Raw genomic sequence first — 72089 nt, forward strand, 5'->3', positions numbered from 1 at the left:
ACTGTTGAAACAGCTAGGCAATAGATCAGCTTCAAAACAAACAAACCTGCTAGGTTATAAATTATCTTCAAAACAAATAACCCACTCCACTCTTATAGCATTGTAACTGGCGCCATGAGAGGTTATTCTCAGCAAGGTTCAGTGATATTTAACCTTTATTCTTAGGGCATTTCCGGTAAGTCATGCGCAGTGGTGACTCAGACTCGTCGACTTCGCACATAGTGACAAAGGCCGAGCCCGAGGATGTCTATCATTGGGTTGGTTAAGATTAATCTTAGTGCAATTAAATATTTTCGATGACAGACCGTCGAGAAAAAAAAAGAGCCTCAATGATGTGAAGTTGTACACTCAGGAGGAGAGGAATCTTGAAACAATTGCACCAAACAAGGTTCTGGAGTACCCGAATCTAACCTAACCCCATGGAATCTAATTCAACATAACTCCACATAATTTTAGTACATTTTGCTATCATATATGAATACGGTATCGTTGGAAGAGCCATTTCAAGACGGATTACGGCATGAAAATGTAAACATTGGTGCTTTACTGTGCTTCCGTTATAGTTTGCATGACAGACCAGAAAAGCTGCAAGAATATAGTCAAACACTGATGACAGAGTTGCAAGAGGGACCACTGCCACTGTCAGTTGGCTACGTATCATGCAACATGCCAAAGCATGAAATAAGCCATGTAGCTAGCTCTATGAGAGCAACACTCCCTCTCCTGTTGCACAAATAGGTAGTTAAATAAAATTTAGGTCTATGAAACTAAGTACAGCATCAAGCAAGTGGTAATATTAACTTACAGTATATACGTCATAGGATAAGACAATAGCTATCAATTGCCTTCGTACGAAATACAACTGCCGGACGACTTACCCTAAATATGCCTTGTTATCCAATATTTGCCTCGTTTTCCTGTAGATTCATAAGGGTACACCTTATCTTATACGCAGACACCGTCTCTTGCAAGAAGAACATACGATTCATGTACCATATCAAACTGAATAGCGAGATAGACACCGAAAAAAAGGTAAACAAAGGGGGAAATGATCGAGTCTGCCGGCTTCCGAGGTTCGGCGACATGCAGGAGGGAGGGAACATTGGTGCAGGCTTGCCAACCCACAGACGTACTGCCGAACGACTGTTTCGACGAGATAATCTTATAGTATTAGAGTAAGGTATATTATAGATATGTATATCAATGGAGCATAAATGCGTAACTTACATTTTTCTATTATCCTCTAAGACTAACCCTCTTCCCACCTCTTTTCTTTTTTTGTGTAAGAAATAGAATTAGCGTGAATCAAACTTGAAACTACTAAGTGCTTGTTAGCTTTAGCTCTCTATGTTCAGCCATGAAGAACGCTTATGTAATATATATGCAGTACATGTGGCATTATCTATTGGCCTCTGGCTGCAAAATTGTTAAAACTATATATATTTTCTTCAGTGGTTTTATGGTGAAACTTTATCTTGAAACTTTTCGAAGCGTGAATGTTAATTAGTAAATAGAAACTCAAAATCAAATTCTTATTCACTTCTAGAAAATATGAGTTTTCATTATTGTTGTTATGTCGGCTTTATACTCATCATGACCTAAACAAGGCAACTTGGTTAGTTACCATACACTGCAATGACCTGTTGTTTCATAGTTTTATACAGTTTGTCAACATTTCAAGGAAGAAGGTTGGATGATTGAGTAGCGGTGAAGAGGAGAGGGGAGTGGAGAGGGTGAAATGGTGAGGTGGAGAGGATAAATAGATTAGAATGACAGGGTACGATGTAGGGTCGAGAGTGGGGTTGAGTTCGGTTGAGCAGAGGATTTGATTGCACAGTTTCCGTTTGGAGGATAGTATGGGGTTGAGGGATGAAGAAGCTCTATGGAGGGAAGTACAGTGATAGATGGATAAGGTGCAGCGAAAGGATTGAGAATAGTGAAATGAGAGAAAATGATACGATGGATTGAAGTAGAGAAGAGGAAACATTTTTTCTCGTTATATATTGGAGGCTCCAGTCATGGGCCGAAGTCCACATCAAGGACGGGCCTTAATTGAAATATAGAAAGGACTATGAAAGGGCAAAACAAGATACAAGGGAGAGCACTCGCGAATTTTCGGGAAGTAGTGAAAGAGACGTAATAAAATGTGGAATAAGAAGCTAAAGAAATTAGTGGAATGGAAACACGTACAAAAGATGGCTTAGAGAAATATATTAGAGAGGATGAACAAAGAGTAAGGAGCGAACGAATGGAAATTAAATAGAAAGAGCAGAATGGCGGGACGAGCAGAAGAAAAAAAATGATGTATTACGGGAGGGACAGAGGAATGAAAGAGACAAAATGGGCAAAGGTTGGAGGCCTTCTGTGCAGGGAGGTCGGTAGAGGGAGGACCTTGTAGCCCCTGTGGCCCGATTTTAGATGATTGGTACTTGACACCTCCAGCTGCAGTGGCCCACTGACACCCACACTGGAGGACGGGTGGGAAGACAAGGTAAAGGCAGGGGAGGGGTGGAGAAGACAAGGTGAAGGGATGGAAAGGTAGGAAAAGACAAAGAGGAGAGAACGAAGAAGAAGACATGGTGGAGGGAGGGTCGGTAGAAGCTGTACAATGGAAGACAGGCGGAGAAAGATATGCGTCAGCGTCGGAGCGTTAGGGAAGTCAGGGCGGAGGGAAAAGGTCAAGAAAGTCACAGCGTAAGGAAGCGATGGAGGGAAGGACAGAACAGATGATTCTTTGACCTGACCTTTCAAGGTTTAGTTCATAACATTCAAGGGTCGTACCGTAGTGCCCAATAGTTAATGATAATGATTCACTAACTGCAAATCCTTTACAGAACTTGATAAGGACAAAGAAGTAACTTCTCCCAAAAAATTAGGTTTTTCAGAGTTCTTCCTCCCCTTCCTCCCACCTCACCGTCTCTCCGCACCACCCCTCTAAGTAGGCGACTTGCTCTCCCCCGTTTAATACTGGCCATAAAAACCCCTGCTAGAGTTCACCCTCACACCCCATCTACAAGCAAATCGAGACATAAAGCTTGGCTAGTGGGGTACGGCGATTTCTGAGTCCTAACCTTTCACGCGCATTTTTATTTACATCCGTCTTACTAGCACCTGCCCACTAAAATCAATCATCAAATGAGTTAAATATTGCTCTAACAGACGATCATGACTCTCACGTTTTCCAGATTTGTCTTCTATTTACCTCCCTAACAATGGAGATAAGACAAGAGTTCACCATGAAAGGGCGACTATCATATCGATCTTTTGAGCAGCCAGATGAACGAGGACTAACAGTGACTGATAGGTTTTATTCTTTTCTTTTTCATCTTACACAAATAAGATCAATAAGCGTCAAATGACACAACGAAAATACATTAGTCTGGGTCCCTACAAACGGCACAATATATATCCCTATATTCTGAGAATTAGAAACCTCACGTAATTGTTATCGGAATTTATGAAAACAAAAGTAACACGGACCATTTTGCTAGTTTCGCTGTCACACACCGGTCTCGTCGAACTCTTAAATCAGCCACGCCCGCTGCATTGTTACCCACATCTTTACACCTCGGCACCCGGGTAACGCCATCGCTGCACCTGTGTAACAACGTCACCATACTCGTGTTACATCATCACTACACAAGGCTGTTACAGTAATGGTGTAACGAAGACGAGGGTGGTACCTGAGAGTGTGGAGGACGAAAAGTCGTACATGGTGGTATGACAAGGACGAGTCGTACTTGGTTGTCTGATGAAGACAAGGGTCAGACACATACGATATGTATACATATATATATATATATATATATATATATATATATATATATATATATATATATATATATATATATATATATATATATATACACACACACACACACACCTCTTGGCAGGGAGTGGGGAGTGAACATGACAATTATACAGAGCGTCGAGGACGCGTTGGCTGGGGATTATATTTATTATGCTAAGACTTACGACTTTGCTGATTCATATGGAAGGCTCCCTTTTCTCCCCAGCAGTCCCTAGACCGTATTGCGGGTGGCCAGACGTGCCATAATGGCACGTTCCGTCCGCTAAGGGTGGGGCATCTTGACCACCCAGTGTGATATTCTTCTCAAACCATCCTAGTGTTGGCAGGTTAGTAGGGCACAGCACACCACTACCTGTGGTGCCGTTGCTGTCACTGAATTCCTCTTATTTATGTAAAACTACACAAATAAGGATTCTAAGCAGACGATAAGATTCTGTGCGGCACAGTAAAAAAAAGAAAAGCTCCTTGTGGCACAGTTTAAGAATATAAGACTTCATGTAGCACAGTTTCTGTGAGAAAGAGGAGATGGTATAATCTTTCGCGCCACAGCCCGTGGGATAGATAGGAGCTCACGATAACTTCATGGCTACTTGCAGCAAAAGATCAAAACAGATTCATGAGACACAAACACTTAACTCCGTCGATAACAGAGGAAGGCCGTGAGTGCATCGCATTCATCAGTTTAGAGATAAATACATTTCTAGGAAGCGTTAAGGTAAATACAAGATATATATAACTTTCAGAGTTGATTATCTAACTCTCGGTATTGTTAAAGTATTTATTAGCAAACATTTATGAACACTAGAATTGTAAGAAGAGTAAAACAGTAATTATATTCAAAATTTGTGGTATAAGTTGTAGAGCAAGAAGCCTAGCTAGCCGTGGTGTAGGGTTGGGAGCAAGCAGCCAGACGGTCTCTGGAAACTTGTTGCGGGTGGCGACGCTCCGCCGGCCTTGTTGGGTCACGACTCAGCGACGGTCGTGACGTGTGGTCGTAGGTAGAGATCATGTAGCACGTCGTGGATCTGGTGGTGCGAGGCGGGTCGTGTCTGGATCATATTTGCTTCTTGGTGGATCTGATGGTGTTGTGTGCAGGATCATGTTTCTTACATAGTGGATCTAGTGGAGTTAGGAGAATGTGTGTGGATCATGCTTACTCCTCAGCGTGGTGGATCTGATGGTATTGTGAGGTGGATGTGTAGAGCGTGTCTGCTTCTGTCGGGGATCTGGTGGTGTGCGGTGAGGAGAATCGTGTGTGGACCTTGTTCGTTGCTTTGTGGAGCTAGTGGTCTTACAAGTATGTCATGTGTGGGTCATGTCTGCTAAGCTGCGTTTTTTTCCCAGTGTGAGTCAATCAAATAAACAAAATGGACGGGGCAGAGGCACTGGTGCAGGACGAGCAGAGGTTGGACAGTCCGTCTACCCTAAGTTTATGAGCTGACTTGTGTCACGGGTCTAGTACCCATGCCAGTCGGAAACTGAGCTACACTTGCCAATCATATCTCAGGAGGTCATGTTTGCCAAGACCATGTCGGGAGGGCATATCTAAGGAAATTCTGCATGAGGAGGTCATGTCTAGGGAGACTATCTTCAAGGACATCACATGCGAGGTCATATCTGCAGAGGCAGGGTGCTGAGCGAAAGCATTACCATGATAGCGATCATCGCAACATCACATCATAATCTCATACATCCCGCAGCCTCACTAGCCCCTGATAAAACAACATCGGTAATTCCCTGACAGAGCGACGCATCCCCTGTCGCACATGCCGGCCGAGGACAGCTTGCGGGGTCACAGTGTCAACTTCATTCTAATCAAAACAGCGCGCAACAGTGTTGCGGTTGGTGACCCATCTCGTACTGTGTTGCCTTCGCTTAGTCGCCAGCACACTTACCTCAAACACTCCATACTGAAATTTTAGTTGTTTCTTATCATCATAGAGAATGACAACGTGATAAATGCATCTCCAAGAGCAAACTTCAAGGCTCTAGTACATTTTGAAAGCGAGAGTAATACCCTGTGATCATCAGTTAAGTTATAACTTCTAATGCTCTTACGCTCTTTGCTGCTAATTGATTAGCCGTTTCCTCGATATGAGTTACGGCCGAGTCACCCTACACGTCTCTGGGCGGCCACGAGCCTCTTATTTGTCCAGCATTACCCAGCAAACCACAACGCTTTCGTAAATGGCTGCGTGATCCATCCAGCACAATAATTATGCGACCACAGTCCGTACGTTTTACAAATCTTCCTCCCACCCACCCTCACTGTCGCGACAGATACAGTAATATTGTATGAACTATTAACCATCTCCTTCCACAAAAGACCACACAAATTTTCGGCGTTTTTACACTTACCATATTGGCGAATTAATGGCCTATTTATTATCAAAATGAAATGTCAAATCTTTATTGATATACGGGTTTTTTGTCTTTAATGCAGTCTCCCCTCCCCCGTTGAATAGTTGTCATGTCATGATTTATTTTACTTATTTTTGGCTGAATTATTTAAGAGTACTTTGAGTAATCGACGTGAAATTTGTCTTAGTGATTCTGCAACGTAATCATAGCTGATGCCCTAATGGGTATATAAATTATAGAAAGTACTTACAGCGTTAAACTTCCCAAGCCGTTAGACTGGTGCCAGTCTGTCCGGAGCTGTCATCTGGCCACACGAGCCGCTCGGCCAATGGGAACCTTGCTTCCCAGTCCTCCTACCAATGAAAACTCAGGAGCTCTTATCGGTGGCCAATCAGCGACGCCCTATAATTAGGCTAATGGCTGGGAGACGTTTTAGTGTGAATCTGGCAGTGGTTGAGGAAGGTTGTACTAGCTCTTGCCCTAACATGACTGTCTTTGCCAAGGAAATTTGAGCACTGCTTAGTTCCCACGATGGATTACTCTCTGCGGGAAGTGTGGCGCAGAACTATGCCTTACTGTGTAATATCTGTCCTGGTTTTGCAGATGTTAGGAGATATCATGGTTGCTAAGGGAGAATTTTTGCACAAAAACTTTACCGACAGTGTGGATGATACTAGTCCAACTCCGGGCCTACGGAAAGATGCCAGTGATGACACTACTCAAGGTAGGCTTGGCACATTTTGCCCTGGTGTATAATACGTATTGTACTTTTAAGTATGTAACCTCGAAAGGTGGAAGTAACCCCTCAAAAATATTCCAAGTGACTATGTTCCGCTGAAGGTGCTGTAGGCATAACTAACTTGAAGAACACACTAAATAATCATTAACTTGAGATTTTCAAGAGAAAGAATGACACCCAATCATTACAGGTACAAAGTTTTATTTTGTAAGTTTTTAGCCTGCAGAATAGCAAGCAACTCAGTATGAAGACACAAAAGTTAGCGTGGCAGCGCGGGTTAACATTAATACAATTGAGTTTGGGCGTAATAGTGGTTGTCACAACAAGTGTTTGAGCTGTCAGTGAAGACAACATGTGAGGCGCCGCAGCGTGCTCGCTCGCCCACTTGCCCCCTACCGTTCTCGCTAGGTGAAGGGAGTGAGGATCTAGGCGAGTTAGAAGGGCAAATGGTTGTCTTAAAATGGGGCAGCTGTGTCGTGACTCGAGTTCGTCATTGAGTCTAAGGGGTTATTGCGACAACCTTACCCACAGAATACGTTTTGACCTCATCCAAGCGTTTATTACCTGACCTTTACAGTAAAAGCTTTGCTTCGTAGAGCATTTTTCCTGTTACTGTATCACTTGATATATAGCCTGTACAACCACTGCAAAAACAAATTGAATCAAACTGTGGGTTAGAAAGTATGTATGATTTGAACTCAAACGTTATACTGGAGTATGATACCGTGAGATTAACTATAATCCGTATTCCCATTGACCAAAATATTACAATAATCCAATGACTGCAGTAGGATTATAGTTTGTTCTATGGGAGGAAAGTTCATGATTGCTCATGATTCATTGCAAGATGGTGAAATAGTCTCTTTAAGATGCATGACAAGACCTTAGAATATCGATATAGCAAATACTGCAGTACGCTCTAGCACGTCGCATCAGCGTCATAAATCTGTTGGGCCAATCTCCAAGGTCCCAGTGCTTCTGCTCTGCTTCAAGCTTAAAACTTTACCACTCTAATTTTCTAACCCTTCTACCATTTATTTTTGGCTGCTCTGGTTGTTAATGCATCCTCCTTACATGTGTTTTGCTTGCAACATGTAGTCTGCAACTTCCTCGTAAATATAGAGCGCACGCAATTTATAATTCAGTAACTTTATCCATGATAATATGCAAACCAGACTCTGCTCTGTGGCACATCTGGGCACACTGTTAGTTGCGCTTTTGTGTGTGTGTGTGTGGGTGGGTGTAGATGTCCCCTTCTATCTTCCAGAGAAAAGAGGATATTACTAACCTCTGGAAGTCATTGGCACTAATAATACCTTAATCCTGGAAACTCTTGGCGACAAGGATTTTGTTGTGATGTCCTTGTGAAAAGTATATGTGTATCGGCCAAATTAAAAAGGATTCAGTGTGTGCATCCTGTCCAAAAAAATTTGTGTCGGGACCCCGGCCACAAGGTCTGGCATAAAGAAATTCGGATCATGGATTTATATAGGGGCTCCGAGCAGAAGGATCTGTGAAGGGACCCGGATTGTAGGATCCGTGTAGGGACCCTGGCTTGTGTGTGTGTGTGTGTGTGTGTGTGTGTGTGTGAGGGGGGGGGGGGAAGGTGTCCTGGACGAAAAACTTTGCTAGAGCCCTGGACAGAATGGTCCGTGTAAGGGCCCTGGACTGAAGGATCCGTGCTGGGGTTTCGTCTTGACAGAAGGATCCCTATGGGGACCGTAGGCAGAAAAATCTTACTGGGATCCGTAACATAAAGATCATTGAATGGTACCCGGGCAGAAAGGTCCGTATAGGGGTTCCAGACGGGAAAATTTGTGCAGGAAATGGACTTAAAAATCTTTATAGGCATCCAGGAAGAAGGATCCGTGTCGGGGCATCAAACAAAGAACCATGGCACGGCCGGAAAGATCCGTGCAGCGGCCCGAACAGAATTAAGCCTAGTTCATGGTTACCACGGTTACCTTTACATTCTGTGTACCTGGGCTAAGAAGGGAAACTAACCTACCATATGTGGTGGCAGGAAGGTCTTTTTCTCGTAAAGTGGTAGATGGCACCCTGTCACCGACTACGGAAATGCTACTGCTTGGGTATTGGAAAGGGGTGTATATATATGCTAGCTTTTCCCGCCTTAAGATGGAAGCCTCTTTTGACCCCTTCTTATTTTAAGATGTTATAATACAAGAGGGAGGGTACTTAAGCCCTCCGCTCTCCTTGGGTCACCTAACGACACGTAAGGGGAACATGAGTTGTGTCCTTTTTCTCTTACATATATCTCGATCTTCTCTGGTACTTGTTCGCAGTTTCCGGCGTTAGCTAAGTATCGCAAGGAAGATGCGAAGGAAAGGTATCATTCGCTCACATCCATTATCTAGCCGGCGTTAGCTAAGTATCGCAAGGAAGATGCGAAGGAAAGGTATCATACGCTCACATCCATTCTCTAGCTGTCATGTGTAATGCACCGAAATCACAGCCCATAGATCTTTCCCCAATTTGTACCGGCTACTTGAAATGCCCAGGTTCCGTCCATTGACAGCATGTCGCCCCGTCTATACCACATCTCTCCAGTTCATACTAATCCGTGCACGCATTTCACCCTCGTGTATGTTTAGGTCTCGTGTAATGAAACATTCAGTTCACTCCATCCTTCCATCTCCAGTCTGGTCTCCCCTTTTCCCCTTCACTTTTGACAAATATATCCTCTGTCAACTCTACTCCCTCATTCTTTTCGTGCGTCCAAACCATTTCAGCACACCCTCCAACTCCCTCTGCCATACTTTTATCTTTGCTTACCACACCTCGCTCTTACGCTATTGGTATTTACATGATCAATCCTCCTCACACCACATACTGTACTTATCCTTTTCCTATCCAACACATTCACCCTATTCGTACATTAACTATAGCCCATGCCCATGATTTGCATCCATTCAACATTGCCGGGACCACGATATCCCCAAACTTTACCTTACACTTTTAAATATAGATAGGTAGATAGGGTGGATGTACATCAATGGTGGGATGTTGTGAGAGGTGTTATGTCAGGAACCGGGTGGGGTGTGAGGGGCTTGCATCGTCACCACCGGCCGGGGACGCCCGCCCACTGGCCACCTGCCTCGGTGCTTCGCCTCACGCTCCACTACTGGCAACACTGTTTGCTTTTCCTGTTGCTGTTGGTGGTCAAAAACGCACAGTTCTGGGCGTAGCATTGCCACTTGTAGTGCTGAAACATTTATGATGATAAAGATATGACGTACTAATATAGATTTTTAAACATGGGAAGCTTATAACAGGATTTCAATAAGTAACGGGTAAGTTTAATATGTAAACATAATAACGTGAGGAGCTTATCCTATAGGGTAGGTTCTTGAGTGAATACTCTGTTGTTAGTTTTGTTTGAACACATCTGTGTTTATGACGGTAACTAATGACAGGAAATGGTGAAGGTCAGTGCAGCGAGTTGGAAGTTATTGAATATGTTCTCAGACTTTCATATGGTTCCGAATATGATTAACATCCAAATGTATTAGCAACCTAATTGTGCTCCAGATGAAATGTAAGGTGGCTCTTATTTTTTTATATTAGGTGAAGAGGATGCAGGATGACCAGAAAGAATAGCAGTATTAAACCTCACTGTATTATGCCTTCCCAAATTCATAGTGCCTGTTTTACCAGCCCACAGCCGCTATAAGTAGAGTGACGGGATGTTTATATCATAGTCATAGAAGTGATAACGTTGTGCCTGATGAGTTAATTTTTTTCTTCCTGGATGTTGTCAGATGAACTTTGTGTGCGTGTGTGTTTATATGGGTGAGTGACGTCAACGGTATAGCGAGCCGTGTGCGGTTGGTGGAGATGGTCACCCTCGCCGCCCGCTGCTTCGCCACCTGCACTCTTTGCAACACCACCACTGGGATGGATCATTCTCGCTCCATCATTTTGAGGACGATGCTCGCAGTAATGATGCTGCGTGCCAGGACGAGCTCTGAGAACTGAAGACGGAGCCGGAGTCGTGTTCAGGGATATGATCGTCAGAGGAGCCGCCGTGCTGAGGTGGCTCAGCTGGCCAGTGCACGAGCCACGACTTACCTCATAATTGACCACAAATTGTCACCGCACCCAGCTGTGCTCCATCTGTAACACTTAGTGGGATCATGATGGTGTCGCAAGCCATCTGGTTATTAGTATGTGAGGCTAAAGTTATACGCCTCCATGTTGAATATTGGAGAGAAAAAAAATAAGAAGCGGTAGGAGAGAATCAGTGTCAGTTGTCAGACACGGACTTCATACACACCCGTTGATGCCACGCCAATGGTCACGCAGCCATGTTGCCAGCCAAAAGAAGTTTCGTGGAGCAGTGAAGCCTGTTTTGTAAGCTCGGACACCTCCAGTGAATTATAAAACCCACCTTAAGAAGAGTTGGTCACATATAGTCAGATGGCTGGTCTTGAGTCTCAAGCTCATTATAGTATATATTTTATTATTGTACAATTTCAGGTCCCCTTTTCCAGGGCTGCGCAAGTCAGAAGCAGTGAAATGATAGACTTATTTGGAGTTAGAAAATTGCCCAAAAGATGATGTTCTTTTTCGTCCATTGGCGATTATGCAACCTCGCTGGTACCTTTCCACTAACGGGGTAACGTCATGCAAGTGAAGTTCCATAACACCAACTTGTACCATATATATATATATATATATATATATATATATATATATATATATATATATATATAGTATCCCTGGGGATAGGGGAGAAAAGGATACTTCCCACGTATTCCCTGCTTGTCGTAGAAGGCGACTAAAAGGGAAGGGAGCGGGGGGCTGGAAATCTTCCCCTCTCATTTTTTTTTTTTTTTCAATTTTCCAAAGGAAGGAACAGAGAAGGGGGCCGGGTGAGGATGTTTCCTCAGAGGCCCAGTCCTCTGTTCTTAACGCTACCTCGCTGAGGCGGGAAATGGCGAATAGTATGAAAGAAAAGAAGATATATATATATATATATATATATATATATATATATATATATATATATATATATATATATATATGAGTACTGACCTGACCTATAATGTAAGCTGCGCCCATGAATATGATATGAGGTGATGCATGTGAATAAGCGTTATCCAGCCAACCAACACTGAGAAAATTATCACACTGAACAGACAAGAATAACTATAAAATACCGGGCTGTAATAAGCACAAACTAGTTCCAGTAAAGGTTTGCTTAAGAACGTTTAATAAGGTCAGGTCAGGAAGTGCAGAGGGCAAGGCGCTTCCAGATACTTAAGAAGAACCTAGTAAACGCGCCTCCCACGCTGTCGTCCTCAAACACTCGCGTACTTTCATTCACACCATCGTCTTCATTCAGTAGCTTAGTGGCCGTTGCTGCCTTCTCCCGTCGTGAGTCAGCTCTCACTCTAAATACCCCCTTCCCGTTCCTTTCGTGGGTAAGCTCACTGTGGCCGCTTGATGTCCCTTTGTTCCCCCCCCTCTCTCTCTAGTCGTGGATCAGCTCTCAGTGTGGTCGCTTGTTACCCCCTGGCTCCCCAATGCCCTCTCCTGTCGTGGATCAGCTCTCATCCTGGTCGCATATCTTGTCACCCTCCCACCCCAACCTCTCATCACCTTCACCCACAACCATAGAACTGGTGGTGATCTGGTGTAGTTTCTCCTCATTTACCATCACCCATATTCCCTCAGTCTTTTTTCAGAATATCACAGAAAGCTGTGGGACTTGGAAATTTAAAAGATTTTGGGATGATCACCTGTGTAACATATTCTCTAATTTTAGGTCTTTCATGGGAAACTGTATATAAAACAGTCCATTCAGTCAAATAGCATGACTTAGATTTCGGACTGAAGCAGACTCAGTGGTAAGATATTATTGTTAAGTGGCTGGGCTCTTCTCCCCAAGAAATACCAAAATGTTATATTCAGACCTGTGACCTTGATTGATGGGCAGTAACCAATACTGCAAGTAGTTGGGGAATAAGTGGGCCTTCCGAGTATATATATATATATATATATATATATATATATATATATATATATATATATATATATATATTATATATTCCTGGCTTTGCCTGCTTAAAGTTACACCGCAAGTTAAAAGTCACTTTGGTTGAAGTTGTATCTTCGTTAGTTGATGAAACAGAGTACAGTCTCTTCAAAGAAGTTCTTGCTTCAAAGAAGTCTATTCTCTCCTCTCTCTCTCTCTCTCTCTCTCTCTCTCTCTCTCTCTCTCTCTCTCTCTCTCTCTCTCTCTCTCTCTCTCAATGAGTGCAGCGTATCCTTGAAGCTGCAGGAGCCACTGGATTAGGGATCATGAGGATATAGCCTCCGGACCCCGTGCTTGAGACAAGTCCTGTGGTTGTATGATGATTATATATATATATGTATATTATATATATATATATATATATATATATATATATATATATATATATATATATATATATACCTGCTCATCTCTTTCATCCTCAGCAAGGTAACGCCAGGAGCAGTTGACTGAGCCTTTTGATGTAAAGTCCTCGTATGGCTTCTGTTCCTCCTTGTAGAAATTTGAAGATGGAGAGAAGTATATCCGGCCCTTTGCTTCCACCCCTCTTAGTTGCTTTTTACGATACGCAGGAATATATCGATGTTATGATGTCTTCCCTATTCATATATGTTTGAGTGAAAGGGTCTGATCATGGAGGAGGGTGTGAGGTGTGCACGGGATAGGGCGAATTGGAACGATTAGGTTTGCAAGAGGCGACGTGCTCTCATTGGGCTCAATCAGACGTATGAAGCGGTCAGGAAAAATCACGAAGGTTTGTAGGGCTTGGTTTCAGTTAGTGAGCTCGGATTTCGGCGCATTATTGATGACAGGTAGAGAGTGGACGTGAGCAGATGAGACCATTCTTCGACTGCTTTTGGCGCTACCATGCTACACGGGAAACGGAGCGCGCACACACACACACACACATACACACACACACACACACATATATATATATATATATATATATATATATATATATATATATATATATATATATATATATATATATATATAACATGCAATATTCTCTTGCCTTTAAGGAGAAATTCAAATTTACCAATCTTTTCCCAACAACGCCCCACACACAACCTAGTTCCCACTACACCAGACACCCTAATTACCAGACCAATGCATCTCCATAACCTGTCACTCTCTCCACAACAACCTGCAAAGCTTGACTTTCACAACCTCTTCCATCACTCCACCCTTGAACGGTACGTAGGTTAACTGGGCCAGAGTTTCTCTCTTAAAGAAAAGAAAGAAAAGTATCCTTGCACTTTCAACACCACGGGTAAACACACATTGACGGGGTGTTATGTTGGCTGTGAATATTTCCTCTGAATTGTTGTAGGCAGCCACTAAGGTTTGCTCCTTGAGCACGACGGTGCGACCACTGAGCACAATAGCAGAACACCAGATCAGACGATACGACCATTGAATACCACTGTACGACCACTGAGCACAACGGCAGAACACCTGATCAAGATCGTACGTCCATTGAGTACGACGTTATAGAAAGAATGTAGCAGCCTAGCCGTGAATATAACCCTTGAGATTCGAATATAAAGCCGCGCCATTATACGCAAGAGTCATGATTTAGGGGTCGTACCTTTGTGCTCGTGTTGTACCTCCGTGCTTCATTAAAAAGGTGGTTGGTTCGTTTTTCGGCATGGCCTACACTTCACTAGGGCTGGGAGGCAAAGTAACGAGCAACGGCAGTTTATGACGTTTCAAGCAATGGTTATAGGTGGATTGCCTTTTTTTTTTAATCAAAGTTCGAATACTGACCCAAAGAGCCATTTTCAGTGTAACTGGAGCACCAGACCTTAAGAGAAAGATGGAAGCATTGAATGTTAACTGTATTTGCTTTGCCTGTGGTTAGGGAAGACTTTCTTAAAATTCCCGTGTACAGACAGATGCATGTTAATATATACGCACTCAAGACGCGCACAATTATACTCGGTGATATGTTGCGAGGAGCCTTTGCCTTATCGCCGGCGTCGTAAACACGGTAGTAAAATTTAAACAAAGGGAACGTAACAGTTAATGATCTCATTAATAACCACATCTCGCATTTATTTCACAGTACCTTCATACCAGATAATTTAGCGGTTATGTGGTAAACATTACTCCGGTAATAATATACTTGCAAGTTATATAACAAACGAAGGTATGATTTCCAGTCAGACAGGCAAATACCGATTGAAAATCTCCTTACAAATCACTTGTAATCTCGGAAAATCTCATGGTTAAACCTCCTCGCTCGCTTATTTCTTTTTATAAAATCGTAAATATTCTCCTCTTGGAAGCGTGCCTTGGTTCATCCCATCCCTAAGAGAGTAGACACCAAGATAGTAATTCAGTTAAAAAAAAATCTTCATTGGCATTCCTCGTCTCACATAACCGACTCCAACTTCCCTGGAGGATAATCGTGAGACTCCCAACCTCGCACGCATATGTTCACTGTGCTTTCTCTGGCTCACTAGTCACACTTGACTGTGGCTCACTGGTCACACATGACTCCCTGAAAGTTGGTTGGCTACTTTGACCACTTCATGTATCAACCTACATCCTATGGCTGGGCTAGAATACGAGTCTATCGGGGGACGTTAACTTCATTGTGTTTAGAATACTCTTCCTCGGCCAGTGGTTGCAAACAACCCTGGTTCAGTGGCAGTCTTCTAATATAGTACGCCATACCTGGGTCTTATATATATATATATATATATATATATATATATATATATATATATATATATATATATATATATATATATATAAGGCCTCAGTCTTTTTTTCTTAATTTTGTTGTAATACTGAATATCAGCATCAGTATTCGGAGCCGGCTTAAGAGTGGCTACTCATTTCTCATAAACGTAAAATTACCTTTTTGTCTATTGTAGAAAATAAGTGGGCTATATTTTTGTCAACAACCACCACGCACCAGGTCCGTTACGGATGCTCAGCCACACTAAAGGAGGCAGGTGGTGAGGCCGCCTTGGGTGGCGCCGCCCACACTACCGGATGCTGCACACTGTAGGTGTAAAGTATAGATAACTGTTCTGAACGAAAGCTGGAGCTTGATTATATATATATATATATATATATATATATATATATATATATATATATATATATATAGATAGATATATATATATGGTGCTAATTTTTTTTCATAATTGCCGAAAGGAAATCTACTTGTACTGTTTCGTTTAAGTTTGTTTTCGTGTATTATAGTTCGGCTCTGCATTGTCAGACCCCTTGTTATTTTTCCCCTCACCAACCCATCCAGTCTCTACTTATGTCAGTTGTAACAGTTATCTATACTAAGCTGTTCATGTTTTCTTGTTCTTCACGAAGCAGGAGTTATCGCATGTTTTTTTTTTCTCTACATTAGACCGTTCCTAGAGCACAGTGGTTCTGTTATCCCATTAGCCTCTCTTTATTTATCTCCATCTGTCCGAGGATGACAGCAGCGTAGCTGAAGATAACGTTGAATGTCAGTGGTTGTATACTAAAATCAGCCGATCGCTCTTCCCTGTAATATACAGTATTATGGACGACATCCTCAGAAGGCGTAGGGGTACTGCAGGGCGCCCCTCACTGGAGGACTCTTATGAAGTCTTCATGCCGCACAGCTTATGCAGGTGCGCGTACGTCGCGTTTGTTTCAGTTCCCTGAACGATAATGGTGGGTTAGTCGCCGTCCAGGTGCAGCGGTGTCTGGAAACTGTTACCGGCCAGACACATGAATTATATCCCGCCGTAGACCATGCAGACATAATTTGTCTTTTCTCTCTTTTCTTCCCTGATAGCCTTGTAAATTACTTTGTTAAAGCTAAGATGCGTTTAGATGAATAATAACTTCGGTTGCTCTGCATCATCTGTCTTAAATCTGTCTTTGTTGTAGGGGAAGCAAGTGGAGCAACAGAGGCTTGAACAGCTGGTGTGTGGTAGCTACTGTTACGGTCGCCACACGTCATATCCTTCCTGGCGTCTTGTTAGATACCCCGCAGCGAGTGGGGGGGGTGAGGGGGTTGTCCCTCTCTACCTCCGCTCCGCTGATATGAAAAACTAGCTAGGAGATGGCTCCTGCTCCATTTAGTCGCTATTTCTTGTTTCGCTGTCCACCAAGGGGCTAAAAGTATCACTTGGAAGCCGTATCATGGAAGGTCCATGTTTCGTTTTTGATGAAGCTTTTTGGCAGATATGAAAACTAGAAACAAAGGTATATGTTTGGGAGTGCAGGCCCCAGTGGGATTGTCTGTCATACTCTTCACGATTCCACTGCGCAACGCCTTACTACATCTTGCGTCAGTAATGGATGACGGTGTCTGCTTTCACAGCTCACTCTGGTTCGTGTAACATAAGGAAATATTTTGGTATTAATGTCACTGAAGCTGTTTGTCGCGTTGTGCTCCAAATTGCCTTGGTTTTACCTCGGTTAAGGTTACTTCTCTGGCTTCCAACCCGGTCTGTGTTCAGGCTGTCTTTACTGGTGCTCAGTCATCCCGATCGTGTGATATTGCAGCTCTCAAACATGCATACCCCCAGAACTCCTCTAAAAGGCCGCACAGTGCTTCAGGCTCCACTGCCCATGTTCCTAATCTTATCCCCTGTGCTACTGTTTCTCCTGTATTTCCTTTGTCTGCTTTGGTCGCAGCTGCAGTGGACCAGTCTTATTCCCGCAGGATACTTGTCGGAACGCTTCATTTAACCATTCTCCTGAATTGAAATATTATATTTTTTTTCATTTTTGTATACAAAAACGTCATCCTGCTGCTGTTTCCCTGTGGATGTAATTTTTCTTTCTTATTTTATGTCAAAGAAATATGTACAATGACCCTCTGTAAGCTTGAAATGTCTCAGTATGTTTGTTGTTTGAAGCAGCGGAATACCACGTAGGTCTTTTCGGCTACATTTCTCTAGTTTGTTTTACCTGGAGACCGGCGCACACGCTGAGAGCCTCGCCCAAAAAATCACTCGCAGGACATGTGAATTCGCCTGTAAAGGCCGAGCTTCCAGCGGGAGGTCGATGTTGAAATCAATACCTGTAGCTGGTGTGGTTGAGGGCGGCAGCCGCACCAGGTAACACCTTGTCTGAGGGGAGGAGGAGCCACTGCGGGTCACCACAAATGTCTACTGCCCATCGCCTGCCAGCGACGGATTATTTCTTTGTTCACAACAGTTGGTTCGTCCTTTCCACAATATCTGGCTTTCTCTCTCTAGATGAGCACTGGGGCATACTATAGCGTCAGAATTCGTTGCGTTCTTTACTGAAGTACAATCTTGTTTAACTATTGCGTCATTTGGCTTTAAGTCTGAGAAACTGATTCTCACTCTCAGTTCGCTAGTGCGTTACTTGCCTTGAACACAGTGTTCAGTTTGGGTCACCCTACTTCTTGGGAACCACGGAAGAAATTATTATTACATTGCATGTCCAGAGGTTTCCGGCCTCCGAAGTAAGTCGGTCTGCTTACTGTAGTAGTGCTGAACTTTACCCAGCCCACCCACCAACCATTGATGTTGTCTGTGGGTGACGGCGCATGGAGGTAGCTAGCCCGCAGTGGGAGGGCAACCGAGGAAGGGGACGGTGATGAAAAGGGATGGGTAGAATAAAGAGTGTACAGTGGCGGCGAGCGACCAAGATATCTAACTCCAGGACTGAGAAACACATCCTGTGAGGCTCAGGTAGACGACTTGACCTAATTTCATTAAGAAAAAAGGATAGAGGTGATTTGTTTCATATATTCAGAATTATCAAAAGATTTATTAAACTCATTATAAGAAGTTTAGATTTATCTGTAGATTACAGTTGTATGTTTTCACTTGTATTAAAGGGTACAAGCTGGTGGGCAAACGCTTGTTTGTTTTACTTTCAGGCGAAGTACTTCGGCAGGATTTTTGACAAACGTAGACACGTTGAAGAATGAGACTTGACAAATATTTGACTTTAAATCACGACTGACATTGACGCTTCTTACATATAAAGTGTACACATAATTCTCCTGTAGCCATGTGATTGCTTTATTCGTTCTTGCGTTAGTGATAACAAGTGGTCTCGGAAAAACCTAGTTGTCTGTTGCTGTTTGTAGTGCCATTGTATTTTTCTCTTAATAGATTGATATCGATAGATTATTCTTCGCTTTTTCAGCACTGGATCCTGCGAGAGCGATTCAACTAACACCAGCAAGCCTTCTTCTTACACAAGGTATAGCAAATTGTCTTCCTTAATCTTATTCTCAGTGGTTTTAGATTCATAGCTTTCGTAGCGTCATATATACGGAACCTACAGGAAAATTTTCTTTATCATAGTACCTTACATAAGACCTTACCGTTACAGTGACGTCTCTGTAAAGGCTGGAACCAACATGTATTATATGAAATCAGGTTCAGTGTTTATTATGAATTTTTATCGATTTTTTAGGGGTTTTGCAAATTCTTAATTTTCAACGTTAACTTTTTAAGCTTATGTATGAATCTTGCATGTTAAATTATCCATGAATGTGTTGCTTCTTCATTTGACGTTCTTAAATTTTCTCATTTTCAGTTCATTGTGGGCATTTTTTCATGCTTACGTTGAAGTGTTCCCATCATCCTTTTAGATCAGAACAAATCGTCCAAGACTATTCAAAAGATGTCAAATATGAACATAGTTTTATATCGCATAGGTTAAGGAAGTGGTTCATTTACTTCAGGCATTTGTATATTTGTCAATTTTTTTTATAATTTTGGTGGACTTCAAGATTTGTTCTTTACATTTTTCGGATAGTTGAATAAGGATTTGTTCTAGTCTGATGTTAAACGCATGCAAATTGACATGTAAATCAGTAGCATATGATCAATTATTATTATTATTATTAGTGTTATTGTTATTATTATATAACCCTACAACCCCATATCATGGCCTCTTGTAGCTTTAGGGCTGCGTTACACTCAGTAGCAGAGACAGGGTGGACTCCTTAAGCGAGTTCGTGTACGAGAAAATTCGTTACGTCAGCTGACAAGGAAGCAGCCTCACCAAAGATGTCTTTTCACTGGAAGTGTAACCGCAAGCCGGCGGAGTCCGGTAACACACACACACACACACACTCGTTGTATGTTTTGGACAATCACATGTTTACCAAATGGCGTCCTAGCTTCGTCTCTTCGATGTAGATCAGCTGACTTATGTTTCTCTCTTGTGTCTCCCCTGATGATGTGATTATTACACGAAAGTGCACTTGGGAACTTATCATGTTTCATTTTCCCCATGGACTCATAGGAACATATATATATATATATATATATATATATATATATATATATATATATATATATATATATATATATATATATTTGTGTATGTGTGTATTTTCGAGCAGAATTTACTGCATTAATCTTTTGATCGAAAATTCTTTAGTAGCTGACTGAGGACGTGTAAACCTCGAATTGTTGTGGACTAGAACAGTGTTTTGGCACACCTCGGCGATGTAGCTGTCCCGGGAAACGTAACTGTGAAACATTTTAAATTTACACCCGCTCACATCGCTGAGGAGAGAGGAGGAGGAGTGTACCTGAATGATGTATTCGACGAGGAAACTAAGTGAGCGCTAGAACAGGCTGAGCAAGCACACCAGAGGACGACAAATTTGTCTCAAGTTGAGGAGTTAGCAGAAAGGATTGAAGGGATGGCATCAGCAGCAGTGTCATATAGAAATACGCATTTGGATTTTTTTCATATATATATATATATATATATATATATATATATATATATATATAGGAGAAAGATCAGTAAAACAATGCATATTCTACAGTACAAAGACCAGAAAATATTAGCATTCAATAATGTTAGTAATGGGATGACTGAAGAAGCTGTATATGATATTATTCAGTGAACCAGTGAACATCGCTTCTTAGTGAACTATTTGCTATCGGAAGTGGACGAACTGCAGTCACCATTGATACACAGTGACCATCCAGTAGTAGCTAAACAGCAGTGGACGAAAGATGGGTTGAAATGGGACCCCTTGATTGCAAAGCTCCCCCGTCCTCATGCACCATTAGGTAATCTCGTACAAGGACACATAGACAAACACACACATAACCCACAACCCACTCACACTCACTCTTGGCTTTATACTTGCCGGTAAGTACGTTTTATATTTTTATGACTTGGTGTACATGTTCGAACTTTGTCTCATATCCAGAGCCACGGGTAAATATGGAGTCTAAGATTTGGTGGCTCAAGTCTTTGATTTCTCTAAGTCGTATTTTAGTTTATGAAGCGTATGTACAAGTCAGAAGAAAACTTATTAAACTTCATTACGATTTTCTGCGTCATTGACGTACATTTTTCATTGTGTAGTCGTTTACTGTGGAATTCACCGGCACTAAAAACTGACTCCGCCGTTCGACCTTCCTAGCCACGCCTTGGGCGTGGCGTCTGTGCTTGTCTCCAGCGGTGTAAGTTTTGTATACGAATTCTTCTAAAGTAATGCTTCAGTTCAGGAATTGCGTCAAGAAATTCTAGTTAGTTTCTTAGATAAAGTTTACAATCTTTAGGTTAGGGTACGGTTGATTTTTTTTTTCATTAAGGTCGCGATATGGAAACTTAACATCGTTTGGTTAGTTTGGGTTAAGGTTAGGCTAGTTAGAGTAAGCGAGCGAGAACACTTGTGGTTACGACATATAAACTTTCTCTTGTCATTTATCACAGGAATAACATTCACAAGTATTAGACTTGTAATGCTCTAGTGATGGAGACATGAGTGACACAGTGTAGAAGCATATCATGACGACCTGAAAAATACAAGGATGACTGTAGGACCCACAAGGCGACCCTGTTTGTTTATCATCGTATTTTGTTTACGTGTGCTTTTTCGTGTTCCCGCAATAAACATCGAATTTATCAAGCACTCCTACCGATTCCTGTGAGCTAATACGGAAGAGATATCTAATAATGGCGTGCTACATGAAGTTGAATTATGGGTGAAATGCTTACACGTTTTGTATTAATAGTTAGGAGGAATTGTACCTGAATTCACTGATTTTACAACAGTTAAGGACTTTATGTTGCAGGATGTGTGAGTAATTCTGCTAGCAAAGCTTACTTAATATCTGATCACAATCAACAGGATGATAAAAGTACTATGAGTATTTATAGCCCAGCCTGGGTTACTCTGGGCTATATTATCAAGGCGTCTGTCGATCCTGTTTGTGTATTCATATGCAGGGGATTCTTGCATTGCATTACGATGAGAGATGGATCTGCTTGTATCTGTTTTTGTATGGTTTTAGTTTTGTAAAGAAATATATTTATGTTAGATGATTGATTGCAAACTACTCACTGGTTGATCAGGATTTCTCATACCCAATCGCAGTAGAGGGAGGGAGGGCCTCGACCCTGGCGGGCGTGGAGCTGTCTACCTGCCTGCTGGCTGTCTGGTGGTGAGGCCCGGCCGGGGCCGTGTTGACAGGCAGCGGCTCACCTCCCTCCGTCGCCCGACAGGGTTGCCACCTCCCTCCTGTCGTAACCTCATGAATATTGCATGACAGGTTCTCACACCCGTCCTACCAGTGTTACCACGTTACGTAGCTACGAGTTCATCGTTGTGGCGCCTACTGCTCCGCTGGTGTCAGTACTTTACTCTCTTATCCGGCAGTAAAGACGACTCCATCAAGTTTTATTAGGAGTTCGGGATTAATTTACTCAAGAGTGCCTCTCCTCTCGTAACTTCGTTTAGTGTATGGTACCAGTAACATTTTGCTGTTACTGAGAAGTCATGAGTTGTAGTCATATGGTGGTACGGGCCATGTGATGTTGGTGTAGTCATCCACTGGTATGATTATGTAGTGGTGGTGTAGCATGTGTTCGTGTAACGGTAATGTATCATGATGATAGTGGTAATGTATCATGCTGATTATAGTGGTAATGTATCATGGTTGTAATGGGAGTGTATAAGCCCCTATTTGTTATGTATCATGCCTATTGTGGTAGTGCATGAAGCCTGTGGTGGAAATGTATCATGCCAGGTGCGGTGCTGTATCATTTCTCACGCAAGTTTATCATGCCTGTTGTGGCAGTATATCATACCTGTAGTGGTAGTGTATAGTGCCTGTTGTGGTAGTGTACCATCTCTGTTGTGGCAGTGTATCATGCCTTTAATTGTAGTGTATCATGTCTGTGGGGATTTGCATCATACCCACAGCAGTCGTGCACCACGCGTGTGATGGGAGTATATCATGGTGTAGTACACCTATGGTAGGGCTGGAGACGGGGCAAGGGCTTGGCTGGTCTGCGCCCACCCACGCCGCTCCGAGATGTCAGCCAGATTGTATTTATAGTCCCGGTCCATCCGTTGAACTGGGCGCATAAATCTTCACTGGATGAAGAAAGTATTTATCTTGGTGAAAAACGAAAGTACTGATGGTAAGAAGGCTCTTCTTAGCGGCCGGGTCACCGTGTTCACATTAGGTGCGGCGTATCGAAGTCCTTCCGGTGGTCTGCGATGTGTGATGGTTTGGCTAAACCGGCTAGGCGAACTGAAGATTGGCCCATGGTCCACGCTTCCCACCCCAGGGTCTTCACGAGACCGCGGCCACGCCTCCCACCCCAGGGTCTTCACGAGACCGCGGCCACGCTTCCCATCCCAGGTTCTTCACGAGACCGCGGCCACGCTTCCTATCCCAGGGTCTGCACAGTTCTAGGGCCGCGCTTCCTACCCCCAGGGACTTCACGAGCCCAGGGCCAACCACACCCTCCCAAGGTCCTATTCATGGGCCCGGCGCCGCACAGTGTGCCCCGAAGTCTTCATGGGCCCGGGGCTCACACGCCCCGCCCCAAGGTCTTCCGCTAATACTCGCCACAGTTCGGGGTATTCCCGTCCCCCGCGGCCAGCACGCGGGGGACCACCTCCTACCCTGGCTGACCTGCCTAGCTCGCTTAGGAAGAAGCACACACACACACACTCCTACCCCCGGTGCCTGTCTGTCTTCTTTGCGGCATCTTCCTTTTCTTGGAGTCTTCTGTTTCACGTTGTATATTTTCTTAGGCTGCCTGTCCGCTATTGTCAGCTTCGGCGGACTCCCGCCTCATGTGGTTTATTTATTAAGCAATAATAGACGACTCATCTCGTAGGCAGAGGGGCGCCATACAGTAGCGTTGACGCATTCCTGTCTGCCTTTTTCACTGGGAGCTCATTGTATGTATTCTATCGTTGTTTGTACGTGTTTTTTCGCAGGGGAAATTATCATGCCATTACCGTTTGTATTTTAGAATGAGGGTAATGTGAATAGAAGAGTTAGCCAGCCATCCCAACCTCTCATGTCGTCTGCTGTGTTATGGTGTCAAACGCATCACTGTGGCTTCCTTTTCATCGCGACTCCCCCTCCTCACGCTGTCTCGGGGGTGAGTGGTTGTAGGGGAGGCGAGGAATGGGCAAACCATGGGAGGCTGCCAGCCTCTTGATTCTCTGAATGTAAACACTTCATAGCGTGGTAGGCTAAGCTCCCTCACCCTTTGTCTGTCACCCTGTATTCATTTGCTTCAGCTTCCTAGTCACAGATACCTTTGTTGGCCCCCTGGCCTTAACTTTCCGTCCCCTTGTTTCTCAAACCAATTGTATGCTTGGACTCCTTAGTGTGGTGGTGGTGTGGTAGGACTCCCTTTGTTTAATTGCGGAGTGTCAGGACTGTCTTTGTGTGGTGATGGCGCAATAAGGTTCCTTCTCTGTGGCAAAGGTGTGGTAAGGCTCCCTCTCTGTGGCATTAGTGGTAGTTTTCCTTCTGTGTGGTGGCAGTGGTACGATGGGGCTTGCCCTGTGTGGTGGTTGTGCCTCAGTGGATGAGTCTGTCAAGCCGTAGGGCGGACCTGTTGAGAGGCGGGCGTGAGCGGCTATACTAACTTCCTCATTCAGCCTGGCGGCGCGCATGAGGTAGCCTACAGAGCAGCGACATCAAATGCTCCAAACTTGCGGTTAAAAAGAATTGACAGACACTTCATTCACATACCCCCCTAAGAACCTATATATACTGCTAATGCCTGCAGTAGTAGTTTTCATGGCTGTAGATCTTTGCAACTAGTTAGTATTTTTGGTTTGACTTTGGAAGGAAAACTACTCCGGAGGATTTTATACTTCTGATGTTTATGTTGCGGCTGAGGTCAGTGGAGAGGGGTCATGATCGTCAGGCTGGGGCCGGGGTGAACGCTGAAGGACGGGGTTTAAAAGACACGAGAAGGACCTGACGTCACCAGCAAGTATTGCAGGGGTATAACACCTTGAGGATGCGTCGATCGATTTTACCCCGGCTATTTTAGGCAAGATGACTGTGAGAGGTTCTTTGTCTCCTCGGTTGCAGGTGAGAGATGGCCGAGTCGTACTGTATGTTAGCAAGGAAGGGTGAGGAGAGCACACTCAGACGGTGAAGTGCCCGTCTGTCCGTCCGTCCATGCAGGTGTGCCTCGGCTCTAGCTTGTAAACAATGACGGGGCGTGGAGTTCTCCGCTGTCTTCACACGGCCACTTATCATCACCTGCGGTCAAGCCTCACACTGCAGTCGAGTCTGGCTCGCTTAGACAGATAAGAGTGTAATGTAAGATCTCCCTGGGTTCTTCCCGCATGGCTTGGGGCTCCTTTTCTCACGATGGCCTGCTCTCTGGTGTGTTGATATAACCGGTCGGTCTCTGCTACTGGACGACCGCTGGAGGGGACCATATACAGTCCACACGGGGATAGGAGGAGTGTGGAGCCTGGAGGCATGACGCGTGTACCGGCACAGTACCGCACGCCCCACACGCCCGCTCAGGATAAGAGGGACACGTTAACATAGCAGGCGGCAACTCGGGGAACAGTGTGAAACTGAACAAGTTTTAGAACAGGAGAGATACCTCCAAATATAGACTTGAACAAGAACCTGTTCTTGTGAGGGCACAGCTCGTGCCCCTGGCGGCTGATTCTATGCCGCAGGATGAGCTGTGATCTCGGCTAGAGAACGTAAAAAAAAATAGAAGAAAACTTGAACCAGTGTCCTCCACACAGAGGTCAGCACGAGTCACTGCTGTGTGTCAGTAGGGGAGGCTTCACCTAAGGTACTGTTGGCCGGTGGGAGGCGCCCAACTCTGAGAGGTGGAGGAGCGGGAGATGGTGATTGAAACTGTCCCACCGGAGCGACCTGAGCCGGGAGCTTGACAGGCACGGAGCCAAGCAGTAGACGTATTGTTTATCAGTTGAGAATGTTCTCTTTGGAGAATTTGTTCTCTCAGGCACAGAAAACACTGACGTGCAGTCAGTGTATGCTGACTGGGTCTGAGTAAAGGCTAAAGAGGAAATGCTTTAGAGGATACAGACTAGACTGTACGAGTGACGGCTCCTAGCAGCGGACGCGGGGTGCATGATATCACCTGCCTGTGTGGAATTCGTATAATTACGACCACTTGTGAGGGCGGAAAATGCACGAACAAAAACCAGTCATTCATATTAGCACCAGCGGTGCCTCTTATCGATAGGAGGATCAGAAGGAATCAGAAATAGCCTAGAATGGCCACTTGAGGTCTTCGAGAGTTTGTCACCGTTGCTGCAGAATAGTGACACCTGAAAAAGGAAGGGACAGTCCGGTAGATCACATACACTGCATCCCTATCGCTGGAGAAAGATTATTATTCGTCCTCATGAACATATCTATGGAAGTGAAAGGAAAAGAAATTGCGATGGTTTCTTACACTTCAGTCATTGTGTCTCCAGCAGACTCTATTGACATAAGGTGTTTGGAGGTGTCTTTCCTCTTAACCCCCACAAAATGGGTAAGGTCTTCATGGAAGTTCTTAAGATGCGTTGCAAGTATAGGGTTGGATTAGGGGCTGGCCCAGTGGCCCATCAGAAATAAGTTTTTTCTTGTGTATATCAGGCAAATTTGTTATCCCCTCCGAGGGAGTTCTCACTCTAAAAGTTAAATAAACTGTCGCTAATGGATGTTCCTGTGTTTATGGTATGGTTTATAGGACCACGTCTCTCTGGCCGACGAGCGAGTATGGAGGTGTGTTAGTGATTGAGATATCGTGAAAAACATTTTTTTTTTCTCTAATACTAAAGATTCCTGTCTCTTGGGTTGGACATGGGGTACCACCAGAGGTTAAATATAATTGCTTATGGTTACCAAGATACCTTGAACGTCATAACGTGGTACTAAAATCATTGAATTCCATCAGCAGAAATTATATTCGAGATGATGACTTATTCAATGAGAACAGCCAGTATTCCGTGTCAGCGTGATAAGGCCGAGAATTGTTATAACATATAACAAAATGTTGTCGTGAGAGGCAAAGGGGACGGGGGTCAGAAACCCATTGTCACTAGGTTCATACCTTTCTGGCATCTCCCCACCGCTGTCGGAGGGGAGTCTTGGTTATGGTTCAGACCCTGGCCTCCATGCCACGTGTGTGTGTGTGTGTGTGTGTGTGTGTGTGTGTGTGTGTGTGTGTGTGTGTGTGTGTGTGTGTGTGTGACCGTTCCTCCTTGGGCGCGGCCTCACGGTTGGTTGGGCTCGACCGGGTTCCTCTGTCCCCCTCAACTCCTGGTCTCTGACCCTGACCTCTCTCGCGTCCCCACCAAGTCCTCTTAACCTTCCCTTCCTCTTCTGTTCCTCCTGGTCTCATTTCCTCTTTCTACTTAACGTCCCATTATTATGTGGTACACTTTATCGTAAGTGAGTATAGGTCGTATGCACCGTAAGGTGTGTGCAATAAGACGCTATTTTTAGTAATAGTAAAGATCCTCGGATACTTATATATATATATATATATATATATATATATATATATATATATATATATATATATATATATATATATATATATATATCCGAACTTATTTTTTTAACCGACTTTATTTACGGACGTCCGGTGAGTGTCCACCAGCTGCCTTTGTCTTCCCGGTCGTCTCCTGCCGGCGTCCCCCTGTCCATCCTTGGTGGCGGAGGTCATAACTCCCGCCCCGCCCCGCCGCTCACCCGTATACATACCCGGGGTCACGCCCGCGGCGGCAGGCGCCCCACGTACAGGCTCCCAGCCTCTGGTGGTGACAGGGACTGTGATTAATCGTTTTTACTCACGTGAACTGATCGTGGAGTTGATCTCGGTAGTGAGGCGAGACCCAGCAGTGTGTGTGTGTGTGTGTGTGTGTGTGTGTGTGTGTGTGTGTGTGTGATGCTGCGAGCCACGCCGCCCTGTCTACTCTGGCTCAGCTGCCTCCGTCTTCTGCCTCGTCCCCAACACACTCTACCTGATCCTCCGCCTGATAGTGGTCAGTCCTCCCCGTCGCCTGTCACTGGGGCCAGGCTACGAACCCGTCCACTGGATGGGCAGCTCTCCTCGATAAGTATTCTCTCTCTCGTCTGATACATGACGAAGTATACTAGTTCTCATGTATCCATCCTGACACCTGGGGGCGTTGCGACAGCTAAATTCTGACTCTGTTGAACTTCGACATGGACTGTATACCTTACTCTAACTAGACTCTACAGCCATTGTGTGACCTGTAGGACGTGGGCGGAGGGTTGGTGAAGACGTGTGGTGAGTTGAACGGTTGGGAAGGAAGCTGGACGGAAGTCTGCGGTTTGTCACCAGATCCCCAAGGGTGAGCCTCAGGGAGGTGGCTGTATGTGAGAAGGGTGACTATTTACCTGTATGTATGAGGAGAGATACCATCATCATCATCACCTGTATGTAGGAGGGAGGAGAGACCATCATCATCACCTGTAGGTAGGGGGAGAGGCTGGTGAGACCGTAGGAACCTCGGCCGACCAGCAAGTCGTCTCACAGACTCTCCTCCCAACCCTCTCTCTCTCTCTCTCTCTCTCTCTCTCTCTCTCTCTCTCTCTCTCTCTCTCTCTCTCTCTCTCTCTCTCTCTCTCTCTCTCTCTCCTGTCCAGGTCGGTTGGTGGGTACCTCCAGCCCTAACTCCACCCCAGCTGCCTGTCAACGGTTGAAATATATCCGGCGCCAATGGTCTTCAGGGGTCAGAGCGGGTCACGGAGCGGGTGGTGAACAGGCCAGGTCTGGGTCAGTGGGAGGGTGAACCACATTATGGAGTGGGTAGTTTATCAACAGACTTTACCCCGGGTGATGGGTGCGGGCAAACAGAGGTACACTTTGGTCGTCCCCTCGACGACATCTCGTGTTTTTCATCGCTGTTTTTTTTTTTTTTTTAACACAGGGTAGACGCGAGGGCTTGAGGTGGTGGCCCGCGACGGCTAATGCTGTGGGACTGAAAGACACACTCATGCTAAGGAGCACTCACATCAAGAGGCACTCATACTATAGTACACTCACATCTAGAGACACTCGTGTTATGGTACACTGTTGTCAAGAGACACTCATGATATGGTACACTTACATCTAGAGAGACTCATGCTATGGTACACTTACATCTAGAGAGACTCATGTTATGGTACGCTTACATCTAGAGAGACTCATGTTATGGTACATTTATATCTAGAGACACTCATGCTATGGTACATTGTTATCAAGAGACATGCTATGGTACTTTTTCATCTAGATACTCTCATGCTATGGTACACTTGCATCTAGAGACACTCGTGCTAAGGTACACTCGCATCAAGAGACACTCGTGTTCTAGTACACTCACGACACACTCAAGGCGGCGAGTGATAATGGCCGTGCTGAGGGCATTAGCAGAGAGAGAGGGGCTGGTGAGACGTCCACTGGGCAAAAACTGTTCGAGTCTTTAGTGAGGAGTAAACAGGTCGAGGGGCATTAGTTGGCGGTGTGTACACTGCCTGGCGGGGGTTGGCACTCCTCTTGTGGACGGTACAGGGGGTTGGCACTCCTCTTGTGGACGGTACAGGAGGTTGGCACTGCTTGTGGACAGTACAGGAGGTTGGCACTCCTTGTGGACGGTACAGGGGGTTGGCACTCCTCTTGTGGACGGTACAGGGGATTGGCACTCCTCTTGTGGACGGTACAGGGGGTTGCCACTCTCTTGTGGACGGTACAGGGGGTTGCCACTCCTCTTGTGGACGGTACAGGAGTTTGGCACTGCTTGTGGACAGTACAGGGGGTTGGCATTGCTTGTGGACGGTACAGGGGGTTGGCACTCCTCTTGTGGACGGTACAGGAGTTTGGCACTGCTTGTGGACAGTACATGGGGTTGGCATTGCTTGTGGACGGTACAGGGGGTTGGCACTCCTGCCTGACGGAGGGGTTGAGGGGATGGCGTCCTGAGCAGAACGTCAGTGGAGTACGGGTGGTGGTGTATGGTTTTGGGAGGGTGAGGCTCCTGATGACGTACGTAAGAGCCAGAGGGCGCTGGCATTTCCCCCCTGCGGAAAACTTGGTAATGGGAGGGTGGGCGGGAGGAGTCTCTCTCTCTCTCTCTCTCTCTCTCTCTTTCTCTCTCTCTCTCTCTCTATCATCATCATCATGGAGAAGTTAGTATTGAGAAAACAACGCACCGTAAAGATGTTTTGGCGAGCCAGGGTGTAAGTGGTGTGATGATAAGAACTTTCATTAAAGGGGAAGGTAGAATTCCCATGATGCGAAAATGTTCAGTGAAAATATATCATACTTGTTCTTTCAAACTTGATCGCCGTTTCGCGCGTCAAGGAGGTGGCGCCAGGAACAGAGGGAAGAAAGGCCACATCAGCTCACATCCAGTCTCTAGCTGTCATGTGTAATATAGTGAAACCCCAACTCCCTATCCACATCCAAGCCCCACAGACCTCTCCATGGTTTACCCTGGACGTTTCACATGCCCTGGTTCAGTCACTTGACAGAATTATGACGGTTATGGGAAGGTGTGTGGCAGCAGAAGGCAGCATTAATGTGAATCAAGCAAGATAGACGGTGTACGCTAGACACTCATGGACAGGCAGGCAGGTACACACACACACACACACACTCTCTCTCTCTCTCTCTCTCTCTCTCTCTCTCTCTCTCTCTCTCTCTCTCTCTCTCCTTCAGTGATGTATTTCTTGCTATGGATCTTTGTGGCGTTCACTCCTCATATTCCCCCAGTAGATGTGGTCAGGCGTCTCCTCATAATTCGTATGACTCGACGTAGTTATTACCCTGGTCCCTCTCCAGATGGGTCTTATTACATCGGATGTGGGTGGATATTGACCGTCCTCACCCGAATCTAATGGCTGGTCCCTTTGTATGATAATGGTAGCGGTAGGTCTACTGTCCGCGCCCCGCCTAGCTACCAGTGTGTGCAGCGCCCCGCCTCGCCACCAGTACTGGGGGCCAACTACACACACACACACACACACACACACACACACACACACACGGGCCTCTGGGGTGTAGTAGTTTATAGCGTTACTGATCATGAGTCGGCGCAGACGAGTCGGGGGTCGGACCCGCATGGGGTTCGAATCCTGGGCGTGACAGTCGGCCCACACCTAAGTGTTCATCCTCCCCTCGGGGGTCTGGTCGATAAATGGGTATCTACCTTAAGCTGGTGTGTGTGTGTGTGTGTGTGTGTGTCTGTACATATATACGTAGGAGTAAAGACGTGGTACACATAATGGAGGTTAAGAAACGGGGCAACACGAGTGTAAAACTCTCTCCCCGTAACACACACACACACACACACACACACACACACACACACACACACACACATACACACACACACACCACAACATTAGATTTATACACTAATATATATTTTTCACTTTTCTTGTTGGAAAGGGATGTGTATTATATATATATATATATATATATATATATATATATATATATATATATATATATATATATATATATAGATATCATTTCTTGATCAGAGCAGCACAATATGTGATGTATCATGGGAGACGAACCCTATGAATCATGGATGAAGTGCTTAATGTGTCGTGGGGGACGAGTCTGCTGTGTCATGGGGGACGAGTTAAGTCTGTCATGAGGGGACGAGTTTAGTGTATGATGGGGGTCGGGCTGGGGTTGCCCCATGCGTGTGGGGGTGTAAACCCCCTCCTCCATCAGGGTTGCGGGCAGGTGTGAGGCGCATGGGGGTTCCCTCCCCTCCTCCGGGCCTAGTGGCGCGGCCCACCCGACTGATGCCGGCACTTTGGCGCCAAGCTTCACGGCTCGCCGACTATGTCGTACTATTTATCAACCAACGCTCAATATTCCCAAGGTTTAGGAGGAATGTGATGATAGATGAATTTGTTTATATTTTTTTTCTCCCTAGCGTATCTTTCTTTTATTATTTTTTGATATTTTAGTTCGTTTTAAGCTGTGTGAATTGATAATGTTTGTGGTGAGTGTGCATGGGCGGGAGCCAGCCATGGTCAGCTGTCTCAACGTGTTAGGGCGTTACTGACGGGGCGAGGGTGACGCCTCCACAGTATTGACTGGTCATAGACACCACAACCACGCACCTCCCTCCTCCTCCTCCTTCCTCATGCCACCTCCGGGTTCGGCTTTGAGAAGCTTCCTGTTGTAGGTAGGTGAGCCTCCTCCCCCCCTGGTGGCGCTCCAAGGTACTACTACCCAGCCCTCCACGTCACCATCACTCATCCTTCAACCTAACCGCTCACCCATCTCGAGGTCTTTTATGTCCCCATAACAATCAGAACAGTTCACTTCTCCTGGGCTGAACATTTTCTCAAAGAACAAAACCGTGAAAAAAAAAAATATATGTCTTTCAAACACTAATCCCAAGAACAGACGTAAGACAACACATCGCTGGCTTAAAAACAAGAGAGAAATATCCCACGAAATTAAACCTCACAACAGCTCTTCTTTAAGGCCACTGCTGACGAGAAGACCGTAACATAGCATTTCCTGATGGTGGTGGTGGTGGTGGTGGAGACTGTCACTGGTGTTGTAGTAGATGCTGCCCCTAGCGAGTGTTGGTAGGGGGGGAGGAGGGAATCCCTGGGACGGGCCGTCCCAGCTGGGTGTGGGATCATGTGCTGCATCCTGACACCACCCAGGCCAACACATGGAATGCGTACCACAACCAAGATCACACCCGCTTACACACACACACACACACGAGTACGGACTCTTCATGCACCTTTATATATATATATATATATATATATATATATATATATATATATATATATATATATATATATATATGAATATATGAATATATGATATATGCACTCCATTTGGGCAAGAGACTTGACATATTGGACTTGAAAAACACTCTCTCCGATTGGCATTTAGCTTTCATCTTCTCTGTAAATTATTGCGGATGACTTATTTATGAGGCGGAGAGCATTCCTTTACCCAGAGGAAGGAGTCACAACCTTTCTTCTACTTCTTCCAGTGAACATTCTTAAAAGTCTTGAGCCAAAGATACCCTATAGGACTTCTGTCTCTACCTTTTCCTCGCTCTTCCGATCCGTCAATATGACTGTCTTGTCGTGACAGAGCAACTCTTATTAGTTCTGTCTTGCCACTTAACTCCAATTTGCAGGACTGACATTCTCGCACCTCATGCTAAATCTATGATCCTTATAATCTCATTTTGTACCCGCGGAAAAAGCGCCTCTATCTCTTTCTCACTTCACCAGACGGCGTCCCTCCTTGTGCTTGAAGGAGTTTGTGACTGAACTTGCACCTGTGCTTGCTCGTCTGTTCGCTTCAGCATAAAGCAGTGCTTTTTTCCCTTCTTTGGAAACATGCTCTTGATACAGCCTATCCCAGAGAAGGGCGTCTGTTCTAAACCTTCCAATTATCGTCCTTTGTCTTCTATTGTTTTCCCAAAGTCTTCGAATCTCTCCTTATCTCCCATCTCCCATCTCCTTAAGTAGCATGAATGTTATCTAGTTTGGCTTTCGCAAGGCAAGAGCCACTGTTGTGTTGTAACTACTTGATATCTCAAATTTTCTTGATTAGGGCGTGACATTAGGGGTCTAATCCCCAAGATGCCCTCATCTGGTTTTCCTCCCTCTGTCCCCCTCACATGCTGCTCCCTCTTTAGTCGGTCTGTATCCATAATTGTAGATGGATCTCCCTCCCTCTACATAAACAGCGGTATCCCTCAATGCTCTAACCTGTCTCCAAGTTCTTTTTTTTATCCCCTTTTCTCGACGCTTTTCCTTTTTCTTCAGCTGATGACCAGGTACATTCATAGACTAACAACTTGAAATAGAGTCCTCTGCTTGTTATTTCCACTTTATATCTACCTTGGCCTGATCGTCTCATAACGTCTCGTCTCGTGGCGTCACAACTACCTCCATAAACTCCAATTTGGACGGGTTTCCCCTCTGGGCCAGACACAGATTTGGACGGGTTTCCCTCTGGACCAGACACATAGATTTGGACGGGTTTCCCTCTGGGCCAGAACCACAGATTTGGACGGGTTTCCCTCTGGACCAGACACATAGATTTGGACGGGTTTCCCTCTGGGCCAGAACCACAGATTTGGACGGGTTTCACTCTGGGCCAGAACCACAGATTTGGACGGGTTTCTCTCTGGGCCAGACACACAGATTTGGACGGGTTTCCCTCTGGGCCAGACACACAGATTTGGACGGGTTTCCCTCTGGGCCAGAACCACAGATTTGGACGGGTTTCCCTCTGGGCCAGAACCACAGATTTGGACGAGTTTCCCTCTGGGCCAGACACACAACCTCATTGGCTTGATCGTCTTAATGCCTCTAAAACGGAAATTGTGAGGGTGGTGGCAACAGCTCCAGGGGTTGGTGGTGACAGCGACATTGAGGTTGGTAACAGCCCAGGCCTTTAGGTTGGTGGTGACACCAACAGTGGGGTTGGTAACAGCCCAGTCCTGGGGTTGGTGGCAATAGCAACATTGAGGTTCCCACGTCGTCCAGGTTGCATAGTACTTGTTAGACGGGACAGGGTTCCCAGACGTTCTTCTGACTCATCAGATCCTCTTTTCTAATTTTTAATTTCCTTGACCGCATTGGTCTGGTGTCTGAGAAAATGATCATGTTCAGTTTACAGATGCTATGTGCCTATCCGTACTCCAAGATATTATTATGGATCAGTCAACCTATTTTATTACTGTATCATTTATTATGTAGGACAGACGAGGCTCAGTTATCTATTATATTGGTACGAATGCGGAAGAACTGATTTAAGTTTCAGTTACCATCCGACCAATTTGTATTTCATGTATTTTTTTATGTAATGATATTTAATTTCCTGAGATTCATTTCCTGTACATCCTGTGGGCGGTGATGATAAAGTGGACACAGAGGGTAAAAAAAAAAAAAAGGGTCCAAGGACAGGGTCTCAGTGATTACATTATTATGTGCACAAGAAGTGAGCTTTTTACAAGGACTGATTGACAATGAATAGATGATTTAACGAGATACATAGTAAGCGAACTGCGTACAGAGGTTTAGTAACCATTGATTGGCGGTATATAACAAGATGTGAGGAGTCAACTTCATACGACAGGACAAGTTTTGATACGTTTCAAGCACCTTATATAGAACATTGTCATGTATGAAATGCCTTTATCTTGTATAGTTAAATAGGAATTATCTCAGAAGTCACTGATTTTGCAACTGTCGAGTACGTAACATTGCAGGGCGTGAGAGTAGATATGTTGGCCAACTTTGCATTTCGTCTCTTTACTATCAACAGGAGGGGGCGAACTCCTTGGTGAGCCTCTATAACCCATCCTGTGTCGGGCAGCGTCATCATAAAGTTCTTCACTAATCCTGTTTGTGGAGCTGTATGAATGTACGGAGTTCTTCATGCATGGTGTGAGATGGGACTGCTTGTGTAGATCAGTTTGTTTCGAGTTCAGAAGGATTTGTTCAAATTCTGTGAAAATGATTGGTTACTTGGTGGTAGATCGAAGTTTCACTCAATTAACAGTAAGACAATTTTTTTTGTCTTTGATTCATCCAGTGAACCAGCTTTCTCATTCCATCATCGGAAGGTTTGTTAATACTTTTGGCGCTTTTCAGACACAGTCGTATTATCGTCATGCTAAAGGGAGTTTAACACAGTCAATGAGGAAAGACAGCCACTTAACAATCATATCTTTCGACGAGGCCTTAATTTTGGTGGCAGTGAGGATAACGAGCTGTTCAACCATTCCCTTTAACTTCCCCTTAGTGTGTGTGTTACAACACCATCGCTGCGCCAATGATTCGGTGTGTTCGAATGGCTCTCGCGTGGACGAACGAACGGACGGTCCGACCTCCCCAGGTCGTGAAGATAGAGAATAGCGAGGCGGCGGCGCGCGTACCCTGCCAGAGTGGAGAGGGAAAGGAAAGGGAGGGGTGAGTCCACGAATGAGAGATTTTCCCGTGGAGAGAATCTGGGTGTAAACATTCATAAAGGAGGAGGGAGAAGGCGGTAAAAACAGGTGGGAGACGGGAAGCTGGGTGTGTTGGCAGTGTGTGGCGATCGCCCAGCGCTCTCTTACTGGGTCACCGCACCCCCGCCCATCACCACCATCTACAGCCACACAGACACACACACACACACACGATCTCTGATGGAGAAAGAGCCTCGTCGTGTACCCATGTGAATCTTAATTCACTGTTGGGGACGAACTTGAATCAAATAGTTACATCAGTTAGGAAATATTGTTTTGTGTAGGTGTGAGGGAGTGACGGAGGCGTGGCACGGGCTGCTGCAGCCCCTCATGCTCCCACAGTGTGAGGTTGACGCGTCTCCTCCGCAGCGAGTGAATGAACTTCTGTTTTATGTGAGGCGGAACCTCAGCCTTGAACATGTACCCTCCTTGCATTTCCCTAAATCATAAAAAACAAGTAATTTGTACGAGTTGATAATTCGATTTATGGTATAGCAGTTGTTGTACAAACAAATGATCACGTTCAAGAAGACTAGCATAGAGAAAAGTAGGATCGGCATTAAAAGAAATAAAATTACGATCTATTTAGTATGACAGGTAAAGTCATTTAGATAAATGGATGATTTCGGTATGTCTCATGACTTGCTCTTAGTGCTGCTGCTGCTCTCTCTCTCTCTCTCTCTCTCTCTCTCTCTCTCTCTCTCTCTCTCTCTCTCTCTCTCTCTCTCTCTCTCTCTCTCTCTCTCTCTTTCTCTCTCTCTCTCTTTCTCTCTCTCTCTCAGGAGGACAATAATGACAACATGACCTGTTGTTTAGTGTTCGTCTCGTGTGTTGTGTGTTGATGAGCCAGTGTAATAATCGTCTTTTCGTCGGTGTCTCAAAAAGTCTGAACTCACAGGAGAAATTTACTCAAAATCTTTTGTTCAGCAGGTTTTCAAATTACAGTTTCATGAATTTGGCATACACACGAGTACTCTGTGTTCATCGGGATGTGCACGCAAAGTTCACGACACGCAATTTGAACATTTGTTCAACTGAAGGTAAATAGTGAATTATTTTATTCCCGTGAGTTCGGGACTTTTGGTACACCCCGTTGTCTCACACGACAGAGTCATTAGCGAGGGAGTGAGGAAGGTATGGCGCCCGGCTCCGCCACAGCGGCACACTACCTCGATCCACACACACACACACACCAGGAACGAACTTCCCTCCCTCCCTCCCTCTTGTTTTCATTTGAACTTGGTTTTCCACTGATTACAACAGCACGCGCCCCCTCGTCTTTTTATAACCTGGCCACCGTCTAGGGTTTCCTGCTTTATATATGCCGCAGTTTTGGGTCGGTGTGAAGGTGTTTGGTTTGCTCAACCCCCCACGTAATGTTCCCAATTATTTTGCGTCGATGGTATTTCGATGTATATCCGCCTTCCGCTAAGTTTAGCGGTTTGTTGCCACGCCTGGGCCGCCGTGCCCACACCTTCGTGGCTCTGTGGTGGTTGTTTAGCCTTAAATCCACTGAGGGTATGTTCTCTACAGCCCCGTAAGGACGCAGGATGGTAGCGACACATCCTGCAGAGAGGATCCCAAGCAAGTATAAACGTCTTGGGATAGGATAGGATAGCCAGTAGCAAAGCGGAGGAGGAACCGCTAGGAGATGCAGGTCCTTCGTTCTCTCTCTCTCTCTCTCTCTCTCTCTCTCTCTCTCTCTCTCTCTCTCTCTCTCTCTCTCTCTCTCTCTCTCTCTCTCCCGTCGCCGGGTTTCATTATTCTGAATCTTAAAATATTTCATTACGCAACACCTCTCGTCTTGTTAGCTGTGGTTTATCTAGCCCTCTACCCGTGCCAGACGTGGCCATGCCATTGGTCACGGATGGACGGGCTGTTCTTATGTCCGCACCAGAGCCAGTACAGCACAGGCCTCCGTATCGGAGTGACTTACTCGTAAGTGGGACAGTTGGATCAAAATTGTTAGTACTTGCTTAAGCCGTAAGTACAACCGTGTGTGTGTGTTTTCCCCTTATAACCAGTTTCAATATGAAAATGATTGATTTATGTTTCCTTTCTCCGTTTTCTTGTCATATTTGTATTTTCCTTTTTTGTACTTCTTTCCCTGATTAAGTTACGAGAACGAGAACCAAAACCAGTATGGTTGTGGAAGTGATCGTGGTATCAAGGAAACGTAAACTACACACTGAAATCTGATCCCTGTCTTTCCTCTCTCATGTTCATTATCATGGGGGCCACTTAACAAAACTCGCCAGACACTAAAGTCTTCCTAATGTGTGCTGTCACCGGAGAGGTTGCGAAATGCCGTACATTGTTCCTGATATACTATAATGCTGCGGTTTTAGGGAGCGAGATATACCGCTGGCGGTGCTTGTTATTAAGTCTGGGTGCTGGTGTGATCTGATTGGGGTGTTGTGGTCTGATGGTCCCATGAGTTGTTAGGTCTGTGGCCTGGTGCTGCCTGCGTATTACCCTTTTCTGAGAACACTAGGGGCAGCCTGCCTGCTTGCTTGCCTGCCTGCCGCCTCGGAAATTGATTAACGAGACAGAAGCAGAACTTGTTTATGTGTCGTCAGCAAAGACCTCACTGGCTTTGGGACTCCTCGCTACCGCATCCTTCCGAGAATACCCTCATATTTGCCCATAAGTCACCTCGGACGAGTTTTATATTCAGTGATACGTCTCTGCAGCGAACACTGCCACCACTTTATGACTCTACTTATGAACCAAAAGTCCCTACTGAAACGTAGGTTGAGTTTCCTCTCGTATGTGTGTACGTGTGAGAGAGACATGATAGATCGGTGTTATCAGATTGGTTAGAGAGGCTCATCCCTCAAAGGCCGCGCCACCTGCCGCCTGAACACACCCACTAATTTTTATTTATTGCCGTCAACATTTCTGGAGGCGTTGGTTGGTCGCGTTCCAGTGGGGGGGACACAAGGGGAAGCCCTCCGGTAGCAGGAGGAGGAGGAGGAGGACCTGTTGTCGTCAGGGACTGAGACTGGTGGTCGGGGTGAGCGAAAGGAGGTGTCTGGTGGTGGAGGATGTAGTGGGCGATGCCAGAGTCACCGGCAGTCAGAACCGCCCACTACACACCGTGTGTAGTGGGCGCCTCTCTCTCTCTCTCTCTCTAGACAGGTCTACTGTTCTCTCTCTGACTCATCCTGGAAATTCTCCCACACCAATCACCACACACACTAGTCTCGTCTCCTCTCCACCACCACCAGTACAGGCAGCACTTGCGCTTGCCTCCAACACCACACGACAGAAAAGTCTCATTTACCCTCAGAAGGTAGTGAAAGTAATACAGAATTCTTTTTGAGGATGTAAAGCCTCTATGAAAAGTAAGAACCTCACAAAAGTCTCCACCAAAACTCTCGTATGATAAGGAAACCACTGATCACCTTTGATAAGATTATCAGTGATTTCAATCATACTAGATACTGGAAAGAAATCCAGGAATATAAGAAATTCACCTTTTCTGTCATACCTAGAAAATACCTGGAGTTGGCTGCGGGTCCTTCAACCTCCCACAGTCAGGGCTGGGTGCAGGTTGTTGGGTTGGGTCTTTGGTCAACCAAGCTATTCAGTCTAGCGCTTTTTAGAAGAAGTTAATGAAACTGTGCAGTGCAGGCTCAGTATATCTTCGCTGTAGAGAAGGGACTAATTTGGTGAGTCAGTGTTGGATTTAAGGTACTGCTCGAGTTAGCAGCATACTCATCTCTCAAGAATTATGTTGCGAGTCAGAAGGGTGGACACGTAGAGGCAGTTCCTCAAAAGCCAGGTACTTTTACCCTCATATATATATATATATATATATATATATATATATATATATATATATATATATATATATATGAGGGTAAAAGCCCTGGCTTTGCTTTGGCAGTCTTCAATCGCTCAATAGATGATCTATCTCTTTTATTATTAAAGTCAGGCAGGGGAGGGTGTTACCAGATATAGTGCCTTCATAATACTCTTCATAAGCAAGAGTCTGGTCTTGGTAGCACATCAGCGAAGTGGTTTGATGTATACCCTAGAACTGGCAACAGTTCGCCCATCTTCACATTACTTCAGGGTGCTATGCTGCGCCCCCTCCCCCTTGCTTTTCCTTTCTATGTACAAATAGCATTTTCAAGTCCAGTAACAAAGAAAAAAAGTCAGGCTATACTTTTTTTCTGAGCTGACGAGACATTAAAGATTCCTTTCCTGGCCACAAAAACTGGAACGTCCTACCGGCACATCGACGAGCCACAAAACTAGAAATATCACTCCCTGAGCCTTAAATAGAAACTGGAAAGATAAAAAAAAAAGTGTGGGACATTGTCTGGCATTCATAACCCGTGTGCGTCAGTTTCACACCTCTGGGATCATGCCGGAGTCCAAAGCTTTCTCTGCTGGGGATGTTAAATTAGCTCCCGTGCTCATGGTGTCTTGTGATTTCAATAGAAAGACCTCCAAGATAGTGTGATCCTGGAGCCAAAGACTTAAGCAGGCTGTTACTAGCCCTCTCTCTCTTCGAGTCCCGTATCGCGCGTGGCGAACTCAGATGTCTGCAGCATGGGGGAAGATTACTGCTAAAGAAGTCGTGTAAGTAGTTGATCTTTACAGAGATAGTCGCCTTAAGGAACACTGATTCATAGTAGTTTTTCTTTAAGTCTTTCCTACTTTTCCTTGAGTTTCAGATTATGTTTCGAGTTGATGGTCAACTGTGTCTCGTGTAGGGTGCAACAGGTCTGTTTTCTGCTCATTGTTGGTGCTACGGCCGGCCATCTTACGTCTGTAAATCTTCTCCGCCTTTCTCACACACACACACACACACACACACACACACACACACACACACACACACACATACAGCGCCGCACCGCTTCCGCTCCAGTCGCGACCATCTACAGCTCCCTTTATCAGTACAAGCTTAGTGCATGTTTGCAGTGCTTCTGTGGTCAGACTGTACATTCTTGCATTCAGCCACTTGAGAAGATATTCCTTTGGTACGGCAGGCAGTACATTGGTGACCTCCCAGCGTAGATGTGAACCCTCGGCCCACCTTCAGCACCAACCGAGTCAAACCCACCTCACCATGAACCTCGATCCACTCTAAACCAAGCCTCACCACCACTACCACCAACCCCACCCTACCACCACCACCGAACACCCCCCCAGCTCTTCTATCACCCAAACATTTCCTGACGTCGTCACTGCTCTGCCCCCAAAGGTTATAGCAGGCTGAGGCAGACGGCCAGAGATAAAGATGATAATAACACTGTTAAAATTGCCTCGTGAGTTACGTCGCTGTTATCTGAGCGAGGCGAGGCTTTGGTGTTTGCTTAAGGCTGCGCAAGGCCCAGTCTCCGTGTGGAGTTAGTTGAGCGGCGCTTTCAATTATTTATGGGAGTGTCCGATTGCTTGATCATGTTCCGTCGTTATGTTTTCTCTCAGTGTGAAGATTTTTCGGTAATATCGTCGAAGAGGAGGTGAGCTAACACTCATGAACAGGTTGTATGTGTTGTGTGTTGTGTTTACGATGACTGCGTATGGCGGTCAGGCCAAGAGAGGCAGGAACCACTTAGGTCAAAGGGCAGGTCAGGTCAGGAGTCTCTCTCTCTCTCTCTCTCTCTCTCTCTCTCTCTCTCTCTCTCTCTCTCTCTCTCTCTCTCTCTCTCTCTCTTCCTGGTGGTGGTTGGTAGGTGACTGGTAAGACGCTAGGGGCACAATGAGGGACCTGGATTTTGCTACGTTGGTCTTAGCATGATGGTGAAGGTTGCCCTCATACTGGTGTCAGTGCCCGTGCTGATCTTGGCATCATAGTGAGGGCTGCCCTCATACTGGTGTCAGTGCCCGTGCTGATCTTGGCATCATAGTGAGGGCTGCCCTCATACTGGTGTCAGTGTCTATGCTGGTTCTTGGCATCGTAATGAGGGCTGCCCTCATACTGGTGTCAGTGCCCGTGCTGATCTTGGCATCATAGTGAGGGCTGCCCTCATACTGGTGTCAGTGTCTATGCTGGTTCTTGGCATCGTAATGAGGGCTGCCCTCATACTGGTGTCAGTGCCCGTGCTGATCTTGGCATCATGGTGAGGGCTGGCTGGCCCTGTGCGGGTCTCAGGCCGACGGAGAGAAAGGATGGTGTTGGATGGCGCCGGGTTGGCCTGGCTGAGGCCAGACTGTTGCCTGCCGCCTCCACACACACACACACACACACACACACACACACACACACACACACACACACACACACACACACAGTCTCCACTTCACTTTCATCTGTTGACAGGTCTCTTCCTACCACCACCACTCGCTCGCAAACTACATTTTCGTTACAGACATTACTTTAAAAGCCTCGACCCAAGCCTTCAGTATCATCCACACTGCCATGTGATAATTCTCGCAAACCTTGGCTTGTGTGCCAGTGGCTCCGCTACTGTCAGCATTTTAGACCACTGTGACAATTTCTCGTTGACTCTTGAGGTGTTGCATGTGTCGCAGAGTCGACTAGAACCCCAGCAGTAAAGCGTCAGAGAAATCCTCTTATGTAATACTGTGGGTCCTTGTATCTGTATCGAGTACGTGTGCTGGGTCCTGAGCGCTACTTCCAGAACCTGCGCGTCTGCCTCACCCGCTCCCTGGAAGGGCCCCTACGTGGCTCCTTTCCTCCGGCATGGGGACGTGCATGTTGCCCCGTCCCTCTCAGTCAGAAGGAGGTGCATGTTGCCCCGTCCCTCTCAGTCAGAAGGACGTGCATGTTGCCCCGTCCCTCTCAGTCAGAAGGACGTGCATGTTGCCCCGTCCCTCTCAGTCAGAAGGACGTGCATGTTGCCCCGTCCCTCTCAGTCAGAAGGACGTGCATGTTGCCCCTTCCCTCTCAGTCAGAAGGACGTACATGTTGACCCGTCCTTCTCAGTCAGAAGGACGTGCATGTTGCCCCGTCCCTCTCAGACAGAAGGACGTGCATGTTGCCCCGTCCCTCTCAGACAGAAGGACGTGCATATTGCCCTGCCCCGCAGCCAGGAGGACCCGCACGTCGCCCAGCAGACCGCGCAGGTCAGGACTGTCCTCAGTGAGGCAGTTGACGTACTCTTGGGATTTAGACAAGATCCCAGGGATGGAGGCAGTCTCGGGCTATGACATGTCGAATGTGTCTGGATTATCTAAGATTACATCAGTGGAATACAGCGTTACGGTGGGTGTCTTTCCAAAGAGATTAGGAAATTGTTGGACATGGCCAACATTTTCTCCTTTCTTTTTTCATTTGTTGCTGACTTGGGTACGGAGCATCACCGCTGGCAGAGAAAGTTGTCAGAGGAGACCACCACACGACCTGGCACGTGAAGGTAATTAGTTCGTTGCTGGGCGTGGGTGTAGTCGGGGCAAGTGGAGGCGTGGGGACGGGTGGAGATGGGAAACAGAGGCAGGTGGAGGCGTGGGAGTAGGTGGAGGCAGGGGGGTTAGATGGAAACACGAACCAGTTGGAGGCGTATGGCATGTGGAGCTTGAGGTAGGTGGAGGCATGGGACGGGGGTGGGGGTGAAGGCAGGTGGAGGCGTGAGGCAGGTGGATGTGTGGAGACAGTCAGCCTGGCGCCAGCTATTGATTCCGTCTCTGGACCGTCGTGGTCACCGACCACCCGGCCGGTTCCCCAGGCAGCCAACACGCCCCCTGGTATGTTAACACGACACGGCCGAAATACCACTTCACCAGTGGGTTAACATACCAGAATTCCCGCCCACCATCCCTACTACCTGGCCCACGACGTTCACGCCCACGCCCACATCATCAGCCCTACTGTTAACAAACAACCCCCACACACACACCTGGCAGTTTTACATGTTTCCAGAATGTTGATTCAACATCCATGTCCATCCATAGCATTGGTTATGTTGATAATGATTAAAAAGACAGCATAGTAAATTAACATTCCCGAAAACGTGTCATGACTTTTCAGTTGTATGTAAGCATATCGCATGTGTATACATATGAGGAGTGAGGTTCAGCCTAAAGTTGTGTGAGTGTATTACTTAAAGTACGTTTCCCGTGGTGGAAGGACGCGTTATCATTTACAGTACGTGATGGAAGGACTCGCTGGTATTTGCAGGACGTGGTGGAGAATGTTACTTTATGTACAGTTACTTTATGTACAGTACGTGGTAGAGGACGTTATTTTATGTACAGTACGTGATGGAAGACGTTATTTTATGTACAGTACATGGAAAAGGACGCTATTTTATGCACAGTACGCGGTAGAGGGCGTTATTTTATGTACAGTACGTGGTGGAGGGATATTATGTACTGTAGGGATCTTATATTAAATACAGTACATGGTGGAGGGAAGCAGTGGGGACAGGAGGGTACTTGGTAATACATACACCACAAGGCGGGTGGAGGGACCTGGTGCAACCTGCAGACAGGAACAGGTGGTGGAGCCTCGCGGCCCTTGAAACGAACCTCAGCCAGTGGGAGTACCACCCAGCCAGCCAGCCAGCCAGTCCCTCTTGCCTGCATGCTTGCCTTCCTGCTTGTCTACCTGCCTGTCCATTCTGATTGGTTGTGTAGCTACTTGTTGCCGTTCTCTCTCTCTCTCTCTCTCTCTCTCTCTCTCTCTCTCTCTCTCTCTCTCTCTCTCTCTCTCTCTCTCTCTCTCTCTTATGCTGCTGTCATTATTCCTTGGTGTAGCGTCGTGAACGCGTTAGAAGGTGGCTCGTGTATGTGGTGAGCCAAGATGGTGTGTGTGTGAGGCACAGCCCCTCCCAGGTCGGCTATCCGTTGTCATAAACCAGGTTGTGAGGCGGCACAGCCCCTCCCATGCCGGCAGACTTCAAGCTAAGGCTGGGCGAACTCTACGGGGCAGTAATGCCACTTTCTCATGTCTCTCGGCCTGCTGATGTTCCCACCCGACCTTCACAACCAAACATCTTTCTAACTATTCTTGATATAGTACCCCAGATCTGATTCATGGCAGTGTGGGTACTTCCCTTTATTTTTCTCCTCAATCGAAAGGGATTTTCCCATCGTCAGAGACCCAGCAGATGAGAGAAGACGTCATACTATAAAGAACACGACCCCATCTTTTCTAATCTCGTCCCCCTTAGGAGTGGCTGGCTGTGTTGACTGTGTTTTTGTTGACACTCTAGAGGCCTTGAGTCATCGTCCTCTTCCCTGGCAAGGCCGCCACCACCACCACCACCCGCCCCCCTACTGGGCATGGATGACGGCACGTCGTGTGGGGCGGGGCAAGGGTGGAGCTCTCCACTCCACTCCACTCCCTTCCCTCGCCTCCCCTCCCCTCCCCTCCCCTCCCCTCCCTTCCCTCCCTCCCTCCCTCCCTCCCTCCCTCCCTCCCTCCCTCCACCCCACATGTCTGCAATAATATTTCCAGATCCCCACCACACCTCCCACACCCTGCACTTTGAACCGTTTCCTTGCTGATGTTGTGGTTCTGACGCGTGACGATGTGTAGCCTCTCTTAATGCTGTGTCCTGTGACAGTGTGTTGTGGCTCCCTGATACTGTGACCCGTGACCATGTGTGGCCCCCTGATGTTGTGACCCGTGACCATGTGTGGCCCCCTGATGCTGTGACCCGTGACATTATGAGCAGTGACATCATAATCTATAAGTTGGTGACCCATAATGACCAGTGACTTGCCACACTGCGTCTTGTTGTAGTGTGACCCCGTGACCTTGGCACTTAAGGACTTGGCCAGTGTAAGCATGTGTACCTCCACCCCACCCCACCCCACTGAAGGGCTGGGAGGAGGGGTCCCTGAGGGGCGGCACTAACTACCTCACCTACCTCATTCACACCCAACCACGCACCCTCTACCACCATTGTCTGGAGCCCCAGCATGACTCTGCATGTGTGTGTGTGTGTGTGTGTGTGTGTGTGTGTGTGTGTGTGTGTGTGTGTGTGTGTGTTTTGGTGTCAGATTGAAGGACAGATTGAATATCGTTGGAGGAAGGAAAGTGAAAATGTGTAACGTTGTTAGAAGGGAAATCAAAATGTATAACACCCACCCGCAGTCATGCGTCGCAGGTGTAATGAAACTGTGTGGAAGTGTAGTGTGTGAGCGGTGTGGACTCTTTACTGTGTCAAGTAGGAGCGTGAACTGCCTATGTTTCTCTAATTTCCTTTTTTCATCTTAGTAAGCATGGGTGTAAGGTGGACCCTCTTAATACCCCTGGGGAAGGGTGTGGAACCCTCAAGTTGCATGGGAAAGAGTTTGAACCCATCACTGCGCCTGGGTTGGTTGGGAGTATGGACGTCGACACCTTCCTCCGTGCGACTCCACAGGAACATGGCAACCTTTGGTGCGCGTCTTTCCTGGGGCGTAGGCACATGAGGTGGGAAATCCTTCAGTGTCAGTCAAGGGTGGCACGTGGGGACGATGAACTTGAGGGGAGAAAAATCATAGTAATTAAGATGCTAACTGCGCTATATCTGTCGGGGCCAGGTGTCTCTGTGATGAGGGAGGCCAAGGTATCGCTGAGGACAGTGTGTTGCTACACCGGGAGATGATACCACACATGGTTGTCACCTCAGCTGACACTCATGATGTTCAACATCATGTCCCTGTTTAGGGTTCTACAATACCGTTGCCTCTGTAGCAATAATAATTGTAATAAAAATGATAATAGCAATAATAATTGTAATAATAATGATAATAGTAAAGGAAAAATATTGATAATAAAGACGAACTCATGTCCAATGTTTAAAGTGAAACCTGGACCTCCCCACTTATAAAGTCTTTAATTTTTCACTGTATACACTAAAGTTAATATACCTATTAAGACGAAATTCTCTTCATCTTACCGCCCGTGCAGAAAATGCTTCTATTGCATTCGATATCCAGTGATTCTTCTAATGATAACAAGAACAAGACAAACAAATAATAATAATTGCAATTATAGTAATGATGATAATAATAATAATAATGATAATGATAATAATGATACCCAGTGAGAGTGCGACATGACAACAAGTGTCCAACATGTAGGCTGCCAGTGGCGCCTGTCTCCCATCACGTCCGCTGTAACTTCCTCCGACAAGTTGTGAACTTTGAAATGCCTTTCCTTCCATTCTTTTTTTTTTTTCTTTTTTTTTTTTATCTCATGGCGTCCCTGGTCCACTGTCCTTCCTCTCTTTCCCACCCCCCGTGGCGTCCCTGGACCTCCTCTCCCGGCCCGTCCCCTAATACCCCCTCCCTCCTGGCGCCAGTGGTCCCCGCGCCCCCACCCCACGTGAGCTGCACATGGTCCCGGGCCCGAGGACTGGCGGCGGCGGGGACTGAGGCATCCATCATCCGGGCTCACCGGAACCCACTTGCTCTTATGTGGCAACTGTGTGATTCATGTGACGATATGCATCCTATTCTATCTATATTTCCGTCGACCCTTTCTCTTACATATCTCATTTAGAAACATCAATCTAATGGGTACATTATTTGTATACTTGTAAACTTTGTGGCCCTGTGGCAAATCCTGCAACTCTTCCATGCCGCCCTTTGTCTACCCTGACCTCACCAAATCTCAGGCCACTCTTGGGCGACATCCGGTGTATGGCCCCGGGCAGCGCTTAATGCTGCAGGCAGGGCGGCGGCTTCGGTTTAATCAAACCGCCTCCTACAGGGAATGATTTCGCTTGCCACTCCGCCGCAAAATTAGCCTTTCACTCAGCAGGAGACTTCTTCTTGGTTCTTCTCTGTCTTTTTAGAATTCTTGACAGCAGCTGTTTCATGCAATCGTCAAGCCATCCTGCCGCTTTTATCATCCTAGGTTATCAAGATGGTGAAACATAAGTATAGCCTTAAGATGAATACGTGATCTCTCACCTTCGTGTGCTTCAAGGTATTACTACTTAGATGTTACTTATAAGTACTTTACTTTCAAGTATTACGGTGCGTAAATACCATTCTTGTGACCACTGACCACCTAGTCACAGGGCATACTCCAAAAAAAAATATTCTGGTATTACTTGAGACACTTGGATGAAAAGTTCATGTTGTAAAAACATTAATATTTACCGTTAAGGACTGTGCGTACCCCCAAAGACCAGGGCTTCACCCTAAGTTGGTAACTAGGTGCTGTTGGTGGCAGCCCCCTGCGGACCGCTGAAGCGGCGTTATCTCCCCGCAACCGCCGAACACACCCCACGCTCTCCACGCACCCCGTCCTCCCAGATACTCTGTATGTCTTCCTTCCTTCCGTCATACACACCTTCCTGTCCCGTATGCCTTCCTCCAGCGTCCCACACCTCCCTCGTGCCTTACCCGTATATCAACCCTCCTTACACCCCTCCTGTCTACCTCACACACATCCGCTTCCCCATACACGCCCCTTTCCTGCTTTACGCGCCTCTGTTCCACCTTATACGCCTTTCTGTCCTGTACGCCTCCCTTCTGTCGTTCACGTCTCTCTTTCCTAACATGGTTCTCCTACAGAAAGTGTATTCCGTAGATGAAGAACTTAGTTAATAACTATATTATCATGAAGAGAGTAACTGCATATTTACTGGGCATCCCTTTGTCCAGTACATCACTGTATTTGGTGAGAAATACTGCTGAATCCTTTATATCATTGTGAACCTGTTTTTCTTGTTTTGTGGGACAATGGTTGGTTGACTGGTGCAGCAGCGAGCGAGTCGCCTCGTGTTTACAAGTGGGGCAGAGACGATGTATGTCAAGTGTATTTAAAACATTAAGAAACATTCAGTGTCAAAAATGATTCAACGAATTATAGACTTCATATATATATATATATATATATATATATATATATATATATATATATATATATATATATATATATATATATATATATATATATAGTCCAAGGTGAAAATGAAACACGATAAGTTCCCAAGTGTAATTTCGTGTAACAATCACATCAACAGGGGAGACGCAAGAGAGAAATATAAGTCAGTTGGTATACATCGAAGAGACGAAGCTAGGACGCCATTTGGCCGGGCTGAGCTGAGCGAATCAGTTTTAACTTCGAATGGTAAAGCAGAGGTTGACTCTACCCCTTAAAACTTTATTATGAATCTTGTGCATGCCTCCTCAAGCCTCGATAAAGACGGAAATACATGCCAGATGCCACCCCATTTTCCAGTTAAGCTAACGAAGGAAAATGATCAAAACTACCTTTCGCTTGACTTTGATTAATGCTTTTAATTAATTTGAGGGTGGAAAAAAACTCAAGGGTTGGAGTGTAATTACCTGTTGGTACTATAGGGGAGTCATTTCTGATGGGAACCGTTCTTGTGATCATTGTCCATCACAACCTGAATTTCTGTATGTTGTCTACATTAGGCATGTCTTCAGTCATTTTATTCCATGTATCTACCATTCATACGCATTAGAATTATCGTTGTACGTGTGTGGCAGGCAGATTATATACAATTTATGCTCGTGTTTTCCAGGTGGCGAGGTGCGGTGCCATTGTAATCTGCCACGGTGCGTCACCAAGGGCTACATGTGCAAGAGCCTCCTGGGCGCCTGCTTCACCAGGAACACTCCCACGCCCACTCACGGCTACACCCACGCCCGCAAGATCTACCACCGCTGGGCGCCCATGCATGGCTGTGTCGAATTGTTACCAGAGTAAGTGGCATCCTGTTGGTTGCAGTAGTAAGGACAAGTGACCATGGTAGGTCACTTGTGTCACCGTGAGCCACTCCGTCCCTTCACAACCTCCTCAGTACATGTGAACCATCGTGGTCCGCACCATCTCCCGGGCCTCCACCCCACATACAATGTCAGCGTCCCACTCCGTGTCAGCAGCACCCTCTTCACCCCAATTATAGCTTAATCTGTTTATTTTATTATTTCTCCTTTCACGATGTGAGACGTTTTTACATCTAACCCTCTGGGTGACTCCCTTCACTTTCGTAAAGTTTAGTTTTGTACCTACCAACCCAATTATTTGGAGGCATACGCTCCTAGAAGGGCCAGATAGTTGCTAATTTATTTCTGCACACTTGCTTTTGTTTGACCTACGATTGTAGTTTATATAGCCCTGATATTACAGATAAGTTTGGGGTTGTTTTGACTGTAATCATGTAACTCAAATCGTTTTGTAGAGAAACACATTCACATCTTAATTTTGAAACATTTGTTTTTACATACCTCTCGTGCTAGTCTCAGTGCAGAATTTAATTTTTCCTTGCTTCTACAAATTCAAAGTTCCTTTACAATGCGGAATTCATATTTATCCTCGCCCTTGATGGCCACTTCTCTCCATCAGCCTGACTAAAGCTGTAGCCTTGCTCTTCCTTCCCTCCTGATCTGTTCTGACCTTGACGCACTCGTATTCTTTCAATCTGACCAAGTGTCATGCTGTATGAAAATAAGTTATGCTGTTTTTGAGGAGAAAGTTCATCTTACCATAAGCCAAACCGTATTGGATTATAACTGTAGCCCATCTTTCAAACGTTTGGAGTTGTTTATTGTAATTCTAGCGGACATTTAATTTCAAAAATATATATATCGACGTTTGAGTGAGTGTGTGGTTGTGTCGCCGCAGGAACCGACATGCAGAATGCGTGAGGAAAGGCGGCGTGCAGAGAGGGGGACCAACGCTGCCGCCGCCGCCCGGGACGGCCTCCTCCCCAACCCAGCCCCTGCCCCAGCCCGACCCAGACCTCGCCTGCTGCAGGCAGGACATGTGCAACTACCGAGATATTGATGTGTATATCCAGGTGGACGGCAGTTACGACAGCCAGACAGGTGAGAGAGCCGGCGACCAGACCTGACGCGTCTCCTTCCCTGTAGGGAGGAAGGAGGGGTGGGGGATGGAGACTGAGTTGCCAGGGGTGTTAGTTTAGTGTGCATGATTCAATGATGGCGTCTGTGTAGTGGCTGGGTCGGCATCGATCACATGTTATCGCATATACACACACACACACACACACACACACACACACATTAGGCCAAAACTAGAGAGGGGCATCGGATATAATACGGAATTGAGAGAGCTGAGTGGCAAGTAAAGTCTAAAAGTCTTACATTTGCCCACCATGGAAAAGTGATGGATGGCCTGATCGCAATATACAAGTTTTTAAACCAATTCGACGGAGACTAAAGAGTTCTTTGAAAGAAGTGGGAATAGAACAACCAGAGGACATAAGTTGAAATTAAGCAAGAAACTCAATAAAGATGTAAATTAGTACTTTTGTAGTATACAAGCTGGAGTACCTGTCCTTTGCATGGATAAAAAAAAATCGTCATACCCTTCCCCATAATCTATCTTGTATGACCCTGTGCTACTAGGTTCTATCCTGGGACCATTTCTCTCCTTGATTTATGTGAATGAAAAATTCCAAGTTGGTTTGATATGTGGCTGATAAACTCCAAACTGAATAAGAATAGAATAATTAGGATGGGACCCTGAACAAAAGAAAAAAGTCAGTATGAATATCAATTAGCATATAGAAGCACAAAGAACAGAGAAGGTCCAGAGGAAGGTAACAAACATGACACCATACCAGAATTAAGAGAGTCACGTTACAGTGAGAGGCTTAGGTCTTAAATTCACCCATCATGTAAGAGAGAGGAGATTTCTAAAAGGGGTGATCTAATCACATTTATGTTTATAAACCATCTTGAAGATGTAGGCGGTGAATAGTTCTTCAAAAATGCAGGGATAGAACAATTTGAGACCATAACATGAAATTAACCAGGAAACTTGTGAGAAAGGATGTGAAGAGGTACTTTTACTGTATAATAGTGGGTAAGTGGAATGAATTGGGTTAGAGCTCCCCCCTCATACATTACAAACTGGTAATTACACTCTCCCATTTCACTCATTAAATCTACTTGCTGTTTCTTGAATAATTCTTTTTCATATCTGTGTGTCAAAAATTAGAAATTTGTTTTGACACACTATCCTTCTGTGTAGAAAATTCAATTTGTACCAAACATCTTATAGTATTTCCATTCTTTCATATACTGTAGCCCAGTATAGATGCTTGCAAATCTCTTGATATTTAGACTTGTCTTACAATACTGATGTCTTCATTTATCAGTACTTCAGAATACTGTAAGGTTTCCACATTTCTCAATTCTTATCCTCCTTACAGATAAGAAGAGACGGGACTCAGAGATGGAGACACTATGGTTTCGAGCAGCGACCATAGCTGTTCCCATTGCAGGAGGCTTTATATTGATTGTTCTAGTCCTTTTAGCGAGTAGAATGCTGGCTAAAGAAAATAAAAGGCAAAGAATGGCACAGGTAATTGTTAATATACTGTTATAATGGAGAATGGAATTTAAGCTTTTAAAGTATTCTTCACAGATTATCAGACTTTCAGTCATAGAATATATTAACTTCTCCAGATTAAATTGCAACATCCTACTGTTTAAAATATATATATAAAACTAATTTCCATAATTTTTCACAGGTAATAGGGGAACATTATCTAAAGGCCCCTTTGTATCCTGGGACTACTTCTGAGGCTCTTCCTCATCATCCCATATATTACCATCCACCCATCGCCAAGAATTCTTCATTGGCCCACATGAATTTCAGAACTTGTTATGAAGATAAACCTTCTAACTACAGACCTCCAGCAACACATATCTGTAATCCAGAAGAAATAAAGCCATTAAATACTGTATGTAACCAAGATGAACAGTGGGATCAAAGGGACACTGAATCTCCACTACCTTCATGAAGACTGCTTCTTTGTGAAGGCGTGCCCTACAACCACAAAAGACTTGTTTTGTTATGGTTGTAGGTATAAAGTGAAAACTTAATATAATTGGAATATTAAACTTCAGAAAGGATGCTTTATTGAAGTTCTGATATCACTAGGGTCCACTCAGAGTACAGTTGAAAGCTCAGACTGATTTTGCACTTATGAACTCAGTTGTTTAACAGATAAATTTCCTAAATGCAAATGCATTTTTCCATCAGTTTTGTCTCCCATTGCTGTTTCAGCTTGTTCACAATGTGAGAATGATTGATTCTGGGATTTGCAGTGTGTATATATATATATATATATATATATATATATATATATATATATATATATATATTATTTTTTTCAATTTTATAGATCCAAGACCCCTTTTACCAGGCAACTGCAGCTTCAAGGCTGCACTACAATCAGAAGCAGAGAAATAATGGACCCCTTTGGAATGATAAGTTCCTTAATAAGATTTATACAAACAGTTCATCTGTTCCATCATCAACTACCTATCCACCTTATCAAAGTCATATAAAATCTGCATATTACAAAACACAAGGTTCTCGAACAATCACAAGTTGTCTGGCAACCACAAACAAACATTCACCACCTGTATAACAAAACAAAAACGCTCAGTTTAAACTCTCTTCTGTTTGCTTGGCACTCATTCTCCGTAACAACATTAGATCCACCCATCTGAACAATCCCATAACCAATCATCAACCTCCAAGTTGAAAAAAAAAATCAACCCTGCTTCACACTTCAGCACCCTGTATTCACATATCCCACCCTTTCCAAACAAACATGACATTGACAAAATACATACACAGTAAGACATGCTCACAGGAACTGTCCTACCAACCCAGTCTTGAATTCCACTCACCAGATATACATCCATCTGTAACTACACCTGCAGACATTGAAGAGTTCCATATATCTGTGTTGTGGATACCACCCACCTTTACATTGTTACTAACACAGATTCAACATATTGGAAGACTCCTCATGACTAAGATGCCACATCCTTACTGAAGACTTTGAAATCTTACTCTTCACTTATCTTGCATTCAATTCACACATACAAACATATTGCATCAACACACCTTTTGACTTGTGGTCCCACCCACTGGATGTGGCCATCTTCCCTAGGCACTGCAAAACCCCCACAGAAGGGAATCCTTAGTAAGGAAATGGCAGAGGGTATAAAATGGCAAAGCCTTGAAGCTGTAGGTGCCCTGCAAAGGGGGTCCTGGCATTATAAGACTGAAATTATGTATATTTTTTCTCAATATATATATATATATATATATATATATATATATATATATATGTATATATATATTGGCTGAAAACTCTCCTCAAATTATGACTGTCTCTAAGTTATGTTCGTGAGTGCTAAGGAAAAACGTCATTCTGTGATTTGTTGCTCAAAGGGATGTTTTGAAGAGGACAGTAATTGAGTATTAGGAAACAATTAGAGAGCCAAGTAGCAAATGGCTCGTATTTTCCATTGACAATAAATCTCTACTGATTTTCAAGAAATAAGTAATCTTGAAAGATTTTTTAGAAGTGTTTATGGTCATCATGATAATGACTTCAACCTGTTCATATTAACACTTGCTTTATCTCCAGCTTATCAAAGCAAGTTTTTGGTTTCTTCACTCAGTTGTGTTTATGCCATTTTTGTATCCTTGGTGCTCTCTTATGAACAATAATACTAAGTCATTTATAATGAGGGTATGACTCTTGTGAGGTCAGAGTGTCAGTGCAATAACCAGATGTGACATGATCATAATATTATTAGAAACTGTATTGACTGGTACATGAATTACCATTTTTCCAACGGTTAATCACCATATCCTTGGTTTCAATATAGTAAACTATAACCACTGCACTCTAATATAATGAGAAGGATGTCTGCACTGTACAAAAATTTACATAACCCCATTGTACTATATGCTATTTGCTGTGTTAAGCAGTATTATTTTCATACCTAGATGTGCCCTTAATTGTCAGAAAGTGAGTGCTTCATGCATATTGAAAAAGTAACTGGTATTTTCTACATTTTTTTTTAGATGTATAAAAAATTATGGCCTTTTAAGAGAAAAAACAAGACTCTGTAATGTAAGTGTACTTATTTTCTGGTAATTACTTGTATATAATGTATAGGCATAGTAGCACATCTGGAAATACCCACAAATTACCTGGAATCATAGTCTGTGATATCTTTTATTTGCTTTTTCCCTTATCTTTTATGGTGTTCACATGGTGCTTCAGAAGAGAAAATAAGCTTTGATGTCTCCATGCCTTCCAGAAAAACTCAGGATTTCTGTTAACATCTTCCAAAAATTTATCTTTTAATTTATTTAACCTAATTAGGCTCCTATTAGGAATTAGAAAGGCTTGCAGTTATGTGGTTTTTCCTCAGCAGCTTTGCATGCCTTCCAAAATATGAAAAATTATTAGAATATTCAGAGCTCAAAATTTACATTTAATTATGCAATGAGTTATAGTGTGTTTAGTGGCCTTGTCAGACTTATAGGTTGTTTGAACTCCTTTCAGATATAACTATCCCTTCCTCCTTGGCAAGGCATCAGACACAAGAATGTAGTGTGACCTTTTATGCCACACTGGGTAATGGGTAATTGTTTATTAATTGCTTATTGACGTAAAGAAGAGTAGTATGTATATTTTTTCTATGTGATCTATTTTAGCTGATCCTGTCATGCTGCAGCACAAGCTACCACTTGCATTCAAAAGCAACACACATTATGTATACACTAGTTCCTATTTCCTGCATTCCTAAAGTTTTGCATGAAGCTAATGAGGCAGTGGACCCTCTCAAAACTTAGTTGCTATTTCATATCTTAAAATTAGCCTAAAACACTAATGTTTCTCCAACACAGAATTCACTTTTCATTTGCTCAGTCCTGTAAGTTAATGACTGGGTAGTGTGAATTGTTAAGCACAACAAAGAACTATTGAAATGAAAAAACATTTTGCAGATTTGGCTATATTCTTGTGCAGCAAGACAAAGCAGTAAAGAAATGCAAGGTGTGTTAGTGGAGCCTCTGTATTTCTTTATGTAAAGAAAGTGAGTAGTTAGATAATGATAACTTGCCACAGTGGCCAGTATACATTTTAAGTACTCTTGAGGGTTTGTAACCAAATCAGCAGTGGCTTAAAACACTATGGAGTGAGTTTGGTGTTAAAAGTGAGAAGAAACTGGGAGTCTCAGACAACCTTCTATTTCGTGTTATAATAAATACAGCATTATGTTAGAATACCTTGCTTTCCTCACAAGTCACTGTATGTATTTCATATTATATTAAGAATTTACTGTATGAGTCTTACTAGGTATTCGACGATACATGTTTTGGAGGAATTTTGCAGGCATTAAAATGAAGCCTGATGATAAGAATGTGTTATTTTGTAATGGAAATCAACTATTTATTACACTCTCCACTTTTATTTTACCTAAACTAGCAGACTAAGGCCCTCCAGGCCCTTTTCTGCTTACTCCACTGTAGGGTTACCACACCTTCCCTTATCCTACCATGCCCTTCTGCTTTGGCCACCACAACCTTCCTCACCACCTCAAGCACTCCCTTTCACCCTAGGTACCACATCCTCCCATTCACTACTACACCCTTCCATCGTGGCCACCACATCCTCATCACCACCACTTACTCTCATTACTGCACCCTTCTCACCACCACCATGCCTCTCACTCAGGTCACCAAACCCTCTTTCACCATTACCATTCCCTACCTTTGTTTAATTCACCCTTCCTGGCCAATACATCCAAATGGCTGATAGCATTGTTCAGTGGTTCCAAGCACTTGCCCTGCCATTTCCCCTCTACATACTTCCTACATTGCCTGCTCGACTTCCTGCTCAACAAATTAAATATTTTCAAGGATATATCTCTTCCTTGCAACCAACAATGATTGTCTCGCCAAGGAAATGGATGCATTGTTGTTATGCATTTGGCAACTTCCTTGACATGTTACAACAGTGTATACAGATTAAATGTCATGCATCTGACAACTTCTTTGCTTTGTCTACAAAGGATGGATGAAGAGAGAGAGACACGAGTGCCTTTCATAATGTAAAAGTATCAGCAGTATGTTGCTGTACTCTAAATGTTTATGATAAAGAGAATGCAATTAGTTATGTTAGTCTTGTATCTAAGGCAGCAGGGTAGCTTTCTCTTCCATACTCCACTGTTAAATTATTTCTTTTCACCAAAGCCTTCTTTAAACCTCAACTTTGTCTCCCTCACAAAAGTCAGTCCTCAACTTCAGCTTTCTCTCTACCATCATTAATGATGTTTACTACTGTAACTTTTCCACCATCATGCTTATGAACTTCATCCCTAAATCTTTCCCACATCTATTCTAATTGAATTTTACTACTACTTATAGAGTAATCCACTATTCCAGTTTTGCATTTTTCAAACTAATATGATAATACACAAGGTCATCTCTTCAGATATGAGAATCTTACTTTCAATTGCATTTACTTTCAGCATCCTTCTCTTATTCACATCTTGAAAATGACCAACCATTTCATCAAACTTTTTTTTAATTCAGCTATCATAACAACAGCATGAGCATACTATAATTTTGGCAATTTCCATTTATACTTCCATGGGTCACCAGTACACCACTATTAACCAATCCCATTCATATCATGATGTCACTACCATTAAAATATTAAGCAACCATATTGACGTTATATGACCTTTTCATACTTCTTCATGTACTTTGAGCTATTAATCCATACCATTTACTCAAAAACACAATATCCACTATGAGCTCTTCACACCATTCCTTGCCAACCATAGTCAAAGTTTCCCAAAGCTCTTTCCAGTAAATTTTCATCATATACCTTTCTAAATCCACATGTGCTGCATACACTTTTTTTTCCTTTAAACTTGCTTCCTTAGCTACCCATGCACAATTCTAGTCTTCATACCCCTTCTCCCTCCTAAATCCACTGTGTTCATGTGTAAGGGATTAAATAATCCTTGAACCATGATCATTTACATTCTTCTATACTTCTTATAATCCATTTCTTATTTTGTTCATTCAACTGCCTTCAGTTTTCTAGCTCATGATTATTTTCCATTCTTCCAACACTTTCCAAATCCATTCAACTGGTTTCACCTCCATTCTTCACTACTTCACTTACAATTCCATCTGTTACTCTAGTTTTTCCATTCTCTAGATGCTTTATTGATCTTACCTTTTTTGTTTTCTTCTCTTATATACTGTGTCTATTCTATATCTCTAATCCAGTTATAATCATTACCAATCATCAATTCTTTCAAGCACTCTCTCAATCACCTTACAAACTTCATACTTAGTTACCGCCCATCTCCTAGACCCATCTAATTCACCCACTATCTTTGATGCCTGTTCCAACTAGAACTCCCTTAAGGGGGTGGCCACGGCAATAGTCTCCATAACTAGTGGACTCCAGTGCCACTTCTTAGCCTTTAGTGCCTTACCCTTACAGGCCACTGGCAGAGGGCAATTCTAGCAGTGTTTGCAGAGGCTCGTACCTAATATTCCCATTGACTCCTACTACTAAACATTTTTTTTTTTTTTTTTTTTTTTTTTTTTTTTTTTTTTTTTTATACTTTGTCGCTGTCTCCCGCGTTTGCGAGGTAGCGCAAGGAAACAGACGAAAGAAATGGCCCAACCCCCCCCCCATACACATGTACATACACACGTCCACACACGCAAATATACATACCTACACAGCTTTCCATGGTTTACCCCAGACGCTTCACATGCCTTGCTTCAATCCACTGACAGCACGTCAACCCCTGTATACCACATGACTCCAATTCACTCTATTTCTTGCCCTCCTTTCACCCTCCTGCATGTTCAGGCCCCGATCACACAAAATCTTTTTCACTCCATCTTTCCACCTCCAATTTGGTCTCCCTCTTCTCCTCGTTCCCTCCACCTCCGACACATATATCCTCTTGGTCAATCTCTCCTCACTCATTCTCTCCATGTGCCCAAACCATTTCAAAACACCCTCTTCTGCTCTCTCGACCACGCTCTTTTTATTTCCACACATCTCTCTTACCCTTACGTTACTTACTCGATCAAACCACCTCACACCACACATTGTCCTCAAACATCTCATTTCCAGCACATCCATCCTCCTGCGCACATCTCTATCCATAGCCCACGCCTCGCAACCATACAGCATTGTTGGAACCACTATTCCCTCAAACATACCCATTTTTGCTTTCCGAGATAATGTTCTCGACTTCCACACATTTTTCAAGGCTCCCAAAATTTTCGCCCCCTCCCCCACCCTATGATCCACTTCCGCTTCCATGGTTCCATCCGCTGACAGATCCACTCCCAGATATCTAAAACACTTCACTTCCTCCAGTTTTTCTCCATTCAAACTCACCTCCCAATTGACTTGACCCTCACCCCTACTGTACCTAATAACCTTGCTCTTATTCACATTTACTCTCAACTTTCTTCTTCCACACACTTTACCAAACTCAGTCACCAGCTTCTGCAGTTTCTCACATGAATCAGCCACCAGCGCTGTATCATCAGCGAACAACAATTGACTCACTTCCCAAGCTCTCTCATCCCCAACAGACTTCATACTTGCCCCTCTTTCCAGGACTCTTGCATTTACCTCCCTTACAACCCCATCCATAAACAAATTAAACAACCATGGAGACATCACACACCCCTGCCGCAAACCTACATTCACTGAGAACCAATCACTTTCCTCTCTTCCTACACGTACACATGCCTTACATCCTCGATAAAAACTTTTCACTGCTTCTAACAACTTGCCTCCCACACCATATATTCTTAATACCTTCCACAGAGCATCTCTATCAACTCTATCATATGCCTTCTCCAGATCCATAAATGCTACATACAAATCCATTTGCTTTTCTAAGTATTTCTCACATACATTCTTCAAAGCAAACACCTGATCCACACATCCTCTACCACTTCTGAAACCGCACTGCTCTTCCCCAATCTGATGCTCTGTACATGCCTTCACCCTCTCAATCAATACCCTCCCATATAATTTACCAGGAATACTCAACAAACTTATACCTCTGTAATTTGAGCACTCACTCTTTTCCCCTTTGCCTTTGTACAATGGCACTATGCACGCATTCCGCCAATCCTCAGGCACCTCACCATGAGTCATACATACATTAAATAACCTTACCAACCAGTCAACAATACAGTCACCCCCTTTCTTAATAAATTCCACTGCAATACCATCCAAACCTGCTGCCTTGCCGGCTTTCATCTTCCGCAAAGCTTTTACTACCTCTTCTCTGTTTACCAAATCATTTTCCCTAACCCTCTCACTTTGCACACCACCTCGACCAAAACACCCTATATCTGCCACTCTGTCATCAGACACATTCAACAAACCTTCAAAATACTCATTCCATCTCCTTCTCACATCACCGCTACTTGTTATCACCTCCCCATTTACGCCCTTCACTGAAGTTCCCATTTGCTCCCTTGTCTTACGCACCCTATTTACCTCCTTCCAGAACATCTTTTTATTCTCCCTAAAATTTACTGATAGTCTCTCACCCCAACTCTCATTTGCCCTTTTTTTCACCTCTTGCACCTTTCTCTTGACCTCCTGTCTCTTTCTTTTATACTTCTCCCACTCAATTGCATTTTTTCCCTGCAAAAATCGTCCAAATGCCTCTCTCTTCTCTTTCACTAATACTCTTACTTCTTCATCCCACCACTCACTACCCTTTCTAAACAGCCCACCTCCCACTCTTCTCATGCCACAAGCATCTTTTGCGCAATCCATCACTGATTCCCTAAATACATCCCATTCCTCCCCGACTCCCCTTACTTCCATTGTTCTCACCTTTTTCCATTCTGTACACAGTCTCTCCTGGTACTTCCCCACACAGGTCTCCTTCCCAAGCTCACTTACTCTCACCACCTTCTTCACCCCAACATTCACTCCTCTTTTCTGAAAACCCATACTAATCTTCACCTTAGCCTCCACAAGATAATGATCAGACATCCCTCCAGTTGCACCTCTCAGCACATTAACATCCAAAAGTCTCTCTTTCGCACGCCTGTCAATTAACACGTAATCCAATAACGCTCTCTGGCCATCTCTCCTACTTACATAAGTATACTTATGTATATCTCGCTTTTTAAACCAGGTATTCCCAATCATCAGTCCTTTTTCAGCACATAAATCTACAAGCTCTTCACCATTTCCATTTACAACACTGAACACCCCATGTATACCAATTATTCCCTCAACTGCCACATTACTCACCTTTGCATTCAAATCACCCATCACTATAACTACTAAACATATCTACCTAATGTTCCTGCCTAAATGTTCCTACCTGCTACTGCTATCTACTGCTCCTACCATTTTGCCAAAAGGCAGGGCTAGTGCAGGAAAATTTAAGAGTTACAAAGAATGAGCTGTGGGAGTTAAGTGTTGTCAACTCTTATGTGTAACAAGGAGAGATTGTCTGTTTGTAGACAAAAAGCCAATAGTCTATGTGTGGGTGAGGAAGAAGGAAAGTCAGCTACCCATATCAGAGGAGTGCAACTGGACATACCTCCCTGGTCATTGGCTGCCTACCAAATTCACCCACCTCTCTCACAAACCTTTCCTCTGCATGTCTTTACCTCCTTCAAGTTTTTTCTTCCTTTTATAAATTCCCTATTTCTCACGGTGGCTCACTATTCTCTAAAAGGCTCACATTCTTCTGATAACCTCCTTTGCCTTCCTTTTTCATCATATGCCCTAATCCTTATTTGTTTTCCTTTTCATCATATACACTAATCCCCATTTACTTTCCTTTTTAATTATAGGCACTCTGAAATATTTGGTATGCTAGGGAATGCAAAGGGTATGAATTATGTAGTGGTAGAGTGGGCAAAACATAATACTTTTCAGTGTTTTGGGCTTCTGTAAAGAATGCAAGAAAGGTAATTTACAAGGATAGTGTATGATAGTGTGATTACAGGGATTGGCCTAAGAGGAAGACAACATCTGATAAACACAGTAGAGGAGTACTGGAGGGAAAGAACCCAGGAAGAATGCATGGAATGGTGGACACAAGGGAGGCATGTAACGACAGGGATAAGTGGAGACTTTTTTGCCATGGCCACTTCCATGATGGGAGTTCCCAGAGGGAATAGGCATCAGAAATATAGATAGAAAGAAAGATAGACTTAACTTTTTAACTTTTGTGCCAGAATATACTGTACACTACCCTGTATTCATGACTATTTTTCATATAATTCATCTTCCAAACTTTTCTTTCTCAACAACTGACCACCCTACATCCTCATTCCAGTATGCTGTCCTTTTCTACAACCTATACCTGTAGTCACACATCTCTGTGGCAGAAGCAATTAATGTCCCCTTAAACTGCCTCTACACCACCTTATCCTTATCTTGAATTGTTACATCATTATCCTTCAGCATCTCAGTTAACTTCTTTTTAAACTTAAATTTCCTGATGCCCCACCTAAAATTAGGAAGACTTCCATAATGAATCTAGTAAAAAGGCAAAAGTTGTTCATTAGCTACAGGCACACTGAAGCCATACTCATGCATGAGATACTCTGACCATGAACCAACATGGAAAATAAATAACAAAATGACAGCCAACCAAAGAGGTCTATTGATTGGTTGAAATAATACTGGAAAAATAATACTCTATTAATTCGCTGAACTTATAATCAAAGCCAACATCCTAGGAATACACTTCAAGTTTCTGTTAAACATTCTTTCAACATCATTCTCAAAGTTCCCTTGGGCAACGTTCCTGGCCTGTGAACCACTTATTGAGATTCTGAACTGCTACGAATGCACTAGCTCTGAAACCTCAGGATATCTTTTACTCTAGGCAGCATTAAACAGCATTTCATCACTATCCATGCCAAATTCTTTGGTATGTCACAGCATACCTAATTCATTTTGCAATCTTTAGAAATTACAATTAAGAGGAACCTCATGTTTAACACAATCAGTAGTACAAAAATCCTAATTTGGATAAAGTGATTACATTTACCTTAAATACATTCATTCATGTTAATGGTTACAAGTGTTAAGTAAATGCATATCACAGAGAAGAATCTGCTCTAACGGAAGAAGAAATTGTCACAAGCTGGGTAGATGATACTGTTGTCACATTATCTATGAAAGCTGAAGCCAATAAATCTATTAAAGTATACTTTGTAACAACTTTTTTTCACTTCACTGTGAATTCTCCCAAAGAAACAAGGCAGTGATCTATTCAATTTACTTTAAATAACTTTCTAGTTGATAGGAATATCCACTCAACTAATACCACTACTATATTTTATCATTCCAGCCATTACCCAATCCATGTGTTCATTTATCAACTGAAGTGATGATGAGAATCTTCTTAAGAAGCATCTGGCACTGAGGGTGTACAGAGATGCTCTCCAGTCCACAGCACAATTCCTGAGTAGTCTTGGGGGCAGCTAAATATAGGAGCTTAACTAAAGTTTCTACTTCTTGTGTGACAACATCAATAATCTGAAAATAACAGAGCAATATAGTAACGATAAAATTTCTGAGGTAATGTACTCCTTCAACACAGTAAATGCTTTTCCTCCTACATAGAGGATGTAACCAATTTCGTTTTTCAAAACACCATGATCAATGGCCATCTCTGCATGCTTCTTCCTGGTAACCTCTTTTATTCACACTTTCCAAGTAGATGACTTGAAGTCTTTGCCTGAGTAAATAATATTCCAAGATCTTTCATTTCTGCTGTAACATCAAAACTACTGAGAACGACTGGAAGCATTAGAGTCCCCACCATCTGAAATCTAAAGGGGGGAGAGATTTAAACTGGGAGACCTGGAGGGATAGTTTCAAATCTGCACCTGAAAATAATTTCTTGCTGGCATGATATACATGGAAAATGCAAATTATTACCACTGAGATCAAAAGGTGATTCAAGAAAATAGTATGAAGACCAAAATTATTCAAAGCTTTGTCAATAGGAAACATCAGGGACTACTCAATGAGAAATTCATAAACAACCTGGACAATTATGCTAAAAATAACACATAATGGGTAAACATCATCTCTGCTAGATGGAGAGCCCTTTAGCTTTCTGCCTCCCCTGTATTTTCTTTTCTAATCATTTTCATTCTTCCACTCATCATCTTTCTTTATCTTAATTCTAAAAACAACAAAGTGTGCCAGACCAGCTGGCTATGGAGACTACAAAGGTCTATACAATGATGTCTCCAGCAGCTTAAATGAGCAATGCAGCTTGTTTGCATACCAAAATGTAGGTTAGATGAGCATTCAAAACAACTGTGGGAAAGGAGTTCTATTCTTTTCATAAGAATAGTTCAGAATCCTTTCCAATAATCACATTACTTCAAATAAGAAACATGAAAGACTTAATATTCCATTCTCAAATAACGCTTAGAGGAATTTTGATGCCAAATAAGAAAAGTATAGGCATTCATAACTGGAAAAGGTCAAATCAAAAATAATTTCATAGAAAAATGTCTCCTTTTTTTGGAAATTCAGATGAAATCAAAATATCCAGGGGAATGGTTACAGACAGGAGCTAATTTAGTCTGCGTGACTTGGGGAGCAAAGTATTAACTTTTACATAGATTTATCTTTCAGACATCTGATACTAAGCACTTGTGTCTGACTTTATAAAGTATCAAAATTCATTCGAAACTCTACTGCTTCCCATTTCATATCATCTAAACTATTTCCTTTTAAAATTATGAAATTAATGCCATCTAAACAATATCTTTTTAGTTCCACAAGAGAATTGTTTCTCATATTCTCGGCAATGGGGTTGTTATCTACTAGTTCATAATGGTGGAAATATGCCTCATAAGCCTATGACTATACCATTTCATCAAGCTATGCAACCCTCAAAAATAAAAATCAGTAACATGATTTCTTTCAAAATATGCTCAAGGGTCACTTCATTTCCAACCACATCAAGCATTGATTACCTGACAAAGATATTCTGATATTCATTAGTTGACTGTGATATAGGAGTACTTACCTGAGGACTCAAAGCTGTATCTTCATCAGTTACATCATACAGCAAACGGACTAACATCTGCATAATGGATGCAACATGAAAGTGAATCTGTGGCCAACATTCTCGTACATACAGCTGAAGAGCCTATGAAAAAAATTATACAATCCTGTAACTCAAGAAACAAGGTAACCTCTTGTAGCATCCTTTGTAACATCTTAAGAAGTATCCTTTGATAAAAGAAATAGGTCTAGTAACCTGGTAACTTCAGATGAACTTGTGACCAATCCTGAGTGAATCATAGCAAAAGTTTTTTGCCAACTCAGACCAGCACATGGGGTTAAACAGTAATCTGACTGTTATGCATAGGAACATCAAGACACTCATAAATGATATCTTTATTTACATCCATAACAATAAACTCCCATACACCAAGGTTCCTTGTTCCACTGATGCATTATACCATTCCCCTTTCGATACAAGTGTGAATATGTACATGTGTATATATTTGTCTGTGTATGTGTGTGTATATGTTGATATGTATATGTATATATTATATGTGCATGTATGGCATTTATGTATTGTTACGAACATGGTGTGTGCCCACATGTTCGTATATATGTATGGTGTGTCTTTGTATATGGTGTGCCTCTGTGTAGGGTGTTGTTGCTACCAGATCGGACCTCACTTCCCTGACCGAGTTATTTGTCTTAGTAATTCTGTTTTGAAGCAGATGTTGACCAGTCCTCCAGCACCCGAACCCTTATCAGTGGCGTCAGGTCAAGTCGTGGAGCCAGCTACGGGGTATGTCATCCGGTACGCCATCGCCGCTGTCGTGAACAAGGGAACAAAGGAGTTTGAACTCTACGCCATGTGGGCCGGACCTTAGTCCTCCTCCAGCCAATCATGTTGGGATGAGGGCGTGACAATCAGTCTTTTGATCATTCAAGGGCAATTGTGGTCATTCCGGCCTATCGTAGCCATAGTGGCGGGTCAAGGCGTGGCTAGCTATTCCTGCTTTGCTGGTCCTTCAGATAAAAGGCTCAGACGATCGTCAGGGAGTCGATTCCTTCAGCAGTTCTGAGCCCAGCAAGGTAATGTAGGCTTTCCCTGTCTCGAGCCCCGTAGCCACCGCTGCCCTAGATTGTAAGATGTTTACCGTGTCTCGTCAGGTTTTGCTAAGTGCAACGATGCATCAAAATTTGTCATATAATTGCCCAACGAATGTCTTATGCCATGCTTTTATAGTCAACTTGTCATAAAGGAAAGAGATCTCCTGGTGTGAAATCTTATCTGGAATGTTAAATCATGTTCAATGTTAAATTCATGTTCAGTGTTAAACTCATGTTCAGTGTCAACGTAAATGATTCATGCCTGATTTATGTGTTCACATTGTACACTTGAATTCTTTCATTATAAGTAATTCTAACCCTGGTGTTTGTATTAATCCCATAACGTTAAGATAGTGTTATCCTGTGTTGTGTAACGTAACAAATCTAACGTCCTTGCAAAGACAGGGATCAGTATAGTATTTGTAACATATATATGTTACTGGCGACCTTGCTCGAATAAGTATTGAGTTCGTAACAGTATATATATTTGTATAGGCCTTCATCCATTCCTGGTGCTACCCTGTCCCACAGGAAACAGCACTGCTATCCCCTGCTTCAGCGAGGTAGCGCCAGGAAAACTGACGAAAAAAAAAGCCACATTTGTTCACACTCAGTCTCTAGTTGTCATGTGCAATGCACCGAACTCACAGCCTCATAGACCTTTCTATGGTTTACCCCACACGTCTCACATGCCCTAGTTCTGTCCATTGACAGCACAACGACCCCAATATACCACATCGTTCCAATTCACTCTTCCCTGCACGCCTCTCACCCTCCCCTATATTTAAACCCCGATCGCTCAAAATCTTTTTCACTCCATCCCTCAACCTCCTATCTGGTCTCTCACTTCTTGTTACCTCCACGTGTGTCACATATATCCTCTACTTTGCTGTTTCCCATGTTAGTGAGGTAACACAAGGAACAGATGAAGAAAAGGCCTCATTCACTTGCATCCATCCTCTAGCTGTCGTGTGTAAAGCAGTGAAACCACATCCCCTATCCACAACCTGGCCACACAGACCTTACCGTGGTTTCCCCTGGCAGCTTCAAGTGCCTTGTTTCTGTCTACTGACAGTGCTCAAATTCACTTTACTTATGCATGCTTTTCACCCTGCTGTATGTAAAGGCCCTGAACACTGAAAATATTTTTCACTCCATCCTTCCATCTCCAATTTGGTTTCCCCCTCTCCTTGCCCTCCACTTATGACACTCTATCAACCTCTCCTCACTTATTTTCTCCATATGACCAAACCATTTCAGCACACCCGATTCAGCTCTCTTAATTACACTCGTCTCATTACCATACCTCTCTGTTACGCATTTATGAATTACTCAATCAAACCACCTCACACCATATGCAGTCCTCAAACATTTCATTTTCAATACATGAACATAACAGTCCTTCAAAATGTTCACTCCATACATCAAAAAAATATTTCTATCATGTATGATTATAGTACACATATTGCAAAAATAGCTATTTGATATACTTTACACATACCTTCAAAATATTGAATCTGTCAGATGCCTTTGGTCCATCAAAAGTTGCTAAATAATCACTGCAGACATCCATAACTTCCTTAGACCATCTGCAATAAAATTGATATATTTTCTTCCTCACTTATTCTACACCAACTTTTTCTTTTACACGTGTCAGTAAATCTCTCCACATTGAAAAAGTCCAAAATCTTCAGCCATATTGTCTTATTCAATCCAATCACATAATCGTTAAATTTTCCTCTTCACTTAACCACCATGATAATCAAAGACAAACATATACTGCATTTCACAATCACATATATGAAATGTGAGTATCATGAGCATGGTAAGTGTAACATGCTTTGTATGTTCATAGCTGATTTCTTCCCACCACGGTTTGGGCAGGCATGAAGTCAATGATGCCTCTTATCTATGTCTACTCAGCATTATAAAATAAAATTTCTTCTTACCTATTTGTACTTAGCATAATAAAATAAAATATATCTGATAGGGCTTATTAAGCACAAACCATAGGTAGTGATATAAGATTCTGCATCAATATGCTAAACACAAGAAAATAAGCGAAAATTAGTAGACATAAGTTTACTACATTTAATGAAAAATGAAAAACAAAAAAAATATAGAAATGAAAAAAGAGGAATTTATAAAAGTAAAGGAAGTACTCATGAGATAAGGTTATTCTACAAACAAGAATGAAAATTTATCAACTACCAAAACACATTTGATCATATTTAAGATCCAGGTAGCACAGAGAATAAATCACTAAGCAAAACTGATAAAAACAAGGGAATATTTCAGATGGATTCTGATTAATACATATGATGATTCTGTATGGGAAATCCAGCTTCAGGATGGACATTACCATAAGATAAGCTGTAATCTTTATTTAAAGATGACAAACCTGATGCCAAAAATGCCCATGGCAGATAAAACAGTTGGAAGTGAAGCAGCATAAACTGAGCGCAATTCAAGCCTCTGCTCATGCTCCATTTCTCGCAATAGTTGATGAAGAATGGCATCATAAATGCTTTCCTGAGAAGGTGAAAAGTGATACTAATTACTTAGGAACCGGTCAATAAAAACAAGTTTCCAAACTCTAATTAGAATCAGAAATACAGTAAAAAATTTATGAGCTTAATGCCTTAGAGAATATAAACATCTAAAGTACAGACTCTGATGCCATATCCAATACTCACACTTTTCAGCTTCCCTGTGTTTGATGGATCAGACTCCAACACATTTGCTACTTCTGTGATGGTTGGATACAATATCTCCAGTACTTCTGCTTCTCTTGTATACATTACAGCTTTCAGAGCATCATAAATCACAGCTGCTCGTCCATACCAGCGGAGCTCTGAGCCAGTCTAAATGAAGATACATGGGTCATACTCTAGATTTCATGCACATATTATGTAATCTAACTTTATGAAATATGCGTCACAGCTCCTAAAATTAATAAAAAGAAGAGGACTCGTTCAAAATGTGCAAAATTAATCAATTAATTTTAATGATAACATTTGCTTAGTTTGCAAAGTTAGTAATGGAAAGTATATGAGTTATGGAGACTATTGCTGTGGCCACCCCCATGAGGGAATTCCAGAAGGGAACAGGCATCAGAGATATAGATAGACAGATACTCTGAAATTTTAACTTTAAGGGATGACATATTTATGTTAATATCAAATCTATGTATCCTTGGTTCACTTTACAACTTATCACTGTATCAGCCATTTACTGATCACTGTGATGTTTACTCTGGCAAGGTTTACAAGTTCTTTAATATCCACAGTGTTAAGATGACTAGAAAAACAGTTAAGCACTAAGGAAAAACCATAACTAAATATATGCAATTGGAAGTGCTAACATGTATGAAGTAGGTGAAGACATTAACCAAATATAAAAAGCATTAGGACTTGCTGCATCTATGTACAGTAAGAACAATCTATGATATGAAAGGCAAAGTTATAACCATTGCTCAGGCTTATACCCTTTAAGTGTTAAGAGAGTGACTTTTCATTGAACTGATGTAAAGATAAACATGGTAAGGTTGTTTGTGTTTTTGGATCAAAGACCAGATCTAGTGTAAAAGATACCAGTATACATTATCTTAATTCTCATGAATGTTGGATATATTAGTCATTTTAATTTTCATGCCAATTTTGTTAGCATTAATATTATATCAAAACACAAAGTTATATTGTATAAATGTTGAGAAAAGGTTTTCTGCATATAGTAATTGAACTTGATCTTTAGGTCCCAGGGTTTACAATTTTTCTATAGGAATGCATCTATTACACAGGGGGAAAATGGGTTTCACTCAACAGAATTAAATTTATCTGACAACTTTTTAGGGACATCTCTTCCATTATAAAGTGGATACCTGTATACAGATAGAGAGATATAAAGAATGACTGAAAGATAAAAGACAGATACACAAACATATAGAAGTAGACAGATATAGATAGATAGACAGACAAATACATACTGTATGTATATCAAATATAGACAAAAACATACTGTGTTTTTTAATATGTAATGAAGGCATTTCAGCCCCAGTATCTTGTTCTGCTGTTCCCAGTCATCCACAATAAAAAGGGCAGGAGGTAATAAATAAGCCATCTGTTCTTCAACATTCTTGCGCTGAAAAGTTTATCTCATTTATGTAACTGCGGCACTGCAACATTCAAACACCTGACTGCATGGGATAAAGTTATGATTGAACTAGCCATACATCAGGAAGCACTTAAGTTTTTGATAGAACTAGAACTTGAACAAAATTTACACAAATGGGTCGTACAGAATAAAAAAAAGAAAACTAAACACTAAACTGAAAGTACAAGTAGAATGATGGTCAGAGTGATATGGTTACAGAGAATGCATAACAAAAACTAAGAGCAGTCAAGGATATGCTCTATGAAAAGAGGGAGGTTTTCATGATTTAAAAATCACTGGAGTGCCTCTCTTGCATAATAACACTCATGAGTGATAAATTTGAATTATTAAATTTATTTAACTGAACATTTATTTTTCCAATAAGAGAGTAGGTAAAACAGACAGTATAATAAGGGAATGCTGGAAAAAAAAATACTCACATCTAACTGCTGTAAAATCCACCAATAGGACATCTTTAAGGCTGGATATGTTTTCCAATTATTTTTGTTTAAAATTTCACTTAGTCCTTGTAAGACAAATTTCAAATAATTAACTTTTCTCTCTCTTCCATTAATACTTTTAACATCAATGCTAGAGTAATCCACATCATCAGGTGGCATGCCAGTGAGAAGCTCTTGCACAGATTCACAGTTACAGACTTCACACAACTTGTTCATAACATTCTCAGATTTACAAGCTGTTTTGTAACTGCTCCATTCCCAGCTCTCATCACTATATTCACTGGCAACAAGGAAACAGCTAACAACAAAATTTCTTACAAACAAAGGCGAAAAATGCTGTCCTCTCTTCTTGGCAGAACATATAGAGTCAAGTATCCTTGAAATGACACTAAGTTGAACTTCAGCATTATCTGCAACACCTTCAAAATCTGATGTAGTATAAGGCATATCTGGCTTCCGAAATGGAGGTACCCGAGAGGCTGTAACAACATAACTTATGGTAGATGTAAGTTCATCTTCACACACTTTGTTTTCAGTGGTTTCTGTGACATTCAGCTGCTCCAGTAGGTTCAAGAGTTTCTCATCATCCACAGAGGTCATAGCTGTATTCTTCACTTAAAATCTTCAATGATTCTGTAAAACAATAAACAGCTGCCATGACTGGTAGATTAAAAGAAAATATGATAGCCTTTAATAATAAATATGGGACTGTAAGTGTCATCGATAAATCATCTGTAAAACCTGGAATGTTGAAAATGCTTTGGTGTAAAACAAATGCAGGAAGGATGACTATGTGTTTCTAGAAGCATTTCAAAGAGACAAGAATAAGATGAGACATTAATGCACAGTATATGACCTTAGACTGTGACTGAGAAGGGAATACACACTGTAATGTAAGGTAAAAGACTAAGGAAACTGACTTCATAAGCTGCCCAAATGATTTATAGGCAAGAGTGCATTTCATGTACAAATCATATATTTGTCATATGTATTTTTCTTCATGTACAAATCATAAATTTGTTATATATATTTTTCTTCAGGCCTGCACTATTCTCATATTGAAATCTTCAGCTTCTCATTCTCCTCCAAGAGCCCAATGCTAACCAGTTAAATATACCTTTCACGTTTCTCAATGCAGCATGCTCTGGCAGAGATAAAGAGAAATCAGATAAATTGTAGTAAAGTCATACACAGTTAACTAAAAATTCAAGTCAATTCTCATTCTCATTTCTCTACTCATAAAGCAATCGATGCTATTCTTTGGGTAAAGAACATATACTGTAACAGTCATACGGTGAAATTCTGAATTAACTTTCAATCTGTGCTCTGCACAAAATAAGAGATACACTAATCTGACGTGCATCAATACAATAGTAATAAGAATGTTGT

The 72089-nt window shown here is 43.4% G+C and overlaps 2 protein-coding genes across 9 annotated transcripts in view; one reads left to right on the plus strand and one right to left on the minus strand.

The window, feature by feature from the left end:
* Positions 1-6606: 6606 nt before the first annotated feature.
* LOC139766304 (uncharacterized) lies at positions 6607-56360 on the plus strand. Of its 2 annotated transcripts, XM_071694758.1 has the most exons (6): positions 6607-6896; positions 19108-19164; positions 49636-49816; positions 50739-50941; positions 52294-52445; positions 52615-56360. In XM_071694758.1, exons 1-6 carry the CDS (start codon positions 6704-6706, stop codon positions 52885-52887), a joined length of 1059 nt encoding a protein of 352 aa, XP_071550859.1. In that variant the 5' UTR covers positions 6607-6703; the 3' UTR covers positions 52888-56360. The 2 variants fall into 2 exon arrangements, with proteins under 2 accessions (XP_071550859.1, XP_071550860.1); XM_071694759.1 differs by lacking the exon at positions 19108-19164 and having other exon boundaries at positions 6613-6896; positions 52615-53027.
* A 6283-nt stretch (positions 56361-62643) lies between these two features.
* LOC139766306 (TELO2-interacting protein 2-like) overlaps positions 62644-72089 on the minus strand; it is a 10282-nt gene continuing 836 nt past the window's right edge. For 6 of the 7 annotated variants that reach the window (XM_071694767.1, XM_071694763.1, XM_071694762.1 and 3 more), the window contains exons 2-8: positions 70680-71333; positions 70105-70227; positions 68784-68951; positions 68489-68619; positions 67589-67676; positions 65000-65122; positions 62644-63486 (exon numbers count right to left, since the gene is read on the minus strand). In XM_071694767.1, coding sequence (XP_071550868.1) covers positions 63319-63486; positions 65000-65122; positions 67589-67676; positions 68489-68619; positions 68784-68951; positions 70105-70227; positions 70680-71300 — 1422 coding nt within the window. In that variant the 5' untranslated portion in view covers positions 71301-71333 and the 3' untranslated portion in view covers positions 62644-63318. Of the gene's footprint in view, positions 63487-64999; positions 65123-67588; positions 67677-68488; positions 68620-68783; positions 68952-70104; positions 70228-70679; positions 71353-72089 lie in introns of those variants that run through there. The other variant, XM_071694768.1, reaches the window with a different exon arrangement.

The sequence above is a fragment of the Panulirus ornatus genome, chromosome 57 (assembly GCF_036320965.1).
Source record: "Panulirus ornatus isolate Po-2019 chromosome 57, ASM3632096v1, whole genome shotgun sequence".
Taxonomy (NCBI): domain Eukaryota; kingdom Metazoa; phylum Arthropoda; class Malacostraca; order Decapoda; family Palinuridae; genus Panulirus; species Panulirus ornatus.

Bases quoted from the DNA above. Each gene is read 5' to 3' on its own strand.
- LOC139766304 (XM_071694758.1), top strand. From the start codon at position 6,704: ATGGATTACTCTCTGCGGGAAGTGTGGCGCAGAACTATGCCTTACTGT. The intron at 19,165-49,635 runs GTATAGCAAATT...CGTGTTTTCCAG, and splicing joins AAGCCTTCTTCTTACACAAG to GTGGCGAGGTGCGGTGCCAT. The intron at 52,446-52,614 runs GTAATTGTTAAT...AATTTTTCACAG, and splicing joins AAAGGCAAAGAATGGCACAG to GTAATAGGGGAACATTATCT.